This window comes from Amphibalanus amphitrite, unplaced genomic scaffold, assembly GCF_019059575.1.
Source record: "Amphibalanus amphitrite isolate SeventyFive unplaced genomic scaffold, NRLGWU_Aamphi_draft 001308F_arrow, whole genome shotgun sequence".
Classification (NCBI taxonomy): Eukaryota; Metazoa; Arthropoda; class Thecostraca; order Balanomorpha; family Balanidae; genus Amphibalanus; species Amphibalanus amphitrite.
The window spans coordinates 61,467-131,262 of record NW_024882801.1 but is presented as its reverse complement, the minus strand read 5'-3'; the positions used below and the strand labels follow the sequence as shown (position 1 = coordinate 131,262).

The following is a 69,796-nucleotide window of genomic DNA, read 5'->3' as shown; positions in this document are numbered from 1 at the left end:
AGAGAGAGAGAGAGAGAGAGAGAGAGAGAGAGAGAGATATGGGACACACCGCCAAATCGGATCGATTGCACTCCCCTCCGTGCGTATCTCCCTCTCTCCCCATACCGACCCACCCGGCCCAGAGCTCAATGGTTAGCCTTGGCTCTGGATTGGTACTGCCTCCAAACAGCGTGATTTGGCATATAACTGGGTTTCTGGCAGCACCACACGCAGCCTCGTGAAATAGGATGTGGTCTAAATGCGTTCGCAACGCCTCTATGGTTGGCAGCCGTTCCAGCAGTATTTGTTACTAGACTCAGCAGTATTGTTGCTAGACCCGACTGTCGTTTGTATTTTTGTAGTTGGGCTTTATGTTAGGTTGTTGTTTCAAGAAAAGCAGAAATTCTTACAAATAAGTTTAGAATAAATTTTCATCTACCTGCTCCAAGAAGCCTATCGCTATGCGTTATCGGCATGGGCATGCACCATGTGGGTGTGGGTGGGTGTCTTTTTATTTTTGTTATGCAAAAGTTATAGAGATTCTAACCACAGTTGTCCAATATGCATAGCTTCTCCAAGTGGAACGTCCAAATTACAAAAAAAAAAAAAAACACCTGAAACCGCCTCTCTGACATGTTAATTTTTCTGCTTTACATGCAGTATCGACTCGCAGCTCCCTTTGAGGTGAGATAAACAGCTGCTAGCTATGCGGCGAAACGCATCTTGCCAGGGAGGGTGCGTATTGACTCACGGCGAACGCTGGCAGCATCTCTACCTTTCACTGATTTGTATTTTCAGCTGCGAATCTGAATAAGCATCGCATGCTCGTAAGCACCATTTATTTTGGTATGGGAAAGGTCCACTGGCGGATCCAGGGGGGCATTTAGGGTCATGCCCCCAAGCACGTTTGGACTCCCCCTAAAAAAACGAATATTAATATTTCGGCTGTGGTGGTGCATGGAAAGAAAGGGGCCATTTCGGCCATTTGTCACCCCCCCCCCCAAAGCCGGCTGGATCCGCCAATGGAAAGGTCCTCACTATGTCTAAACATGTACATATTTGTACTATGTCTAAACATGTACATATTTGTGAATTATGTACATAGAGATAGCTATTAGCTAAGCAGTCAGCTTTCCCTTCAAAGCTGATCTGGATACCATGTTTAAGTTTAAGCTTCCCTATGAAGTTGATTAGCTTATCTGATATGGGTTAGCGATTTGTTTCACCGTCATTGCAGCAGAAGTCCTGCAAACTGCAATTATTTTTCATATCAGCCTAATTACATCATTTGATTTATGTATAAAAAACGAGGCTTTCGTTTGACTTGACACTAATATACCCCTCCTTAGTGAAGCGGGACCTGTGTCACCACGTACTCTCGCCCGGCGACCGACCGGATCTCCCTGACGAATTACGGGCGCGCGCGCGGAAATCGAGTCATCGCCGGCGCGGCAGCCGGCCGGGATGACGGCCGCCGCAGATAGCATCTCGTCCTCGGGCGGCCACCGTCGCCGGTCAAGTGCCGCGCGGCGGGCGCTGATGAGAGCGCCGACGCCGTCCAGACCGGAGGCGGCCTGATAAGTGATGAGCGCCGCCCGCCGCCCGTCTTTATGGCAGGACGACGTGTCGGCCGGCGCCGCCGAGACCCGGCCGTCGACCGCTGATGACCCGACCCGTGTCAGAGGCGGCGACGAAATTACCGGGCTTCCTTAATGACCGACCCAGCCCTACCAGCCACCTAAAACCACCAGCCGCACATTGGAGTTCTATGTGGAATAAGATTACCAGTGCTACTTGTTCTTAGGGGTCAGTGACCCACCCGTGCTGTATCGCTTCACAGTACGCATTGCACAGTCCCACTGACACATTATTGTAATCCAATATGCTCATTGATCAGAGACGATACACTTAATTTCAATGCTTATCAGTGTTCAAAAGCTGGCTGAACGTGAAGAATTCTCTAAAACCACCTTATCGCCGCGCCACGTCGGACCGGGCGGCGCGGCGGAGAATACCTGAAGGTAGGCTGTCCCGCTCGACATCCCTGTGCTGCGGCGCAGCCTAACCAGCAGCGATCCGTGCTTCGGCGCTGAGGCGCGGCTGGCGCACGGAACAGTGAAGTTGGCAGCTGTAGATGCCAGATTGTTTCAATCGTTGGATGTTCACTGCGTGCATATTGCATGCATTGCATAAATCAGAATCCGGGCAATTGTTTGGGCAGCGCATTGAGGTGCTATTCTTTATCGGGTCTACAAGCGCAAGCCAGTGAGTTTTGGCTTCTGTAGCAGCAATTATGTAAACTCGGCATCTCCTGATTTAATGCTGTATAATGTGTATGCAAAGGTCTACTGTTCGATGATTTGATGTTTGCATAGCAAACTTCCGAAAAACTTGCAGGCTGTGGCATGTGGGCGGTTTGCCAACTGTCTGAAGTTGTTCACTGCCCGCTGCATTGCATTGCACTGCATTGAACTCGTCTTTCCAAGCTCAGCACGCAAAGCAGTTATGTATCCTGCCCAAGTTTGTTCAGGCCTACTTTCAGTTCTTGCTAAGGGATTAGACATGTGACATCAAATTTCTTTGAAGTGTAACGCTAGCGATGGCCGTATGCTGATTTATATTCCACCAAAAGTCCGTTTGTCCGGGCACAACATGGTTGACAGTTGCGGGGCTCAGTCGATCCGACAGCGGCCGTCGTCGCTGCGAGGCTGCTGCTCACCGGATCAACGGGCCACTGAATACTGATCGGGACGCAGTGACCCGGTGTCTGTGCCAGACGCCTCAGAAAGCGGCAACAGACGGCCGGGCCGGGGCGCTGCCGCGCCGCTGAAGGCATTATCAGCCATCCACGGACCAGCCGCCGCCGCCGCGACTGGCTCGCCAGCGGCCGACTGCCGCCGCGGCTGGCTCGCCAACGGCCGACTGCCGCCGCTAATCCAGTTAACCAAGTTGGCCGAGCCGACTGAATTATGACGACGTAACTAGTATCTAAATCGCGGGCTGTTCCCTCGTCACGGGAGCAAAATGCGTCGACGCCATAACTTAGACGGCCAACAGGAAGAATCACGATGGCTGAGAAATTGTGTTTGTAAAAGCATAAGACACCAAAGTAATTCGCTAATGTGGAATGATGTTGCAAATGAGTAGGTGCAGTGCGCTGAGGACACAGTCCACATATAATATCACATTAAACTCTGACGTTCAAATGAAATGTCATTTTTGATTTCATATAGAATACAGCACCATACTACATATGGCAAAGTTAATTATTCATTTCATCAATATACAGATGGCCAGACTCTCCGCGCTCGGCCCTTTTCAGTCACATTACCGGTGGCGGGGCCAGCCGGGATCATCAACGCCCGATTCATCCCCATATGTTCTGAGCGATGTTCCGGCGCGAACTCGATCATCTGCCCTCCTTTCACAAATGTAACCGAATCAGAGAGCGGATTAGGAGTGGTGAAGACGGAGACAAAAATAGTTCAGGGAAAGCACCTCTGACGTGAGAACCTGAGTCACAATATTTTATTTTACGGCTAGTGAAGCCTAATATTATTCTTTGAATTTCGAATGTCGGAGACTGAGCCAGGGCTCAAAATGATAAAAGTGACATTCTCAAAAGTTAATACAAATATTGAGCTTATGATTCGCCTCACATGAAAGGACATGTTACGTGACTTTGTGTATATTTGACATACAAGTCAACAGTTTTATTAGCTCCGACACCGCCTGTGTCATCTCATCAACAGATGTAGCGATCTCTTCAGCTGTCAACAACCATTTCACCCTGTCAGCAGCTGTGCCGTCTCCATTAGCGGCAGCACCGCTCCGTCGGCGGCTGTCCGGCGCTGTCGGCCGCCGGCCCACCTGGCCGTATCAACACCCGGCCCGCCGGCATCTCTGCGGTACCGGCCGGCCGTCGGTATCGACTTTACCGCGCCGGTGAGCCGGCGGGCAGGGAGGGGCGCCGGAGGCTGCAGCTCCGTACCGGGGGCGGCACGTGAGCCGCCTAGGCGAGCGGCCGGCGCCGAGCCGAGCTGAGAGCCCGCCGGCCGGCCGGCCGAGTGGCAGCTCGGGAGCTCTCCACGCCACCTCGAGTGGCCCGCCCGCCTGCCTACAGAAACCCTCGGCGGCCGCTTAGTGGAACTGTGAGTGCAGCTTTGCAAAGTAATCCAGCGGAGCCCGAGCAGTGCACGTTTGTGTACACGGTGGAGGAGAATTGGCGTCTTTCTCTAAGTGATTGGCACACTTGCGTATTATTATTTATGGGAGGAATGTGTGCTGCATGATTATTACGGAATTGCATATTCCTTCATTACATGTTAATTAACTTCCATGTTTTTCATTGAAAACGCTCATCTTGTGTCATGCATAATACAAACTAGAAATTTAACACAATATAATTCCGATACCCTCGCTTTGTCTAGTATTTGTATCTTCTCAATGTTTTGTATGTGTGAGAAATAATAAAATAAATAGTTAGTCCATTCCTACCTCCTCTGTTACGTACTTTTAGCGATGACTGGAACATTTGTCACTAAAAGTTCAGAAACTGGACAAAGCACTCATAAAATGGTGTCTCAAAGACTGTTGGCAGCGAGACATAGGAGGTCGTAATTTACAGAAGTAATAAACAGCGACACCGAACACAAAGCCAACTGCGCGACGTTTCTTCTTCCAGTTCAGGCACTTCTTTATAAAAGGTTGGGAAGAAGGTGTGCAATTATTAACGACTTTTTATCTAACTAGAAAGCGAATTTTATCAATAAGTTGTTGGTACTCTTTCTACATGAATTACCTGACGATTCTTGAGTGTGACGTTGCCAATATCCGTCGAATTCGTAGTTTGTGCGCTCAATTTAGCGTTCTTTGGTCAAAACACCACCCCGTGCCAAGAACAACACGGCTCTAGATCATTGACCGCACCAGAGAGTAACACACCGCACAGGGCCGCCGGGCTGCGACAACACAATACCATCGAACCACAACACAGGTCATCGGACCACAGCGTAAAACCACTGGAAGTGGAGTCTGGACCAAATCACTGGACCATAGAGCACGACCACTGGATCACGTCACACTTCACAGCTGAGCCAGCACCGCTGGACCACAGAGAATAGAGGTCTTATAACATTATAAGATCTCTATGCGCTGGACTACAACACCGTACCACCGAGCACAGGTGAGGACCGTCGAACTGTATCTCACGACCCCAGCTCTCAGTGCAGCACAGCTCCGCTCAGGACACGCGTCTGAGGCGAGCGGCCCTCGGCGGCGCCTTCTGATTGGTCACGAAGCGCCTCCGGTTGGTCGGTCGGCACGCTATCGGCCAATCAGCCACGCCCGCGCGCGTGACTCCATTCTGACAGAGTAGCTGGAGAGTGACTATCGCCCCCGGGGCCGGGATGCCCAGCCACCGCGACCCTGGGCCCTGCAACCTGCTAGTGCTGCACATGGCTGTACGAAATTGCCAGACTAGAAAAGCTTGTTGGCTTTAACCAAAGCAGTCCTCGAAGCTGCAACAATCAACATGTTTCTTTTTGTCTGTCTTTTTTGGGAAAGATGTGTTGGAATGAGAGCGAAATAAAGTGACTTTGGTTGCCAAGCACCAAGTAGCCTAAACGCCAAAGAAAAATTATGAAATGTCATGGGCATGGAACACCAAAGTGACAATCGAGAAGGTAATGTGATGTGTCATTTTGCTCATTAGCAACCAGCAAAGTAAAAAAGGCATTGCAACATAAGTTTCAAATCAAGTGACTACCGATATACATAAATCCAAGAATATGTGCTGGTGAGTGGTGAATATGAAAGCGCAAGCGGCGGCCGATGTCGGAGCGTCTGACGATTGGATGAGACACGTCTGTCGGTCCGTGCCGGCTCTAGTCAGAGTCAGCCGCCGTCCCTGGGGTCGCCGCTCAGAGGTCGGGTACCAGATCGGGCCGGTCGGGCGAGCCGATCAATCGGGACGGGCCGGATCGGTCCTCCCCCCCTACCCCCCACCCGGAGTCACACCACACACAGTGGTCAGATGTGGCACCGACCGCCGGCTGGAGCCGATGTCACCTACGGGCACTGCTCTGCCTGTCTCGGTTAACATGTGGCACTGACCGCCTATCTGGAGCCTATACGGACACTGTTTTGCCTGTCCCGGCCAGCCTGCAAGAGCAGCAGGCAGCCATCAGCATAGCAGCAGCTGCAGAAAAGCAATGAGATCGGCTACCGGCGAGACGTGGCGACTGTAGGCATACCAGAAGCAAGTTCACTTCGCCTGCTGCAACAATGAAGCTGTCACCTTTACCTATATGCAGCAGCTGGTGGCTTTCCACGTCTGCAGCAGCAGCTGCGAATTTACCTTATCTGCAGCAGCTGTGGTGGTTTACCCACCTCGTCTGCAGCAGCGGCGGCAGCGGGATCAGCGCGGCAGCTGCGCTACTTTATTTCCTGGAGCGCAACTGTCGAGACAGCCTATTCAGTTCATCGTCTCCATCGTGCGACTACGAGTCTCGATTGGGCCGTGAAACAGTTATGAAACACAGCCGGGCCCGCCGGCGACGTCGGGATATCGCTTCCCTGAGCAGGCGGAAACTGGCTCAGTTCGGGCCTGCTGGTCGTCAGAGCGCCGACGCCATGCCTCGCTGATGGAGATTTGTGTAATGCTGCTGATAACAGTCGGGCCGATTGACAGATTTTATTTGACGGCTCAATTCTGCGCCGACAATTGTTGGACCCGTTTAAGCGACGGTCCTCTGTAGACATTCAATAAATTGCAACACTGGAATTGGAGCAATCGTCTGCCAGCAAACACGGCTGTTCGCAATAGCCAAGCATGACGATCATGGTAAAAGTTTTGCGATGCTGTTGTCATGACCCGTCAAACAATGACGGCACAGTGTGACAGACGGTTTGTTTCGCCAGTCTTCCGGGCTGCTCATCTAGCTCACTGGACAATATCGTAGGGTAAGGGTGGGTAAGAGTACGCGGGCGATAAGAGTACGCATCAGCTGTTTCGGTTGCTTAGCAACGCGGGTTTGTCGAATTCATGAAGTGACATGAAGCCGCCAGTGCGTGCTTGTCACCAACGGAACGTGGGCGTTGAGCGGCGACGCTGTTGAGTTTAAGGCGATGAATATTATTTTCGAGCGTTATGATATTATTATGGTATGGTACAATAATTTTAATACTTGGCAGTTGAGATAAGGTACATTTCCGTGATTGTTGTGGGAAACTTGTGAGGTTATCTGGGGAAATACAGGCAACGTGCAATATTCTGTTTGCGAAGTTTTGCACAACGTTTCGGGGTTGTTTTGTGCGCGAATTGCATGCACGGTAAGAGGACGCACTGTACAGGATGGTAAGAGTACGCAGAATTATACATTAAATCGAATATACAGAAATATAAAATTATTAATCTATCGCTCAATGACGTTTGTTTTGTAGGTATATCATCAATGGAGCACTGTGATGCAGATGCGTACCCGAAATTCTTCAAAATACGAGTTATTCTCCCTTTTGATTGTGCATTTTTTTTTTTTAAGAAACACACGACATGATTATTTCCTAATTTATAGACTTGAAAGATTTATTTTATGTTTTTCTTTTTGGATACTAGAAATAACTTAAATGCCTTCTGAGTTTGAAGTTAAGCATTTGGACAGTACAAGCTGCATAGGTGTGTGTTCATATGCTTGCGTACTCCACCCGCCTGGCGTGCGTACTCTTACACACCCCATATGGTAAGAGTACGCAACTGCAGCGGTTCAGAAAATGTCAGTTTTAGACCACTTCCATTTACGCTGAAGGATCGTTGCCCCATGGGATGATGGCTAATTCAATTAACTTTAATATTCCCTATTTGCGATTTCTTTCTGTCAAATATTAAACAAATGAGAGCAAGAAATCCGCTAAGTGCGTACTCTTATACGACTTCACACGGCGGAGATCAGCGAGCGTGTGATCGCAGTGCTGACACCAGGCACAACACTTCGGACGATTTATTAAAAATATTCGCTTATATCAGTTTGAATTTCTTTAAAAAGAATGTTTCAACATGACAAATAAACAATCGTAGTGCGACTTCAGGGCTTTGCAACTCCGCTACATTTTTTAACCGGCGATTTCCAGTCATTGCTGGTCATCAGGAAACCGTTGGCGCCATGGGTGCCGTGGGCCCGTGGTCAAACACCATGCAGCGGGTGCGGTTTGTTTGGCGCGCTGTGGCCGGCGGACGGTCGTGGCCTCTGGACCGGTACTGGGTGCCGGCAGATCGATCCACTCTGACATTCAGAGCGGTCCAGACGGCGCCACCGGGACGACCGACTATCGACAAATTCAGCCATCTCAGCCGCACCTATCAAAACGCGCCGTCTGCCCGCCGGCTCAACGCATTAGCTTATTGGAGACTCTGGGTGCAAAACACGGTAGGCAGCAGAGATGAGAGATTCTCGACTTCCAGCCATATTCATTTACTTTTACTAAAGCTAAATTTCCCATCTCACTCGTTAACTATAGTGTAGCGTTGACAAAATCAGCATCCGTGTGCGTACTTATCGATTTTTTACATTTTCTTATTGTAACATCTTTTCGATTTCATGTCAATGAGTAGACCTATTTACCATAAAACGGCTTTGATCTGTCGCGATCTGATCTTCTGATTGCCAATAGGTAGTTACAGTAAAATGCGCAAATAAGCAAGGCTATGTCGTAAACCAATCTTTTAGAAGTAGATTGATGTCTGATGAAAAGACGAAACTTTAAAACGTTAGCCATCGACGGTTTCCTAGATAGCACGGACGTTCAAAGTCCCCTCTAAACCCGGTACTTATTGGATCAGCGGACTAAGGCCAGCGACACGGGCTTCACTCTCCGAACGGAGATTGGGCAAATTCCAACGCTAATATCGCCTTTGGCCGGCAATAGAATCGGACGTGATTCAGCGAATGGTAGAATGTGGGATGCCTACATCGGTTGCAGAGTAAAATGTTAGACTATTTTAGGGTTTCTTTGTACTGATGGGTGCTCCTAATACCCTTGAGAAACTGCCATACCCTTGAGAAACTGCATTCTTCTGACTTTTGTTGTGAAACCGATGAGTAGAACTCACTAAGTGGCTGAACACAGAGGAAAACTACAGCATTATTGTCGACCGTATTTGCAAATGATCATAATTACGGTGTCTTACTCTTATATTTCAATGAAGTATTTACCATATTACGCGATCGGAATGCAGGTACCAAGATTGCCAAATAGGGAGTGAAATGACTGATGATACCAGCAACCATCCTGATTCGCATACATTATTCGCATACATACGTGTTTGCATTGCTCATCAATTCCTGAAGACTTGTAGGCCCACAGCCTGATCTTCAAACTTTTGACTTGTCGAAGGCCGGGTGAATAAGCCGGTCGTCGTTCAAGAAGCTGATCGATAATGAAATATAAAACGTAATGATTAGCGAGTGGCAATTGATGAATATTGGTCATAAATTGAGTTGGGATCACGACGCGACTAAACACGTTAACATCATGAACTATGACAGCGTTTCGATGAAGATATCGACTGAGTAAGACAGACGGGGATATGCAGAAGCGAGTGTGTGCTGTTGGTGTCAGTCACATCCAGTAGTTCATAGCTCACAGATCCTCCGACCTCTAGACTAGCGCTGGATACAGATCACTGTGGCTTATCATCTCTCTCACAGTCTTGCAAGCTGCAAAGTGACGTATGCTAACCGACAGGCTCGTCTATAGTTGGCACTTGGCATCTTTACAAAGGCTCGGGACGTTTTGTCTAACAGCTGCACATCTTTGTATAATATGATCAGGGATCCAGGCACTCAATGCTATTTTTATCCATGCTACAACATTAGGGATGCAACAAATAGTGCGATGAGCCTTTATGAAGCATCCTTTCTTGGCGACTCAAATTTGACAAGCTATTTCGGTGATTGCGAGGACGTCGTTTCTTCATTTTGGGCAAAGCATATCACCACACCTTTTTCCACCTGCCACTGCATTACAGGGACCCTCCCACCTTCAAAAAAGTTAATGAATTGGCATGAAAGTGATGTCGCTCTGTTCAGAAAGGGCGAAAACGAATATCTACGAAATTTCATCGAAAAATATTCACCGGTTTTCAAGATATTTGACTTCTACTTTTGTTTACTTTTTGGAATCTCCGCTGTTCCATATACGACTTTATTTGAAAGTGCGGCACTTGTTGCGCGCAAAGCAGCATATACCACCGCGTGCTACCAAGCGTTTAAGTAAAAGATTTAAAATCGTTAGATCTGCGCTGACGTCACACATTCAGATTGCATTAGCCCCTTCTGAATCCAAGTGCTGCAACTTTGAAATTAGATATTTTCGATTTGAGGCATTTCTCGATCTTGTGAGTGTTCAAACCGGTAAGTGCAAGCCAGGGACCCCATTTTGGCTATCTCAACTCAAAACTAATGTTAAGGTGGGATGGTCACTTTAAAGGATGCAATCTTGCAGTTGTTTTTGTTTAGTAGGCTTTGATTAAACGATCATGATACCTTCTCAAGCATAGCACGCATTTTATTTTTTCAAAGTACAGCATACATCATACCTTAATGAGATATGCATGAAATGAAAATGGGGAAAATAAATCATCTTTGCTTGGCTTGGCTTTCGATAAAGCATATCTTATCAGCTGTCATTTATAAGAAAGGCATGACATTTTGCTAATGTGCTTTTGGCATCATCAATTACCAAAGCTGCTGAGATGGAGCCATTAGTCTAAGAGGATCTCGCATTAATTTGTCTTTGTTGAATACCCAACAAACGATGCGAGCGATTCGTCCGATGTTTAAGATTTATGTCTTTGCAGAGACTCGGCTTCTGATAAGAGACAAGCATGTCGCCTGCCGATTGCATTGCAACTCCATTCTTAAAGGTAGTGTGCCAGCTTTCCTGGACCGTATGGAGTTAATGGCCCAGATAAGGAGAACCGGATTTTTAGAACTTATCCATACCTTCAAAACTCATGGAAACGTCTTAAATTCTTCAAATTTTGAGTACCCCAGTGCGAAATTCGCCCCGACGGGTTGTCGGTCGTACCCCAACCACATTTCACACCACTATGAACAATAAATGCACACACTGAAATCGCTATTACCGATATGCTCATCCAATCAAGTTTCGATAAACCCGTTCATCATCATCTCCTGCGGTTTCGAACACGCCTGTTAGGTGGTGCGGTAGACCGCGCCCAAAGCCAGGGCCCCGGTAACGTGAGGTAGCCGAGTCGGGGCAGCGTGCGCGCTGACCCAAGCCGGGGCCGCGCGTCCTCCCGGTGTCATGTGATAGCCCGGGGCTGCCCGCGGGGATGCGGTAGACCGCGCCCAAAGCTGCGGCCCTGGCATGGGTCAGCGCACGCTGCCCCGACTCGGCTACCCCACGTTACCGGGGCCCTGGCTTTGGGCGCGGCTTCTGCTCATACTTTGTGGTGCGGTGGTGGTGCGTCGGGCCGCGCGCTCTGACTTCGGCCAAGAAAAATGCGTTAGCTGATCATTGTCATTTCTGCCACTTGCGTGTGGTGAAATGGGGTCATAACTTAAGAGACGGCTTTTCATATCAATTATTTTACATAAAATCATATTTCAAACCATAAATAATGTTCGACAGCCAAATAAAAGAAACAATACCAATACAGGCTTACAGTTTACGGCTCGACATTGTGCTGTCTACGATTAGACAGCTGATAACTCATTCCCGTACGTCGTAACTCTATAATGACCTTTGCTTATTGTCACATGTGCGCCGCATTCGCGATTGTTGCCGACGCCTGTTTGCAGGCCTGCCCACTACAGTTGTTAAACATATCGAAAAACCGATAAACTTTTAGGCAAAAAAGGCACTATTCCAGACCCATTTTTGATTTTTTTTTGCGATATTAGGTAAAAACAGAAGCTTCTTATCCTAGGAAAAATAAAATGGGAAATCTTTCAAAGGTGGCACACTACCTTTAAACGTGTACGGAATGTTGATATTTCCTATATGACTAGCATATTTCATGTTAGACTCAGGCAGGCGTATAAGCATACGCTTATAAAACTAGATGCCGGCAGCGCTCGTGCGTTGCCTTGGGCCAGAATTGGAGGATCCATAGCCCAATGACTTCATTAAAAAGAAAGCGTTTTGCTTTTTTCTAATGATAATGATTACCGTCTAAAACGAAATAATGAGGTCGAATGCACTATGCAGCATGTCGTCTCTATTCGACCCTGTAGTCGAAATTTAATGCCCCTGTCGAACTCCAATGCAACAGATAAATTATCTCGCCGGAATGTCGTGATCAAATGTATTCTTCTTATGACCTGCAAGTTTTGAACCAGTTAGAGCTGCCGTTTACCCTGCAGGCGTGGCAACGTACGAAGGGGTGCAATCGGCTTGCACGTGCATAGCTCATGCACCACAGAGTTAAGCTCAACCAAATGTCACAAATGTGCATTATTTTGGAGGCCTTGCCTGGGACTACCATTGAACCGATTTTGAGGTTGATAGCTTAAAATTTCTTTGAGCCAGAGGACCTCACGTCAAAACGGTTTTCCGACCCCAGCACGTGCAGCCTGCACCCCTCGCAGACGGTGACCCCCTGGAAACTGGTTCAAGGTGTTACCGATGTGTCCCGCCAGTATGGCTTTGCCGGTGACCTCGGGTTGACCTGTAGCCTTGACAAAAAATTTCGTGTCACCGAAACTTTGAAGCGGAATAGCATGTGCCACGAAGCACCGGGCGAACCGAGGCCAGCACCAAAAGTTTACCTCGCCGGAGACGAATCAAACGGTCCCACTTTCGTCCCGATCGGTCCACCCATTTTGACTCCAGGTCCAAAAAAGCTTGAACAAACTCACTCACATACTCACATACTCACTGACAAACAGGTTCAGCCGAACTTTTTTTCAGCGACCCACCAATGGGAATTTCCGGATGCAAAAGCATGCTATCGCCATATCGCATGCTTTTGATCCTCCAATTCTGGATTATTTATTTCACGCTGTAGGTGCACTATACATTAAACCACGAGTAGGTACTTCAACAAATCTTTTAAACGTCTCGCCTATCGGCTCGACATTTAACAGATTTTTTCTACCTACGAGCGGTTTGATAATTTCATCCCGTACCAGCGATATCTTCCGGGCGCTTAAAAGTAAAAAATACATTTTGTATAAAAAAATATGATATATTGCAGACTAGATGAAATGTTTACTAGACGTTTAACCAAGCGTTTAAAAGTTTGTTAATCGTCTAGACGTTTAACAAATCAGTTACACGACACCTGATAATTTTCTATCTTTGCACGTGAAGCAATTGTAAACACTGTCTACGGTGCGGGATAAATATGGATCACCATGCATGGTAAATGTAGATTGCATTGCACTATTAAAAGATTAATTATTAGGAAATAGGTGCATAACCTAGGTATCATTCTAAGCGTAGCATTGGTGCGAGGGAATAGTTTATAAAAATGCCGCCAGGAACCAGAAATAATCGACTGTGTTATCATGTTAACCCGCGCCCTGCAGGGCCCAATCTCACCAAGTGCGGTAAACTGAATTTGGGGTAAAATACCAAACTACCCCACTCCACAACTACAAAAATACTACCCCGAAATTAGTTAAACTAGCTTGGTGAGGTTGGGCACTTGGCCCAATCTCACCAAGTTATGTAAACTTAATTTTGGGACAGTATTTTTGTAGTTACGGAGTGGGGTAGTTTGGTATTTTACCCCAAATTGAGTTTACCGCACTTGGTGAGATTGGGCCCTGGGCCCAATCTGGGGGGGGGGCCCAGATTGGGCCCATCTGGGGGGTGTTTGAACACCCCCCCCCCCTTGTGGTTTTTCGCGAATATCTTAAAAACGGCGGCGCTCCGCGCCGCCGTTTTTTAGTACACCTTATCATACATCAATTCTACACATGTTGTGAAAATTTCAGACCAAGTTCATTCAAGGTCAGGTCACCAGGTCACTTGAAGTGACCTCACCTCATAAAAACTTTCAATGTCTGTCATAGCTACACCGAGTGACCGATCGCTTTGAAACTTTCAGCGATTGCTAAGAGCAATAGCATGTACAAAATGTTTATCTCAGAATTTTGATATCGATGACCTAAGGTCAGGTCAATTTTGCGACCTCCCCATTATAAGTCAATGGGAGAAAATTGAAATGCGCCTCTTTTGGATGAAAGACATTATAAACACTCCCAAACACCGAATTACAAGTGGTTTAGACACACTGAACTTGAAAATGGTGTCCGTGACCCTTGTTTATGCCCTGAGGTCATCTTAGGTCACGAATGGTATCTAACAGTTTTTCGCAAATACCTTTTGATAGAGGCATGCTAGAGCGATGAAAACGCCTTAGATGTGTTCAGCTCGACGATACGGATCGACTGATATGCAACATGACCCTTCCCGGTCAGGTCATGACCTTGACCTGAGGTCAAATTTTCAAGTTGACCTTTCAAGGTCAAGTTATAGTTCATTCGATGCGTCTTGACGAGAGGAACACGATGCCGGTAAAATTAAGCTCGTACAAGGCTTGGGTCAAAAGTTATTGCAGAAAAACTGTTTTCGAAAAAATCGGCTATTTTTGCAGTTTTTGCCCCCTGCAGGCAAAACCGTTGACGTTAGGTCAAATCTGAGAGAATTACTCAGAAAGGGCGTTAATAGGGCTATCGAATGCGCTTTTCCGCGGCGCTGTAGCTCTATTGGTTCCCGAGTTATGCGTTGGCTTCTTGGAAATTTTCGACATTCGACCTGGAAATCGGCGAAATTTTGCCTTCAATGACCTCTGATGACCTGACCTTTGACCTGACCAAAAAATTGACCGAAGTGATTTCGTCATTATTTTTTACGCTCTTTCGAACGCCGCCTTCCGCGTATCGCTACGTGGCCCAGGAGCCGAGTTACAAGGGGGGTGTTCAAACACCCCCCCCCCCCAGCAGGGCGTGGAAATCCAGGACCCCCAGCAGGGCGCGGGTTAAGCTAGTTACTTGTCTTATGTTTATTGTTTATAGCCAAAAGACAGCTCATGTCCACCGTTGTGTCCGTGCCCCGTAAGGGGAGGGGGGTCAAGACGGCCCCTTGTCTCCTTCCCTCAATATCTTTAACGTAATAACGACATCGCCATTAAACTTGCAGTTGCCAATTGCCATTTCCATATTAAATCTTCGGATGATGATCTGAAGACGAGTCAAAGACTGTGACACTGTGGCCGAAAATGACGTAAGATAGACATCATGTTCTAGATGTTTTGCTCACAAAACATGATATTAGGGAGAAACTTTCACATTACCAGAGGACAATGCTTCAGACAAAAATAACATTTAACCCGCGCCCCGTAGGGGGGGGGGGGCCGAAACGGCCCCCCCCCTGTCCTTTTTGGTCGATATCTCCTAAACGGCTAGAGATATCGCCACCAAACTTTCAGGAACCCTCCGGGCATCAATTTTACACATTGTGACCAAAAATTTTTCCAGAGGCTATGATAGGTTGGCCACAAATGACGTCAGAGTGACGTCATGTTCTGTCATTTTCGACCGAAAAAAGACCTTCGCGAGAAGACCTGTCAGGACTACAGCTTTGAAGATACAGAAAAATGATCAAGACATGAAAGGTGTAGAATTGACAGGGCTACAAAACTGCTATTTCGGATTTTTGAAATTTTTGAGTTTTGACCCCCGAAAATCAAAAAAACATTTTTTTTGGATATATTCGCCAAAAAATCCAAAAAGTTTTTTGAGTTTCGAAAAAACCGGAATATATGTGATAGTGCCTACCGTCTTCTACCTACATACCAAATTTCAGATCGATATCTCGTTTTTTGGCCAAGTTATAGCGAAAAAACTGTTCAAAAATGATGACGTCAATTTTTCAAACTCAATTTTTGGCAATTCTAGAACTCGTAGAGCAAAACGAAGACCACCATTAGACTCCCCGTGACGAGCTGCATCGAATCGATACCCATTTTATGCAAAAATATCAACTTTGAAATTTGACCTAATTTGACCTGACCTTGACCTGACCTTCACCAAAAGGTGACCTAGGCTGGCCCCAAAGGCTGCCTAACCCACATAATCGCATTTGTCATGTAAAATGGACCATAAAACATGTATCACAAGACACATTCATATTGTGACCCCCGGTGACCTGACCTCGCTGTGACCTGACCTGGTATCAGTGACCTCAGATAGCAAAGTATGTGTTTGGCGAACAATGTACCATCGATGGTTTTCAATAAATTACCAATTTACTCGCTTTCACAGCACATTTCTTGAATTGCCTGTGAACGGTGAAAATCTGACCTTTGACCTGACCTGTGACGTCATCGGTTTGACCTAGGTCAATGAAATTTGGTCACAAGGTAGTTCCCGGGTGGGGCTATCGAGCGCCGTTTGAATTTTGAAAATCGGCCGGTAACTTTCCGAGATCTTAGGGGGGGGGCCGAAACGGCCCCCCCCCTACGGATGGTAGGGTCCGCCGGTAGCCCTACGGGGCGCGGGTTAAAATTAATGGCGTTACAAAGCTATCGGTTCGGATTAAAGCAAAAATGGAATTTTGATTTTTTACGAGACGACGTGCTACAATCGGACCAACCACCTTCCTGGCACGGGTCAATCATATTGTCTAAAATGTTGACATCCGAGTAAAATATTTCCGAATTGGTAATATGTTGCTATACCTCTTGGCTGTAAGAATTCATTTTCAATTCGAGTGTCATCCGTTATTTAGCTTGGTAAACGTATTATGATTAGCTATACCGAATGATCTAAAAAAATGTTTTGAGCAATTGGCAAATAGGTACGGGCGCTCAACATTGCAAAACCACAAAACAGTGTTCACTTTAAAAGGAAACACTACCACACTTGACTACCTGTTCACGAGCCGAGTACCCGTCGCACACACCATGAGCTACCAAATATCTCAAAACCTCAGGCCACTCACCGTCATTGCGGCAGCCAGTCTATCCGAGGGGGTGGGGTCGGCCGGCGGCTGGGGAGGGTCCTGGGACGACGGGTCCGGGCAGCGCCGTCACCGCCAGACCACGGGAGGCGGCAGCATCCGACTGGGGGTGGTCGGCCGTCGGACAGACCGACCGGCGACGGCACCGGCGCGACGAGACGCGTGCCGCTCAGCCGACGGGCCGGGAGAGGGAGGGAGAGAGAGGGGGAGAGGGGTAGGGAGAGAGAGAGGGAGAGGGAGGGAGAAGGAGAGAGAGAGAGGGAGGGAGGGAGGGAGAGTGGGAGAGAGAGAGAGAGTGGAAGAGAGAGAGAGAGAGAGAGAGAGAGAGCGAGAGAGAGAGAGAGAGAGAGAGAGAGAGAGAGAGAGAGAGAGAGAGAGAGAGAGAGAGAGAGAGAGAAAGAGAGAGAGGTGTGGTTTGGAAAAGGCGGAAACGGAGAGGGAGGTAGGCTGTAGGAGTGAGACAAAGACGGAGACAGAAGCTTTTTGTGCTATACCTACTGACGGACAGGGGAAGGCAGGGAGGTAGGTAACTAACGAGCGAGCGAGTTCTTCTTTTTTAGATCGTGAACTCAACTACATTTGATGCTATCCCCATTCCCCATGTTATCCCCACTGCAAGCGCCACATGCAAAATGAAAAAGTGTCAACGTCGTTCCAATTCAGTAACCCGGCAATTACTGGGCCGACCCTCAGCCCTGTTCTAAGTAGAAACGAATATGGACGCATGCTCGCATCAGATAGTACAGTTATATACATAGATATACAAGGCATGAGACAGTGACGAAAATAGGAAGAGACAGGCACGCAGACCGTGATGAAGCCCCAGCGCTTCTTTTCACTGCAGGACCACAGGCAGATGCGTGGAGATGGAATCCTGGGAATCTGCAGTGGAAATAAAACGAGAGATCGGTGAGGATTTTGATGGCTGGTTCAAAGTGTCGCCGGAGATTTCCTCGCGGATATTCAGCTGTAGCGCTCGCAATAGAGACGACATTGAGGCATTAAGGCTGAATATTCATCCGAATAGAGGGTATCAGTTTGTATTTTCGCTTGGAATCGAGCGTCAATAAGAGATTTCCTAGAGGATCATCTGTCATCGAGCGATGACATTGCACTGATGTTAAAACGCCCACGGGAAAAGGAAAGAAGACATAAGAATGTTTTGGATGGACCCGTAAATGTGGAACTATATTGTATTTATAGACATACCTACAGCATCTACGTTCAAGGTGAGCTTTAAGTTGAGGCCATGATTTATATTAAGCAGTTTATTATGTGCAGGCCGGGCCGTAGCCTAACCTCTACCGTTCGATACGGCAATGCCTACTCGGGGTATCGGGATAATAAGGACGACAAAGTTTATTGTAGGTAACCTTCAAAACCGGACACGGTTCGTCTCACAAAACTAACTTCAACTGGCTACGGCTGCTCCCCATGCACGGCTTTCTGCTCCTCGGAACTCCGAACTCAAGCATAGTTCCAAAAGGTGCAGGTCTCGCGGGTCTTAGCGGTAGGTTTTGCACCTATAGAAAATTTAGTGTACTTCAGACTATATCTTCGTCGTCTTAAACGTTGAAGATGCGATCGACTTGTTGGTTCACAAGCCGGCCATGATCGTGCAAAATGGCTTCATCGTTGATCTATTAGTTTCTGAGATATAACCGGAAATGTTAACCCGGCGGCCGCTGGGCCTCCGCGCCACCCGCCGGCCGCTGGGGGGGGGGGGCATACAGTTGCCCCCCCCCTTTACTTCCGCGACGATATCGTCGCAACGCGAAGAGATAGAGAAGCAAAACTTTGCACACGTCTTTCTGAATACCTAGCCGAGGTTGTGTCGAAATTTGGTGTCGATCCCATTTGAAATGACGTCACAGTGACGTCATAAGTAAAATTATAGATTTGCGACTCTCAGTTTCCTCACGATACATCAGATGTATGGGACCGAATATAAAAAGCCGATTATTGGTCAGGAACTAGATGGAAGTGTGCTTAGATGTTTTAGGATGACAGCAGGTGCTGTCTAGTTCATTTACAGTTGAGTTTTATGCTCAGCGTCATAAGAAACGGTCCATATCGGAAAACGACAAAATGTTATGACGTCACTGTGACGTCATCTTTGGTGCTACAACCACCAAACTTTCTCCAAACATTGCCTAGGTATTCATTTGAAGCTATGCCAAGTTTCACGTTCGTAGCTCATCAGGTTTCGGAGATTTTCCACAAAACGTAAAGGGGGGGGCAACTTTATGCCCCCCCCCCCCCCAGCGGCTCGAGGGTTAAAGTGCAAACCCTACCGCTTAATCTCGCGAGAGCGGTACCTACTTGCCACTTAGGTATCACCTAATTTCAATAATAATAACCATGCGCATTTACCTGCATTTAGGTACCTGTGATAAATATATTGCATTTTGATATCATTTAATTGTTCTAACTAGTTAGAGTTGGTAACGATGTGTAGACAGTGGCGGATGCGGTTTTGATGTGCGCTACTCAACAATTTCACTTTTTCACTTGAGTCACCTGTCTATCCGAGTTATGAGTTTGAATAGTAATTAGGTATGGTGAAAAGAAAGTAGAGCTCATTTAACTTTTATTCGATTCAGGTACCCAATAAAATCACATCACATGGAATGAAGCGACATTTTTCACGCCGTGTGGGCTATCACAACCAAATTATACGGCAGCTTGCTACGAAATGCAATTACTCGGTAGGTACAATATTCATCACACGCTATGGAATGGAGCAGCGAAATACGCTATGGAATGTCATTTCAAATGTCGATGCTTTGACACGTGAATCTAAAACTCACCGGCGGCACAAGTGACCGACAAGGCGTCAGCAGCGTTTGACAAGAAGAGCATGCCAGCAAAATACAAAAAAAAATTGCTGGTTCAAATGGCTCACCCAAAAACATGCCTTGCAACATTTAACACGTCAGTCAGGTAGAACATTCGGTTCATTGGAATGCCCCGCCACCCTATGTATATGACCCGAAGCCGTCTCCCAGAGTTCAACCCGATAGACCGGTTCAGGGAGGTCTGAGACCTGCACCATGACCCACCCCAATCACTTTGTGGCCACACCGACAAGACATTGATTCGTTAGGTTGGTCATGTCCCAGGGCTTTAGTTTTTTGACGATGGGCCTCAGCTGCTGGTCCACAGACTGGAACAGGCCGCTCTCGATAACCTGCCGGTAGGAGAACGGGCGCAGGTCAGCCTCAGTGGACAACGGTCCGACACGGGCGGTACTGGACAGCGCCATGTCCGCTACCGTTCCGTTGGCAGAGGCGCCGGGCGGCGGACGGGTCGTACCTTCCCCCCGCCGGGCGCTCAAACATGCATGCATGGCACAGTTGCCGCCGAAGTGGCCGCTGGCGACCGGCCGTCCGGCCATATTGGTTTCATCGGGCTGCCGGCCCCTCCGCCGTCATCTGGCCTCCCTGCACTGATTGGTGCCGCATAATGCATGAGAGGCGGCCCGGCGGGCCCGTCCAGTCCGGTCCGGCGCGGCGCGGCGCCGGCGTATTGGCCCGGCGAGGCAGCACACTGCTCTCACACAGCACACTCAGACATGACAGGCGGTACTGTCTGCAGCGGTCGGCGTGAGGTGAGCACTGAGTACTGGACGTGATAAATTACCGTCTACGTTCTCTAGAAGAAGGCATCAACTCCACTGTAGTACTATAATCTATAAGATAAACAAAGCAGATATGCCCAGAAATAAATACATAAGCCATACCTCCTGTCCGTGTCCCACCCGTGTCGTGTCCCGTCCGTGCCCCGTCCTGTCCCAGTCCCGTCCTGTCCCAGTCCCGTCCTGTTCCAGTCCCGTCCTGTCCCAGTCCCGTCCCGTCCCGTCCGTCCCCTCCCGACTCCCGTCCGTCCCCTCCCGACTCCCGTCCGTCCCCTCCCGACTCCCGTCCGTCCCCTCCCGACTCCCGTCCGTCCCGCCTTCTCACCGGCCGAGGGTCGCGGTTCAGCCAGCACTGCAGCAGACAGGGCCACATGCCGCTGTTGGTCAGTACGTTCTGCAGCCGACGCACCGCGGAGCCCTCCTCACGGGCGATGTGCTCCAGGTAGAAAAACTTGCCACCCTGAGGAAGGGTCGGGATATGATATTTCACGCCGTGCTCATTATTCAAGCCGGTCCCGTAGCTCAGTTGGTAAGAGCGTTGGACTCCGCGTGGTGAGAGCACGCGTTCCCGGTTATAACAGTCCGGGTTCGAAGCGCGACGGGCGCTTGACATTTATGGGCCTCCTGACAGGTATGGTTGCGGTTGGTGGCAGGCCGTAGCCAGGCGAAGTCAGTGAGGGGACCGGCCGTGCGCGGCTATGTGCGCACGTTAAACTTTGGACTCTAAATTCTGCCATAGAACTGGAATTGCGCGATCGGAGGGTAGAGGGTAGGGTCGCCGCAACAAGCTTCGCTTAGCGGTGGCTCTGTCCTTGTGAATCCTTCCTATCAAAAGGTTCGGACTAAATTTATAAAAAAAAAAAATCAAACCATGACCTGGTAGTGGATGCTTTGGCCGAGGAGTAATGACTATCTAACAAAGAAAACTGAAGTTATTGCCGTTAACCCTAACAAACGATAGACATTTTACGATTTGTTGAGTTCTACTCTTCAGGATACCGACAAAATCACTGCCACACCGAGTCCGACACAGGTGACAACAAAACGCTGGCGCTGCAATGTCAGCGTCAAAACTTCTCTTCAACAAGTCTTAAAGTTAATTAAGTGACGCACTCCAATGGGAAGGAAGAACAACGGATAAAAATGGCACCGGGCGAGGCACCATGCGAGCGATTGTGGTCCCTGAACTTACGATAAGCATACGATGCACATTGCACGCAATTACATACGTTGCGCTAGAGTCTGGACTCTGGACTTGCTTGAGAGTAACAACTGGTTCATTTAAGTCTTTAAAAGTGAGAATCATTCTAACACATTACAATACAACTCTACCGAACCAAAAGCATAAGCATAACCAATCTGTTACCGTTTCACACTGGAGCACACAGTTCGCAGTTACGTACCGGCCGTAGCACGCGGTGCACTTCCCGCACCACCTGGGTGACGTCACGCACGCTGCAGAGCACCAGCGTCACCACCACGGCGTCAACGGACGCGTCGGCTACATCGGCCATCTGCTCGCCGCAGCCGACGACAAAGCGCACCTCCTGCGAGAGGTGCGCCGCGCGAGCCGCGCACGCCGAACGGAAGTAGGCGCGGAAGTGCGGGTTGGGGTCAACGCAGGTCAGCTGAGAGCCGGCCGGGTAGTAGGGCAGGTTGGTGCCGCAGCCGACGCCCACCTGAAGACAGAAACGATGTCAAAGGCAAAGGTGATAGCCAGTAGGTATCTACGGGGTTAGTGCAGGCACAGGACGACAATCAGTTATGCACCGATCTGAGCTCTCCGAACCAACATTTTAGCGTTACGAACCAGCAATTGGGGTGAAGAAGCCGAGGATAACTCCAAAAATATCGTAGCGACGTGAGATTACGTGCCAGCCGTCTCCGAACTGTTCGCATTGAAGGGCCTAAAACTCGTCCGGGAGGTGGTTCAAAGCGTTTTATTCGTCGTGATGGAAGCAATCAGACCGCTTTGAATGGGCCACGGGTCCGTTCCAACTGCCATTCATTAGGCGTATTGGATCATTACGCAGTCACATCTAAAACTCATAAAACACGTGACCGCCCCCAGCCACCCATGATCTCCCGTCACCCCACGCTGCCCATGGGCCGCCTGCCCTTTGGTTCCTGGACGTAACCCGCGCCGGGCCGGTGCTCTGAAATTCCGCCCCGGGCCGCGGGGGGTGTTTGAACACCCCCCCCCCTTCTAACTCGGCTCCTGGGCCACGTAGCGACACGCGGTAAAGGGCAATCGAAAGAACGTCCAAAATAAGGACGAAAACACTTCGGTCATTTTTTGGGTCAGGTCAAAGGTCAGGTCACCAGAGGTCACCAAAGGTCAAATGTTCACTATTTCAACATTTTGGAAACTGCCAACGGCTATCTCGGGAACCGATAGAGCTACAGCGCCGCAAAAAAGCGCATTCGATAGCCCTTTAACAGACCTTTCTGAGTAATGTTCTCAGATTTGACCTCAGGTCAACGGTTTAGCCTCCAGAAGGCAAAAACTCCAAAAATAGCCGTTTTTACGAAAAACGTTTTTTCGGCAATAACTTTTGACTCAAAAGAGCTATGACATTACTTTTGCCAGCATCGTGTTCCTCTCGTCGAGACGCGTCGAATGAACTATAATTTGACCTTGAAAGGTCAACTTGAAAATTTGACCTCAGGTCAAGGTCATGACCTGACCGGAAAAGGTCATGTTGCATATCAGTCGATCCGCAACGTCGAGCCGAACACATCTAAGGCGTTTTCAGCGCTCTAGCACGCCTCTATCAGAAGTTATCATAAAAAACTGTTAGATTCTGTTCGTGACCTGAGATGACCTCGGGGACATAACGAGGGGTCACAGTTGCCATTTTCTGGTTCAGTGTGTCTATTTTACCTACATCTCGATGTTTGAGAGTGTCTAGAATAGCGTTCGTGCAAAACAGGCGCTTTTCAATTTTCTCCCATTGACTTAAAATGGAGAGGCCGCAAAATTGACCTGACCTTAGGTCAACGATATCAAAATTCCGAGATCTACATTTTATAGATAGTGTTGCTCTTATCAATCGCTGAAAGTTTCAAGGCAATCGTTCAGTCGGTGTAGCTATGACGAACATTCTTATTTTTTTCTGAGGTGAGGTCACTTGGCGTGACCTGGTGACCTGACCTAAGGTGACCTGGGTCTGAACTTTTCACAACATGTGCGGAAAAGATGCACGAACAGGTGTGCCAAAAACGGCGGCGCTCCGCGCCGCCGTTTTTGAGATATCTGCGAAAAACCGCAAGGGGGGTGTTCAAACACCCCCCCGGCCCGGCGCGGGGTAATTTAGGTACGTTTAGTTTATTTCATTCTGCTCAACTGAACATAAATTGAACTTACGTAGTTTCGATATTGCACAAAACTATTCACATCTTATCCAAATTTGAGGCTCAAATCGCAGCACATACCTACCTAGGTACCTATAACCTACCTCTCACTGTTAGGTATCAAACATCTTCCAATTTTAGTAGGTAAGTAAATTTATTGCCATCTCGCCCATTAACAAGTTCCGGGTTCGACTCCCGATGCCTACATAGGTAGGTAAGCGATGCCGTTGGCCCCAATGACCGTTCTGGGCTCACAGCAAACACACAGGCTACATTGAGAGGAGATGTGGCAATCGGGGCAATCTACGGTGTCGACTGTCGAGTCAAGCCTCTCAGCCAACCCTCCAGAGTTAACCTCTCTCGGCAGGCACTATCGTTCGGGTGCTCACCGCCGTATACCGGCTGCAGCTCCGTGGCAGCTCCCTCACCTCCAGAATGTTGATGGCGCCGTCTGTCAGCTCTGGCTGGGCCGACTTCATCTGCGCCATCGGTCTGAACAGGTCGGCCTTGAGAGGTCCCAGGTGGGCCTCTTGCTGTTCCAAGAACCGGCTGAACACCCAGGCCATTAGGCGATCGTGCAGACTGCCGGCCGTCTCGGGGCCCAGCGCCGCGCGCGCTGCCATCACCGCCAGCAGGCCCCAGCCCAGCAGGCTGGCCGGCCAGCCCAGCAGCCAGACCGACCAGCCCAGCAGCCAGCAGGCCCAGCCCAGCGCGTCCAGCAGCATCTTGCGGCACACAGCACACAGCAGTCAGCCAGCACACACCGGCACTTAGCAAATATGAGACTATGTACATACACTACACGGGTACGGTCAACAGTGTTTGGGATAAATCGCCGTTGGTTTGTTGACCGTTGTGGTCAGGCAGCCCGGTTTAAGTCCTTTACCGTTAACCCCACCCCTGGAAGTCAGCTCGCTGGCTGCGTGTGATGGGGCAATGCTATACTTACTTCATGAAACACCGCCTCGCGCCGGCCGGGCCGCTCACACGAGTCAGCGGCGGCGCACTCACGCCCCTGTACGGAGTTGTGTACTCGGCGGCCGTGAGACGGCCCTCGATCAGCGGCGGGCCCAGCGCACCGTCTCTGGCCGGCTGGGCCCCGTGCTGGCCACCGCACCGGGTCCGGCCGGCCTCGTACCGCCCGCGTGACGCCGCTATCGACCGCTCAGACGCCGCGATTCCGTGGGGCGCCGTTAGCATACCGTACGACTACGAGCTGACGCATCACCTGTCTGGGGGCAAGGTACTGACGGTGACGGCGACGCTAAGGCGCACACAGCGCAGTAGAGCATGACAGGGGCGTACTAGGGCCTTGGGCGTACTCAGGCCCAGCAATGGATGTGGCAAGATGAAAATGCGGCGTCACAGTGAGTGAGTGGCGCATCACCAGTCACTTATCGTACGAATCGAATTTCAGGTTGTCCGGTGTTATGATGATTTTCCAGTTCTGAGGTGATTCCTTGAGAGGATGTTGAACAGGTAAAGATAATATTTACATTTTACATGCTTGGGAAATGTGAGTGTAAGCAGGAACTTGCCACAAATCTTGCCCGTCTGAAATATGGTATCATTTTAACTTCACCCGCGAATATGGCAGTCAAAGCCAAACTGGCGCTTTACATTCATAATATTGCGGATAAATCGCGCCAAAAATGTGTTCGATTGTAAAAGCTGCAGCTGTCGATAAATACCAACTGACCACTCATATGACGTAGATCAGCATCATCAAGAGTCGGGACCAATTATAATCAGCTTCGTCACAAACTGGAATATCTTTTGTACACGACGATAACCTACGCTTGGCTGCGCTTGGCCTTTGTAACTAAACGCAAGGACGAAACCAGAGTATATAGAACACAGGGCCTTGGACGAAACGTATTTATTCCGTCGTGGTCCGTGGACGTTGGGGTTGCTACGCGCCCGTCTCCCATGATACAGTGTGCCTCAATCAATTGGTATAACTTACAATTTGATTTGCCAAGCAGTTTCAGTTTGAGTTGGTTGAGCATATACCTACCTAATTTAGTTGAAGGGTTTCCTGTATTTCAGATCACTGATCTCATTGTTGAGCATGTAAGTACAAGTAGGTGTAGATATTGTCTGTGGCTTGCTTTTCAAAAGTGGGTTGGCTCCAGGTTTATTTTCAAAGCTAATATAAGCCGGTCCCGTAGCTCATTTGGTAGAGCGTTGCCGTTGGACTCAGTGTGGTGAGAGCACGCGTTCCCGGTTATAACAGTCCAGGTTCGAAGTGCGACGGGCGCTTGACATATATGGGCCTCCTGACAGGTATGGTTGCGGTTGGTGGCAGGCCGTAGCCAGGCAAAGTCAGTGAGAGGACCGGCTGCGTGCGGCTATGTGCGCACATTAAACTTTGGACTAAATTCTGCCATAGAACTGGAATTGCGCGATCGGAGGGTAGAGGCAGGGTCACCGCAACAAGCTGTGCTTAGCGGTGGCGCTGTCCTTGTGAATCCTTCCTATCAAAAGGTTCGGACTAAATTTATAAAAAACAAGTTTTGGCAACATCCGAGTTCTGAATCTGCCTGAAAATTCTGACTTTAAATCTTCATTTTTGATTTTGTGGTGAAATACTCACATTAAAAACGTTTCTGCAAATATGGGCATTTTATGTTGACATCACTGTATGCAGCCAACTGTATGTTTTTGTTTTGTTTTTCTGGCTGAAGGGTGAGTGTCTAAATAAATAAATGTTTGGAAGCCAAGCCACTTTTGAAAAAGAACTATAGTTCTAGTAACTTGTCACTGTATTTTCCAATTCCTATCCACTTCTTACCATCCCCATCTTTCACTTTCATTTGCCATACCTATCTCTCCTATTCTTACCCCACTATTACCATTATGCCCATCACCATGTCTCTTTTCACCTCTATCTTTGCCTCTATGCTTCCCTGCCTCACTCTCTGCCTCTCTCCCCTCCCTCCTTTTTCTCTCACTGACTCACAGTAAGAGTGAGATGTTTCGCTCATTCTTTGTGTTGGTATGGGATGTGAAATATTTATCATGCACAAAATATTCAGAATGAAATTTCAATTCAAACTTGGTACAGCTGATTGTGCCAATGTGTACCTAACACTCAAGTTGAACACTATCATTGTTATCCCAGTAATGCTCAGCACAGTATGTAGTTGTTTCATGCTTTTACCAACATTCATTTCATTATTTACCAAATATGGCTATTATGAAAAAGAATGCAAACAATGAAATGAACCATGAAACCATGAAAGCAAACCATTCTCAGTGTGAGCACCAATGACCTTTGTAGTCTGAGCGACACAAATCCCCAAATCATCATAATCATCTCTTGGTATGTCCTGGTTATGACAGTGCAGCGTCATTGTTGGGCGGCAGGTCGCACGTGGAGCAGCAGCGCGGCAGGGACCTCCGGGAGCGTCTGAACCACCGCCGCCGACACGAGGAGCGGCGCCCGTCGCTGCGCTCCCGATCCAGATCGCCCGACAATGACAACAGGTATTGACGGGCATATGTTAGAGCAGTGTACTTCCATGAATTATGGACAGTCTGCTGGACTCTGCTGGTTTTTAATGGGTTAAATTCACTTGCTAATAATAATTCACTAGATATTTGAACATAAGCTCAAGCTGCAATTATTAAGTGGTGAGTACCGCTTTGTGATCTTTCTTGTACCTTTTATTTATCAACTCCTCTGGCACATTAAACTCAGATTATTTCGGTTTAGTTTTTCAAAGATACCATACCGTTTGATAGCCTGATGCTAGCTGGCTAACTCACCCCTCTATCGATATCATGGTCTGCCTTGAGTACGCCTCGGCTAATGTGTCTTGCGTACCGCACGTTCGCAGAAAGACCAGGGGTCCTCTGTCTCCGCCGTTCAGAAAGCGCGGCACTCGGCAGCGGCGCAACTCGAGTTCGTCCTGGCCCAATGAGTCCACCGAAAACGACGCCCCTCAGCCAGAGAGGTCAGTCCCGCGCCGCTAACCCGGTACACGAGTGTAAACTTAATCCAAAAAAAAAAAATATCGACAGGTACGAATGTTTTGTTTTCCACGGTTTTACCTATCATACATGTTTTATCATTAACTAGAGGTACAGGTTTACGCGATAACTGTACATATGTTTTGATATGTATGATTAACGGATGCATTAGTTTGGGTGAGTAACTTGTATTTTAAATGGTATTATTTGTGTAGAACTGGGTAACTGCTTTTAATTGAACTGTAAAATATGATGGTGATGCATAAGAAAGACCAGGGGTCTTCTGTCTCCGCCGTTCAGAAGGCGCGGCACTCGGCAGCGGCGCAACTCGAGCTCGTCCTGGCCCAATGAGTCCACCGAAAACGACGCCCCTCAGCCAGAGAGGTCAGTCCCGCGCCGCTGACCCGGTACATTGGTGGAAACTTAATCCAAGAAAATATCGACAGATACGAATGTTTTGTTTTCCACGGCTTTATCATGCATTTTTATCATTCATGGGTACACGGTTTTATCATGCAGTTCCAATCCCGTGCAAATGAAGTAGTGATCCAAAGAAAGACACTTTTTGTCGTCAAATGTCTTTAAATATGTGCGTTTTTTTTTACCTTAACTGGACGGTGCTTTCCTACAGGACTCGTTTCGAAAAAGAAACCGACCCTGTTATACTGGCAAGAAGGCAAAAGCAGCTTGACTACGGCAAGAACACGCTTTGCTACCAGGAATATATCGATACAGTCCCAAAGTAAGTCCGTTAGCTTTTCAATGGGCTTAATTTGCAAAAATTAATGTTGGTGCAACGTTGTTCTTTTATTAGTCCCTCACTGCTGCTACGTGTGTTCAGGTTCGACGTAACTAGTGATGACTAGTGGGAATGAAATTAAATGATATGCAATTTCAGTCGGTTTATCGGGGTTTTAGATGTTTGCAATGCGAATGGCGGTGTTCAAAGAAAGTATGGTTCTTTTCGCTCTCGATGTTGCTATGATGATACGATAATCTTATTTTTGTGTCATTAAGTTGGTGTTTATATGTGGCGTTGTGAGAGTGAAGACCAATGTCATGGCCAGGTCATTCTATTGCGAATTCTTATAACGTTCACGCTTGTATTCCCGCCAGGCACAAGCGGGAGCCGTTCCATCCGCGAACGCCGGTGAAGACGCGGAAGACCAGCCGGCGTCGGTGGGACTCGGCGATCAAAAACTGGCGGATTCACCTACACTACTGGAACGAGTGAGTGGACGTGTCCCGGACGGGCCGGAAGGAACTACCCAGGCGGGCGCTAGTTTTTTTAAACCAACGAAAAACGTTTTTTCATTGTCTACACACAAAGTTGTTCTAATATTTATGTAAAGTGTTGATGTAGGTGGAGGTAAAACGTATGCCGTCTAATCCACGTCTTTAATGCTGTCGAATTGGTATTGTCTGGAAATGCATAATGACAATAATTTCAGTGTCCGTTATAATCTTTCGAGCTTAGCTTCAGTGTTGCCATAGCTGCGGGTGTGCATCTTTCATCTTTCTGCGGGTGCTGCTCCTTACCGTGCACTCACCGCCCGCCCGTCGCCTCTGTGTTTCCAGCCCGGTGAAGCTGGCCGCGCTGCGCAGTCGCAAGGACTCTGACTCGATCGGCTCTGACTCCGAGTCGGCCGGCACGGCGTCTGTGGCCAGCACGCCGGACCGGCGCCGTGACAGCGACAAGCCGCCGCCGGCGCAGCCCATCGCCGTGAAACGGAAGCCGCCCCAGGAGCCGGCCACAATCAAACAGGAGCACACGGCGGCCGGCGACCACGCCACAGAGGAGCGTCACAAGGCGGTCGACCTCAAACAGGACACGAGGACAGTGAAACAGGACGTCAAACAGGAGCCCGGAGCCGCGAAACGGGAGCTGTCGTTCCCGGTGGTGGTCAAACAGGAGCCGATCGATCCGGACCTGATCAAACAGGAGCGGCTGAGCCCGCCGCCGGACGCAGCGAAACAGGATCTGGAGCAAACCGTGGTGAAACAGGAGCGTTCGGAGCCGGAGCCGGAGCCTCCTGCGGCGAAACAGGAGCCAGAGTCGGAGGACGAGAACCAGGATCCTAGCGAGGAGTACGACCCGTCCTTCTCCTGGGCAGATGACGTCGAGGGCCTGGTGGAGGAGCTGGGCGGGGCACCGATCTGAACGACTGTGACGCACGGCGCGTGCCAAAGACAGATCGTCGCCGCCACCCGTACTTCAAAACGCGGTCTGATGTGTACTTCTTATATTGTACTTCAAGATGCCCTCGGACTTGAGAGCGTTTGATGCAGGTGGTGTGCGAATGGATTTATCGGACGTTTGTCGAATCCCGTTGAGAACTTCAGCAGCGGTTTTCGAATGTTTGTAACCAAGAGCATTTGGTAGGTTTTATCGCAAGCCGCTCACAGGCGTAGAGCTACTCTGTCTTAAGAACATTATGTATTTGTGGACGCGACACGTTCAATACATGCTATGATTTTCATGTTTGTAGGGTCCTCATAAAGCTCGTTGGACAAGGTCTGAGGATTTCGCGTCTTGAGAGAGCAAGTGAATTTGGCTCATCTCTACGGCTATACTGGCGCAATTAAAAGAGAGAGTAGCACATTGGAGGGTCGGCTAGCTTGCACAGGAACTGCCGTTGGAAAATTTTGTCTTTCAAAATATTCTAGGCCAAATGATGCATTTCCAAAAAATTCGCACTTCCAGAGTTAAAGACGTACTTGAAACGTCCACCCGACAGAGTCCTCAGTGTACCAACTCGGTCGTCCCGGGCAGGCAGCCTGCCATACTGCCGGCTAAACGCCACACCAACAGCCACCTACTACGGGTCAGACACTTGTATTGAGCCCGAATGAAGTTGTCTGCTAGATTAAGGCACCGTACAGCGGCCGGTTCACGCCGGATTGATGATAGCGCGTCCGGGCCCGGCGGCGGCTCCAAAAACAGGGTATAAAACACCGACCCCGCTCAGAGTGTATGGGTGATAATGTCAACAAGCGCTGCTCACAGCGTACCTGCAAGGCACTGGCGGCCGTGTTCGGCCGGGGAAGGAAGGCCGATGGCACTTGGCGCCGTCTCTGGGCTAATACAAACTGCTGCGGACGCCAGGGACGCCGCAACGAACACGCAGTCGCACCGAAACAAACCCCGCGCGCGCCGGAACAAACACACAGTCGCACAGAAACAAACACACAGTTGCACCGAAACAAACACGCAGTCGCACCGAAACAAACACACAGTCGCACAGAAACAAACACGCAGTCGCACAGAAACAAACACACAGTCGCACAGAAACAAACACACCCGCTCGTGCCGGCCTCGTAAAGAGGCGCAGACGCTTAGCGCTGCCACATGGCGATACATCCCATTTAACTTTCACCCCCCCCCCCCCCCCCCCAGGATACACACATACGCACACGCCAATATCAAACTGGAAAGTCTGGCGACACGATCACAATACTGCGGCCGCCGCCGCCGCTCCCACCTCCCTCAGAGGAGCTCCGGAGCGACCTTTCCGCAGCGGAGCGGCTGGCGGCGGCCGCCCACACTGGTCCCCGGGTTCTGAGCGTCCGTCCCACCTCTCACTGTTCCTCGCCCTTCCTGCCGACGCCCTCACTCTGCCTGACTCTCCGCCCTCTCTCCGCCAGTCCACTGGCTCTCGGCGATCAGCGGCGCCACGGTTTGCGGTCGATGCCCTTGTTGGCGGCAATGTGTTTATATTTGCAGGAGGTGCCGTATGAGCAGTCGGAAGTGCGCCAGAAGTAGCACTCGCCGTCACCCACGGGACCGGTGAGCTTGCGCGTTCCGCCGGCGCCAGCGCCCACTGGCCTGTGGAACACGGCGGAGGGTCAAAGTATGTCCATGCCGATCAGTGTCAGCCGTCGGGACAGATATCATTCACAGCAAATGGGGCAGTGGATGGTTGGTAGGTTCATTAGCGGTCAGCATCTTATAGTCTGACTCAAGTCTGACTCAAATTCAAGGCGCTGCAGAGGTCGCTACTCAACGCAATGCTATACATGCCTTTTTGCCAAACTATGCGGCCACACTAACAAACAAGGCGCAAATACATACCTAGCCACGATATTCCCAGAGAAACGAGCGTTTTGTACGCACGTTCGCTGAAAGCCCATTACTGAACACTGATAAATAGTGATTAGCTACCACGCCTCTCCATTCATAGCACATCCTAAAACAACACATCCATCAGATATCAGCAGTAGCTCATAACGCAGCATCCCAACACTGATCACTCACCCCTTCTTGCCGATCACCACCTTAGCCTGTCCGTCCACGATTGGATTGTCGGGGAACTTGATCTTGAGCCGGTTGCCGTGGAACTCCAGTCCCTGCAGGTGCTGCATGGCCAGACTGGCGCCCTTCTTATCGCCAAAGTTGACGAAGGCGCAGTAGCGGTCGGGGAGGACGCGTACGCTGGTGACGGCGCCGTGTCTGCGACCGGAGCGGGGTCGGGTCATATCACACAGACCGAGTGAGGTCACAGGAAAGGGTGTGGTCACAGGACACCGGTCAAGCACGGGAACGGGTATGGTCGAAGGATCATAGTCACAAGGACCGGCGTGTGGTCACAGGACACAGAGAGAAAGATCATAGGAAAGTGTATCAGCCACAGATCAACTGGTCGTTGGCGCGTTATGGGGGCGCCACCAGACGACAGTACAATACAAAGTAAAGGTACGAACAACCCACGGCCAGTAGCACGGAACACACACCTATAGACCTGAGACCCGCACAGTGGAAACTAACACTGGTAGTTGTCGGGGTCAATCCACACGGGTCGGCGGGTCCCTCGGAGCGGAGCAGTCCACTCACCTGGCGAACAGGTCTCGCAGGTCGCGCTCGGTCACCGTCTGCATGATATTGCCCACCCAGAGTGAGCGCAGCCCTTCCACGTTGGAGGGGTCCTCCTTGGGGTCGACGGGCCGGCCGGCGGCCGTCGGCTCGCCCGTGTCATCCTCCGAGTCGGAACTGTCGTCCGGTAGCTGGCGCACGTCCCCGCGCAGCAGGGCATCCAGCGCCGCCTGGCACCGACAGAACAGTCAGCAGACGAGCATGACAGCCATTGGGAAGGAGAGGGGGCACAGAACTGGGAAGGGTTTAACCATAGGGTAACGCTAGTGGCAAGACTGGAGTGCTCGGCACGTCCCCATTAACTTCCCTTAGTAATGAACCAATCGAAAGACGTGAAAACTGCCGGAACAGTACTACCCTGAAGATCTGTTAGACAAGTTATTGAATGTTGTGTTTCCTTGAATCCAGTAACAGTCCACCCGACTGTATTTCGTTGGAGGGATCCCGCTAGCCGGGGTGCCTCTCACCTCCTCAGTTTTGTACTGTCGGACCGCCGCTCTGGCGTTGTCCCTCGGAAAGCCCATCTGCATCAACTTGAACACCTTAATTTTCTCCAATTCTTGATGGCATTCGTCCACGTTTTTGTCAAGTTTAAGTACTTGCCGAAAAGCTTCTTCGGCTTCCGCATATTTCTGGAGAGCGGGAAAAACAGTCAAGGTCAAAGTTATGTTCGTAAATAAACCCAACTTCCATTGTAAGGATGTAAAAACATCTTAAAAACTTAACCTTTCTCAAAACAATGGCAACTGAAGGCATTACAAATACTTCAAAGCGGCGCGGTGTGCCAATTCTTTCCGTTTGCACGCCTCCCAGCAGCAGTGACAAGTAGCCCAGTCGAGGCTGCCGGGAGCCCCTCGCGCCTCACCAGTTGTCCCAGCAGCGCGCGACCCCGCCGGAAGAAGCCTTTCGGCCAGGACGGATCGATCTGTATCGCACGGTCAGCGTCTTTGAGCGCCCTGGAACAAGACAGACGCGACTACATCAGCTCTGAGTCACGCGCCTGAAATCCTCAACCGATTTAGTATTCAACACTCTTTGGATACATACAGCTGCTGAAAAACTATAAGCCACATCTATCCCGCTACAAAGTCCGTCTGTAATGAGTTCATCAGCAGGCTGTCGTTTCCCGACACTCCCGAGTAACTCACTTATCGTACTGCTTGAGCCTCTCGAAGCAGAAGCTGCGGTTGCCGAAGAAGCGGTGGTCGTTACCGTCCAGTTTGATGGCCAGGGTGAAGACGTTGGCGGCGCGCAGGAACTCGCCCTTCTTGGCCAGCTGGTTGCCCTCCATGGCGTACGCCTGAGCCTGGAGCCGCAGCGCCGGCGGCGGCTCCACGGAGGACGCCTGGAACGGTCAGAAGTCAGCGGTCAGCGGTCAGAAGCCAGCGGTCAGCAGTCAGAAGCCAGCGGTGACTGGTCATGTGCCGGTCGGCACGGTACGACAGCAGCGAGCGGACAGCAACACGAGTCAGTGAGGCACGCCGTTCCTCCCGTTGGAGCAGGTTTACGGTTTTCTTTCCACTTATCCCGTGCTACCAAGCCCTGTCCCCAGCACCCAGTGGTCCCGACTTTAGTGCCTACCGACTGCATTTCTCAGTTGGTAGAGTACCAACACTGAAGACTATCGCTACCATTGACACGGCCTCGCCCCAGCCCTCGGCCCTCCGTTTCCGATCGGCAGCCAGTGTTCTCAGACCGCCCCGTCGACGCCAGTCCACGGAAGACAGGCGAGGAGACTCACGTGGTTTGCCGGGCGGCTGGACGGTCGGCGACATTCCGTCTTATTGCCGTTGGAGCTGGCCACCTTCTCCTGGGCGGCCTTTCCAGACGCCTTGGCGAAGGCCGAGTTAAGGTCCAGGCCCTCACCGTCGGTATCCTCGTCAGACCTGGGCAGCGCACACGTGGCGGCGTCAGCAGGGGTTCGGAGCGAACAGCAACACAATGTACAATGTCTCAATGTACAATGTACACTGCATAGTGTATCAATATTTATAAGTTCATTCATTCGAAAGCACCATGATTTATTTAAAATTTATGCGGCGACCGCAAAGCATTTGGGGTGAATTTGCACAACTTTTCAGGCATAGGGTAAGGGCGGGTAAGAGTACGCGGGCGACAAGAGTACGCATCAGCTGTTTTGGTTGCTTAGCAACGCGGGTTTGTCGAGTTCATGAAGTGACATGAAGCCGCCAGTGCGTGCTTGTCACCAACGGAACGTGGGCGTTGAGCGGCGACGCTGTTGAGTTTAAGGCGATGAATATTATTTTCGAGCGTTATGATATTATTATAGTATGGTACAATAATTTTGATACTTGGCAGTTGAGATCAGGTACATTTCCGTGATTGTTGTGGGAAACTTGTGAGGTTATCTGGGGAAATACTGTGCAGTGCAATATTATGTTTCCGAAGTTTTGCACAACGTTTCGGGGTTGTTTTGTGCGCGAATTGCATGTACGGTAAGAGGACGCACTGGTCAGGAGGGTAAGAGTACGCAGAATTATACATTAAATCGAATATACAGAAATATAAAATTATTAATATATCGCTCAATGACGTTTGTTTTGTAGGTATATCATCAATGGGGCACTGTGATGCAGATGCGTACCCGAAATTCTTCCAAATACGAGTTATTCTCCCTTTCGATTGTGCATTTTTTTTTTTTAAGAAACACACGACGTGATTATTTCCTGATTTATAGACGTGAAATATTTATTTTAAGTTTTTCTTTTTGGATACTAGAATTAACTTAAATGCCTTCTGAGTTTGAAGTTAAGCATTTGGACACTTACAAGCTGCATAGGTGTGTGTTCATATGCTTGCGTACTCCACCCGCCTGGTGTGCGTACTCTTACACTACACACCCCATATGGTAAGAGTACGCAACTGCAGCGGTTCAGAAAATGTCAGTTTTAGACCACTTCCATTTACGCTGAAGGATCGTTGCCCCATGGGTTGATGGCTAATTCAATGAACTTTAATATTCCCTATTTGCGATTTCTTTCTTTCAAATATTAAACAAATGAGAGCAAGAAATCCACTAAGTGCGTACTCTTATACGACTTCACCCTAAGTAATGCAACACAACCATTACATTTGGGGCGATTCTACTATTACTGCATTCCAGAGCATGACAGACTGAATGTTCTACACGTTGGAATGAACACAAAATAGGCAAGGCGCGCAACGTTTCATAGGGGATTGAGTGTAACGCATCGTTTAGCTGAATAAATCAAACGCTAAGCGCGGCGTAAATGTGTAAGTAAGGATAATACATCGAAATCCTGTGGAAAACGAGCATCCGTAAATTATCGCCCGCAGACAATGAACCCGGAGCATCTGTCGAACTTACTGGACATTCTCGTTACGCGTTTCACTGCAGTTATTGTTAACGTTCACCGAAGTGGAACTATTATCAACTGGCTTCTTCTTTTTCTTTTTCTTCTTCTTCTTTTTGGCGTCGCTCTTTTTGTTTTCGTTTTTCTGCGCCTCCTCTTCCTTCACTAGTTTGGAAGCGTTCGCCTCGACGGCCGCTCCATCCGTGTTCGTATGATACCCCTCTGAAACGGCAGCAGGGTCAGAGCCGCACCGAAAAATGATTCACCAATCCATATACCGGCGTCGAGCATGTCCCTTGTTTGCTCACATCAGCAGTTGTGCATAATGTACAGCGCGTAGTAAAAAAGGTACCAATACGACTTGATGGGTCCCAATATGGACAGCTAGAAGTACCGACCCATCCCATCCATACCCCCCCCCCCCTCCGTCCTCATTCAACCTCATCGACCCAGTGACAGACAATCGCATCTGCAGAGGTTCATACCCTCCAGTGTGACCCAGAAACATGATCCCCGTCCATTCACGACCAGTCCAGGCCTGCTGACCAGCCCGGTCCGTAGTCCGTGCGACCGCTCGCTGCATTACAACAGCCAGGAAGTAGCCATGTTGATGTATAGTCGACTACAGAATGATGTTCCACTTTTCACAGGCAATTATTTGCCTGGAGTGGTAGGCTGTGCCGCATCACACGGGCTGAGTTCACAAATTTTAGCTTTGTCCCAATGCTCACAATCGACACGCCTAATTGCGTGATAAACGGCACAACTTAGCGCTCCGGTCAACTGATAGCTTCTGAGGAGTGGAACATAATTCTGTAGTCGACTATACTGTGCCGGTGTACCCAGTATTGACATCTAACATGTGTACCCAGACCTAACACATACCCCACGAGTCCACGACCCACTGCCGTCAGTTAGGGCATCAGATCCACGGCTGGCCACACCAGCCGACGGGCCGAGGGGAGGGGAGGGTCACTCACCGTTCCGCGGCCGCTGCCGGCTGAACTTGGTCTCGCGCAGCTGGTCGTCGGTGAAGTGGTGCCGGTGCGGACAGTTGCACGTGTAGTCCGAATAGGTGTCATCGTCGTCATCGTCATCGTAATAGTAGTCATCCTCGCTCTCCTCGTCACCAAATAATGGGCCTGGAGACAGAAGAGCACTAACAATCAGCGGCGTGTTTCAATGGTACCACAAAGCACATAGCGCACCCACAGAGACGCATTAAGATAGTATGGTCAAAAGTTCCGAATACACTCTAGTTTGAGTTACGCATTCAACCATTGCAGTGCCTCTCAGCCGGCTGCTGGAGCTGACGTGTGCTCCCCCGGCGGCCAGCAGTCCTGAATTCGACACCCCATTGTCCAGTCTCTGGACGAACAAAGTGCACTGAACAGACACTACTATAGATAGACACATATAATGCATCCACTTGACACAACACCTGACGGAGGCCTAAGAAAGGCACCGTATACACACAAATAGCGACGAATTCCCAAATATGCGCCAACACACAAAAACATGTGTCGAATAATACATACACACCACAGACATGGCACATGTCAAATAGGCACCCGGCTGATCTGAAATCGTCTGACAGACAACGAGATAGTGCAGAGGCCAGGGGCTCCGCTACCAGGAAAGGGGGGGGGGGTCGCATGGTTCCCGCCGATCCGCCCCCCCCCCCATAATGTCATCTTTGTAATACAGCCTATAGGATGTTTAAGAGTGTGCATTTTTGGGTTCAGACCCCCACCCACCCTTGAAACGGTGGCGGAGCCCCTGGGCCGGGAGGGGCTGATAAATCCAATAAAAATTACCAGACATGATGAAGGTGCATGCTTAGTGGCGCCAAAATAAGCACAGCGTAAAATTGAATTAGTGCATGCAGTGGATGACTGTATCGATGTCAACGCTCATTTAATGTAAGTTGTTAGCAGTGCACGCTCATAGGTGGGCACATAATCTTTTACTGGCATGGCAGCTGACATAACTGTAATGCCCGTCTGAGTAAGCACAACTCAGTTTCAAGTGGTTCAACTGCATAACACAGACTATCGTTCACCGAATCAAGTGGCCAACAGCACAGGTCAGTTAAAGACAACGGAATATCTACCCACAAAGTATGTGACAATCTTATCTCTCAGTCAGGCGACCCACCCAGACGCGGCCGATAACACCGCACGCTCCTGACCGTCCAATCGTGCCACTTCCCGGCCGAAGGGACGGCCCCTCAGGCTGCAGGACGAGCGGCCGGCCACTCGCCGCGTCAGCCGAGCATGGGCTAACGACCCACCACCTGTTGTTTACTTCGGTGTGGAGATGTGACCGAGTGGCCAGCGCTGTCCGTGACGGACGCTGCGTGCTGTACCGGCTGAGAGGCGGCCGGTGGCGCACAGACTGGGTGGGTGGAGGACAATTGGCCAGCAGGGGAGGCACTCTCCCCATTGGGCAGCAGCCCAGCCCGTCTCACCAATCCTTTGCCCCTGGCCCCAGTCTGCCGGCCTACTACACCAACCTACCTGGCGACCTGTCCCATCGACCCAGTCCGGTAGCCTGCTCCGCCTGCTCCAGTCTGGTTAACTCACCCAACGAGCATAGTCTGCCGACCTGCCCCAACGAGCATTGTCTGCCGACCTGTCCCAACGAGCATAGTCTACCGACCCGTCCCACCGGCCCAGTCACTGCTCAGTGCTCAGTCACAGGCCGATCGACTTTCGACCACACAGACGTCGGAAAGGGCCGTCCCGTTCACCATTTGGACAGTCTGGCGTTCAGCCTAAATTACGTCGGTAGCCTAGAGTTAAATGACCAAATAACCGGGAACAGGGAACCGAGACTTCAACTCGCCAGCAAGTGCGACTTTTGACTAGGTCACAGTGTTACCCGCCAAGTGTCTATAAGGACCGGGCCCAGATGCATTAGCTGGTGTGAGCGTGACCCATACATTTCCTATTGACCGGCGAGCCAGGAAGCACTTCCATTCAATAAATGCTCAGTTCAGGACGTCGTGAAACATCGCAAGTAAGCGTTGTTACCCGTGGAGTGAACTCTTTCATGGTAAAGCCCGAAGCAAAACAAGTACAATGCCTACTCGTCGAAGGATACTAATGCGTTTTGAACATCTAATCATTACATGTCCAGTATCTCTCTTGAAAGCACATATGTCAAGTGTCAACTGTTTTTCGTTATCCACGTTTGACCGTTTAACACTTGCCGTATGTTGCTTAACAGTTGATTATAAATTATCAATTCTCAAACCTCCACAAAAATCAGTTTCAGAATCAAACTTTGCTCGCATAATCCAATGTTTACAGGAAATCAGTGCAGAGTTCCTGCGCTGGCTTGGACCGACCATGAAGCACCATTGTTGGGTCGTTTATCTGAGACGCCGGCGCCTGCTATCGGGCGCTGCAGGGCAAAGTACACCCCCCCCCCCCCGAGCCTCGCCGGGGCGACGGGCATGTGCGGTGTTTCCCGCGACCCCCTCCCATCCCCCTCCCAGTGATAAACTGGCGGACGACCGCACTGCTGCCGGTCGGCCAGGCTACAGACTACCCCACAGAGAACTATTACAGTGGCGGTAGCTTCAGCGAATTACGGCTTATTTGGTTTTCTAAGGTTCAAACTTGTTGACAGTCCAAACTTGGTTACTTTACATAAAAAGGGTGGACTGACTATAGTATTCACTCACAAAAAAAAAGTTCAAAATGCCTACCTAAAGGACCGTTGCACAGCCCCTCAGATCGCACTGCGAGCCACGCCGTATACTGCCAAGGCGCGGCCGACGGAGTGCTCGGAGGCGGTCAGGACAGCCGTGATGCGAGCCGTCACGGTCGGAGGACGATAACTCAGCCGTCACGTGACAGACGGGCGGCGCCAGGGGAGCAGAGGGGAGGGGAGAGGAGGCGGGCTGTACCGGTGCGGTCAGCCGTGACGCCGCGGCCCGCACGTCGCAGTGTGCCCGCTGCCCCGTATCCTCCCCACAGCAGCATCGCAGCTCTGGGGACAAACGGTCGGCGGTGCACAGAGGCGGCGGGCCGGCGCCGGTCAGACGGACGGCCGCCGAGCCGCTGGCCCCGGCGGTGCCAGGCGCGGCCGACGGCTGCTCCGACCGACCGCGGTCACCGCGGACAGTGCAGCTGCAGATAGCCGGCCCGTCGGGGTCGCAATAGGCGCGATAGCGACCCGCCACAAGTGCATACCGCGCGCCGGCCGGCACATGGCGAAGGCCAAAAGGGCCGACCGGAGCGGCGCAGTTCCATCAGGCCCGTACATAAATACTAAATAGGAAACTCCCAGCCACAGTTAAGCTTCAACATTGTCAAATCCGCCGATGTTCCATTCGCCACTACCATTATCAGCAGATCTAATCAAACTGCCCGCAATGGGCTAGGGTACTTCATACAAAATATTTTCATTCATACAGTGTATCAGCGGCGGTTGACGTCGACTGGACTGTTCCGGAGAGATCACGAGAGCACGGACTTTGGTCCTGGGTGCCGCGCCGCGCTGCACCGTTCAGCGCATAGCCCACGTCGCACTGGGACAGCGCGACGTCACACAGCCGACCGATAACGTCAGACACGTGTAGAAAGCCGGGCGCCGGTTAACAGTTTGCAACAGCGGCGGATCGATTCACCGGCGGCGTTTAGTATTTTGTATGGTGGCGGCGCGCCGGCCCTGGTTACACCTTGACCATCGATCCCCCCAGCAGGTGCTCCGACGTGCACCATCCACCCTCCCTAACCGCGGCACAGAGCCAGTGGCAACCTCGGGAGGGGGAGGGACGAGGGTACCAGCGACATTCACGACCGTACACATAGTTCGCTGTAACAGTTTGCACTGTGGCCTGCATAGGTGGCCAGGACGCTCTACAATCACTCGCCATTAATTACTTTGTGCAGCAGCATTCCTTTTGTCATAATAAAAGAACATATCTCGTGATCGGTTGCTCACAAAATGCAAGATGATATACAACCACGAGCTAATTTTAGCGACACCTATCGTTAGCTTCTATTTTAGAAGTGCCTCATCAAGTTTACCTCAGATAAACTTCTGAATTTTGATGTTTAGTAACTTTCTCTTGCACCAGCTTTTTCCTTTTTACCTGGTTACCCGGTATTTTGTTTTCCGCAAAGACTCGATGACTTAACCCTCGCCCGTATAGGGGGGGGGGTCGAACGGACCCCCCCATGGTTTTTCGCGAATAACTCGCGTAAAAAGCTGCCGATCGCGACGAAACTTTCAGCACCCTCGCGTTAATCAATTTTACACCTACCCTGAAAATTTCATGACCCTGAACCCAATGACCTTTGACCAGTGACCTACTTTTCGAGACCATGTTTGGCCGGAATCGCGATTCGGCGTATGTCGGCTCGCATTAGCCGCGCGTTTGCAGTCTTTTCGTGGTTTCAAGCGTTCAAACATGTGATATGATGTTGCCCCCATGCATTAGGGTGGGTGTCAAGGTCACCTGAAGGTCAGGTCAGGTCATTGACCTTTGGTGACCTCGGTTCACTTTTTCGAGTTTTACATGTTTCTAGGCCAGTTTTTGGTGCTGAATTCGAATTTAGCAACCATATGAACATTTACGAAGTAGTTTTTGTGCCTTCGTAACATGTTACGAAGCTGTCAGAGGCGGTTGACACCTACTAGGAATACCCGGCAGGACCCCTACTGGTTGACCTGACCTGACCTGACCCGACCTGGACTAAATGCATAAAGACATCATCTGTGATCAAAACTAACATGATATTCGTGATCAGTGCCCCGAAAAACCCCATAGCAGCCACACTTTACGACGTTCTAACAGGTCCCGATTTTCCCGACTTTTGAGTCACTGACCTGACCTGCAAGGCAGTGGCGCGGGAACTTCTTCCAGACTGGGGGGGCTTAACCATAATAGAAATCAACCTAGGGTACCCCCAACTCTAGTTTTCTCACCGGTTTTAGGCCACTTATTTTTCAGACCTTGGCCTTTTCAACAACAAAAAAAAAAAAACGAAAATATTTTCAAAAAGTGAGGTATTCCGTCTCAGCTGAGTGAAGAAACTGCCGTTTTGGCAACCTGGAGTAAAGGTTTTAATCTGCCAAATGAGTTGCCGAGCCAGTGAAATAGGTGGATTTTTCACTTACATGCTTTCTTCCTTTGTGACCCACAACCCCTAATTTGGGGAGGACAAGCTGCCCGACGGTTCCTGGCCTCATGAAACGTTGTGGGGCACCGCCCCCACGGCCGCAGAGTTGTGGGGGCAAGCTTCCCCCACTGCCCCCTCCCCCGGTTCCCACGCCTATGTATGAATCTATGAAATTATGTTGGTAGATTTCCGATTTCGATTCCTCCAGCTGGGGGGCTCAAATACATTACGAGCCCCCCCAGCCGAAAAGCTGGGGGGGCTCAGCCCCCCCCCTAGCCCCCCCCCCGGTTCCCGCGCCACTGCTGCAAGGTCAACCAATGACCTAGGACCTTAAAATTAGGTATCATCGGCTTCCTCTCGTCACGGGCAACACGCTCGTTTTTTCCGCGAAGCTCTAGCTCTATCAGGGGCGAAACGGCAAGGGGGGGTCCAACGGACCCCCCCCCCCCCTTATACGTTCGCGGCTGGAAAAACACCAATACGGGCGAGGGTTAAGTAAGACGAGCATAATCAAGGCCCGTCTTTCAGCTGACCATATCGAAAATGATCAATAGAATGTATGTAAAGTGTACACACATCGCGTTACTATAAATCAGTGAAAACACCAAGCTAAGAAAGTAAAAAGTGCAATAATGATTAATGACCCACCGAAATTAAGTCAAAAGTAGGAGATGCAAAGCCACGCTAGCTGTAGATAATTACAGCCCGTAATGGAAATGTACTGCAGCTTTCCAACGCACTAAGCACACTATGCAAAAACGATAGGTACCTAATCAACAAAGGATTCAGGCCTTACGGTCTGTCATGCTACCACCAAGTTAACGTCACTGCCAATAGCACGCGCCACGCAGTCCTTTGCGTCACTACAGGACAAGTAAACACGAGGGGGGACAAGAGGGAGACCCCAAGTCTAGCTCTGCTGGATCAGAGGGAAGACCCCGGGCGGGTTCCTAACAACCGGCCGCCACCATCTCTGGGCGAATTTCTCAGAGCCCCAACAAATCTAGCGAGCAAGAGCTGAGCGTGGTTCACACAGAGTCCCTTTCCTACTAACTTATTCAGTATTCCTCCTTCAGTATTCATTCAGTGACACTTATCAGCCCAATCCGTTGGTCATGGAGAGGAAGTGAACTATCGCAGCTAAAAGCTGAGCTACGCAGCACAATACGGCATAAGTTTTATACTGCAAAAAAATACACAATAATATTGAGGCGAGCACAAACTGGGGGAAACATTGGTACAGCTCAGTTCACAACACCACAGAGTGACATGAAGGAACTCACCGTCGGTCTGCTGATTGAGAATCGTCTGGAAGGCAAAGTGTACGGCCGGCATGTTGGTGCGCTTGCGTCCGCTGGACCGCGTGTCCTCGCCATCGAGGATTGATCTGTACATGTACCATACCTCTCTGAAGGTTGCATCTGTGACAGAAAGGGCAGTGCTCTAAAAAAAAGTAAAGGTACCTATAACATATACTTGCGTTGTTTCTCTCTCCATGACCATAAAAAGCACAAAAAAATATTTACACATTACAGCAAATCAAAATAAACAGTCCTATAAAACATCATGACAAAGCATTGCATGTATTCCACTTCACAATACCAGGGAAGGGGTCACAATCACATTGGGTGGTAAGTTTACAAGCCAATTTATTTTATCTATCCAGGCATGTACTATGGAGATCTGGGATAGGAACTAGAGGGTGATGGGTTACCAAGCCACCATGTTTAACTTCTTACCTGAGTTGAGTCCAAGAACTCTGTAGGCATCTTCACATGCTGACATTTTCTTGAAGTTTAGGTTAACTTTTATCAAAGGTGACACACATGAATCATTTCAGAGAACATCAAATGAGAGAACAAACTAAAAGGCTACTACTTGTAAGAATATTTTATAATCCTCATTGACATTTCTCTTACAGGCTACATGAAGGTAGGTAGGTAAAATATTAACCTGAAAAATGGTTTTATCTTGGTTAGTTCCTATCTGTATAAGAGATCACTGCTGGGATAACTGCATAACCAGAGGTAAGACAAGAGTTGGCTGTTTTTCACACAATGTTCACATAAAATACCTTGGCCACCAAAAAACTAATAACCTTCACCTAAAGTGACATTCATGTACCCTTATAGCCCACAACAGTTCATGGGATAAGCATGATTACACATGTTGGCATGTTTCTAATAACAAAAAGTCTGCAAACACACAGATGAGGTGCACTAACACACATCAAACCTCCATTCTGGCCTGATATGTTCACAAGAAAGAGGTCAGAGGTCATATGTCATCACAGCCAGATGACTGAAATTTTCAGGGAGTGTACAAAATTAATCATGAATCAACATCAGAATTATAAAGCTTTTGTCTCAACCACCACTTTTGCATGAGATATTTGTGAAGGCTGAGGGAGGTCCATTCAACCCCCATGGATTAAGCCAGTTGACAGCTGGTAAGAAGCAGTCATACTAGATTCAGGAAGAATGTGCCACTGCAATCATCTACCAGTGATAAGCTTAACTTTTTAACTGCATTAAGCAGTAAGACTAGCAAACTGGGCAATGATAAAGCCAGAACAGATTGAGGGTCCAGGCCCCGTGCCCATGGCGAGACATGCGACCTGTTTCTTGATATCACGTCAGAGTGGCATTGCTATTTGGCCTATGTTGAAGCACAGCATCTATGTTTCCAGACTTTTGTAAAAAGAAGCATGCCAAACCAAAAAAGAAGCATAATGGTGCTTGACTGATGCATCAGGGGTCCTGTTTCACCGTCCCAACTTTCTGTGTGCTGGGAGCTACAGCATACTGGCAACACGTTGTGTTTCCAATATGGAAACATCAACAAACTCAGACGCTCGCAATGCTGAAGTGTCATGCCGGCCTCGTCTCAACACCCATCAATGCAGTACCAATACAGCAGTGTGTTACCATGAACTACAACCATGGTCATTGTCAATGTCACTCGAAGGCCACAAGGTCAAGGTCGTTTATCACTATTCATTGGTAGCCTCGTTCAGCTTTTTCATCAAGACATCCGTAGGGTATGTAGTTTTTGAAGCTGATTTCGAATTCAGCACACGATTTTACATCTAAGAAGTAATTTGGTGTCTAGGTGTGCACAGTGCAACATATTATGAAGCTGTCGCTCGTCAGTGGTTAAGCTCGTCAGCGGACAGTATACCTGTGAATTTCAAAAGAAAAAAATAAGCTCAAGCGTCAAAATATTACCTATTTTCATCAGACATGCAAACAAAACAAAAAAATAGCATGCATAACACGTACATATCGCGAACAAATCAAAATTAAAATTGCGCAGCACACCACAATCCCAACACACACATCCCACGCACAAGGAACCAATTTTGTAACAGAAGCGTTTTGTTTGATGTTTCGTCAGTCTGCGTCAAGGAATTTGGCAGCATGACGTCAATAAAAGTTTGAAGGGAAAACTTTACCTCACCAAAACAAAACAAAGTTCCTTCAACCTGCATCTAAATTCCTAATAATTTTTTTTTTCATCCACGAAAAAATTGTGGACTTCGGGCGCTGCGGGGGAGGGAGTATTTGCCCCAAATGTCTCCTGCCGCTCCTGCCTATGGATCCGGCAGGGATCACTCCAGCATGCCTCTATCAAAATTTATCGTAAAAAAACTGCTATAGAGACCTGTCATAACCGAAATGACCTCAGGGACGTTGACTGTTGAGGGGTCACGGGTGCAGGTTGCAGGTTTTCGATTCATGTTCATGGCTATACGGTAGCGGATGTTTGTAGTGCCATACGTCCTTCTCAAATATCGACTTTAAATGGCTTTCGTCCAAAAACGTCGCCTTTCATTTTTCCCCAATTCCCAGGCACTGGTGCTTACGATGCAGAGGTCGCACTTGACGCGACCTGCCCTTGAGCGATCAATCACGTCAGCAGCAGCCCTGCCCTGCCAGCAGGCAGCAGCCCAGTCTGGTCTCGCATGACGTCTATTGCTCACGTGCGCCTCGAACAGGGACCACGGCCCGTAAAACAGATCAACTTTGGAGGCTCGCAATGCTCGTCTATAAACAAAGTCCCTCGTATAACGAGATTTATTGATTCTCAATGTTCTCGACGAACGGTCCTTACGAACCACAAAGCCGATAAACGAAACGTGTGTTATTTGATTTTTTTTTTTGCGAAACGTGTTACAACGATGCGTTTGACACGCCGAAAATAGACAACGCAAGAACTTAACCCAAACCACACAACATTTATAACGTAAATGACAAGTTTTTTAGCTACCACGGTGCTACAAACTACAAAAAGGCTATAACGCCTTGCAATGACAGTTTGCCCCAAAACGGACACATTTATGGACTATTGGCCTTAAAACAGGTCTGCACTGTCTGTTCACCACTGTAATGACCTGGAGCAAACGGGTCATGCAGCCAGTAGCTCTTGCGCATTGCATACAAGTGCAACCGAATATGGCAATGTGCAGTAACACACTGGCTTGCCACTCGCACTTACTACAATCGACAGCTCGGCTGTACTCATCTGTTTCAAACTAGCAGTGATTGGCAACGGTACAGTTCACACCGATATTTCATCCTATAGAACTAGGCCGATCGAACGCTTGAGGCAAACCAAAACACGAGGAAAAGGACAAGCAAGTCGCGACGCCGGCAGGGTTAAGGAAAGGCTGGAAATGAATATGGTGGTCCAGCATCTGAACACACGACATTGTCACGTAGAGCCAAAAGCCAGAACTTAGGAACGGCAACGAACACTCGTTAACAACGTAAAATGTGCTTTGAAAATTGAAAAGGTCAAACAGAACAGCGTGGAAGGACAAAGTTGTTAAAAGAAATGGATGGCGTGGAACGACGGGGAACAAAAGAAGACAACATAATGGGTAGCGGTGGTTTTCATGACGTGTATAACCACACAAACACTGCAGCTGGTTCCTCGCGGTTGTGGACAAGCCCATTTACCCACAATCAGCCACATCTGTGACCGACTCACGATCTGGTCCATAGGCTACTGAACGGCCTACAGTGCAATACTTATAGGCCGGTATCCCTCACATCTTCCCTCAGCTCTAGGACCTGGGCTGGTGATATTCGTTGACGCATGATCGCAATGGTCGTGGAGTCCAGTCTTAGCTACCTAGTGGGCGCAGCACCACTCACTGAATCAAAAGCACTGTGCACTATCATCGCTGGAAGCATAGTATACGCTGAACGATATCGTGCGTCTGATCAATGTTGGGCATACTGGGAAACTACCACTGGAGCAATAAGATCAACTACACCTACTGGACACAAAAAGGAAAGTAGCATACGCTAGGCAACTTTCAGTCGACAGTAGATGATCTCCACAAGTAAATAAGGAATGCAGCTCGACGTTCAAGAACAGCGATTGTCATAGTTCGTCAACACAGGCACACGCAGGTGAAACGCTTCCCTCATGAGTCATGGACAACTGAGAGAGAGCCCGACTGGCCCGAGCTGCTCGTCACACTCCGGACGAGGCAGACGAAAAGGGTCTCTGTAGAATGGCATCGGTCTCGCCATCCATCAACACTCAATGGAAAACCAACTTGTGCGCACCGCATGGCGGTATAAAGTTATATCGAAAATACCGCACAGGACTACATGCACAGCATGCATATGCTTATTACCTAACGATGATGTCGTGATATGCGACGATATGTTAGCCCATTCCCATTAGTAAGCTATTATTAAGCTGCAAAATCAAGTTCTCATCACAAGATAATAATGCTGCACTTAAAAAGGTACTGTTTCTTGTACAATAATATGATCTCTTGACTGACTGCTATTTATGAGGAATTAAATCGCTCACCTTAACAATGAATTATCGTTACAAAAAGAATATGGACGCCATCCCATCTCTACAACGAGGCGGCCATAGCGTCAGAGTGTTCACTTGTCGTTCGCGTACCCACGGCGGCGCCACCAGCGAACCATTGCTTCAAGTCTATGGCATGACAGACATTGAAGCCCAGTCTAGTCTGCCAGAAAGGACAGACTGTAAGTGGCAGACACGTCGCGCATCACAACTAACCGGAAAACTACGATCAGCTACTCAAATATGATACCCGTCCAGACCACATTTCTACACATGCTAGAAAAGCATACAAAAAGCTATGCTCACTAAATTTCGCCCCTCGATTCCAGTGGTGGACACATTATATGTCCATGACCCATGCACACCCACATAAAAATTGGTAACCAGGGCTGGCATCTTAGGCAAGAGTTCTGCTAAACTGGACATAATTTTGGGTGTCAATGAAGGACGAGTACGGAGTACCAAAGATTATGAACCTTATCTGCCCTTCCCATGTCACTTCCTACTCACTGTGATTCAATGGAGTGGGATGTAGGAGATGCGTATAAGATACCCAGAACTGAAATGCAAGCTGTAAAAACATGCGGTCACCCATTTCCAAATAAGGTAAAACGATATAGAAAATGTCTGCCAGCGGTGTGGAGGGACCATCTGAGGCCATCGCTTACATCGTCCACTAAGTCTCAGGCCACGAGTAGTTCTTCTGAGTCAACCGATAAAACTTCCGGTTGTGTGGTGCAAAAAAGCGGCGCAGCTTTTGTACCAGCTGCGGGTCGGTCGGAGGGTGCTTACGCCCTTTCGATTCAGCCAAACACTTACTGCCGTTATCGTTGGCAATGCAGTAGAAGCCTTTAGTGTCGTTGAAGTAGAAGTGGTTCTCATTGAGGTAGGGCGGTAGTCTGAGGTGCTTCTCGACACGGCGCAGCTCGGGCAGTGGCTCCCTCACCAGCCGGTCACCATCCACTATGAGCAGCGCCTCCGACGGGAAGTGCTGCAGCCAGCGGCGCACGTGCCGGTGGTAGATGGAGATCTTGACGAGGCGCGACTCGGTGCGCACAGAGCCGTTCGGGCGCAGCACGAGCTCGGGAAGCCGTAGCCGCGGCTTGCCGCCCCGAGCCCCCTTGTCCAGGTACTGAGCGTAGTCGGAGATGAGCCGCGCCACTGGCTCGCGAACCACCACCAGTAGACGGATCGTCTGATTCATGCGGGCCACCTGGTGGAGAACGGAGAACCGTCACATCTCCAGACACAGCGTCGAGCGACCGCAGCTGCTGTGAAATGCCAACATAAAACATTCACGCTATGAAGGCGTGCTATTCAATACTGTATACACCGTCAATGTCATTGATAGCAGTTTATAAGCAAAGGAGTCTGTGTGAGCGACCCGTCCCCGGCCGCGGCGCAGCGGCCACTGACCCGTTCTGGAACCGTCTGTGTCACCAGGTAGCTGGGAGACTTCTCCACAGTGATCTGGTCGTCGAACGAGAGCGGCATGCGCCGCCGGTACCAGTCCAGGCCGCGCCGGTAGTTGTTGTCGCGGTCGAAAAAGTGGACCTCACGCGAGGCCCGCATCACCTGCAGGACCACCAATGGCACGATCGGTCAGGTCCCGGTGCGTTCTGGTCTCCGGACACTCATCACACACCGAGCAGCACAAGGAAAGACTAGAGAAAAAAAGACAACGTGCGAGCCAGCAATCAACAGGCGGCCACATCCAGAACATAGCATGCCCTTCTTTAGTTCATTAAGCCGATAATGAATCTCACTACCAGCTTAATTCATGAAAAGGGCGACCCTTCTGAATCAAAGGAGCCGAACGAAACTGAATCTTTAGACTGCTGGAATGAAAATTAATTGTTGGTGCCCTTTTCCTATAATCATGACCGTGATTAAGAACATTGCATAAAAGCTGGCAAAAATCACGAACGAAATTGGCCGACTAGGTCACACCTTATAATTCGCCCAAAGCGTAAAGGGAAGTACGGCGAAGTCAGCCGGTCTCACCTGTGGGTGGACGTTCATCATCTCGAGCAGTGCACGCGTCCCAGCCTTGCGTGCGCCGATGATTATGGCTCCCGGCAGCCGTCGCCGTGTGTGTGGGAAGTGGAGGCGGCCGGCCCCGGCGCGCGCGCACACCACCGTGCCCGGAGAGGAGTAGCACAGCCGGTACAGGAGCATAGTGACGACGAGCAGCAGCAGCAGCACGGTGGTGACCAGCAGCCGGCGGCAGCGGCCGGCCGGCGCCTCCCCGCCCCACATCCCTGACCAGCATCGGAGCCGGCCGCCCGGCCACCCGACGCCCGTCGCCACGCTACAATCAGTGGCACCGCCGCTGGCGGTCAGCGGGGGACGGCAAACGGGGCTGCCGTCAGTCCACGAGCGCATCATATGGTACACATATTGCCAGGTCCGTTGTCATTTACAAAAGACAGACCATATTACAGCCAGCTTTAGTTAGTGACACTGACCTCATATCGCCTAATCTGATACACTCGCCTAACCACAGACTTCTCTAAATATAGAGTGGGCTGTGACTTGATTTAGGTACCTGATATGGCTATGTGGTACCTGATATGGCTATGTGGTACCTGATATGGCTATGTGGTACCTGATATGGCTATGTGGTACCTGATATGGCTATAATTGAAACGATGTCAAAATTTCTAAAAGAAATTCGTTTTCTTCTAGACGTATTCATTCTAATTAATGATCGATGGTGCATGCATGGTCTGTTCTGTCAACAGTATGTTTGATATCTTTGCACCAGATTTTATGGAGGGATATGTAAACTGTTATCTCCCAATTGATATCTGTAAAATTAGCAAAGTTAGTAAAATAACACAAAGAAAATATGCCATTCAGACAGATATGCTAGGCAAATACATCATAAATGCATATGCATGGATCAATAGCTTATATACGCATCTACACACCATTTATTAGCAGCCCTAGCAAATAAGTTCACTCACCACAAACACACAAGTGAGGACCTGCGGAAGCCAATGATGCAGCAAATGGATGTGACTGAGCAGCAATCACTCACATTCTGTAACAGAAGAAGTAGGTAACTGATGTGTACCGAGCCAGATAAGACAACATTCATCCCATTTTTTACTTGCTGTTAATAGGTTAATTGTTATAAAGGATTCTTAATTTCTTACACAAAAACTACAACATTATTTAATGGACATTGCTAAGTGCTAACGACCGAGGGGGGTGTCACCCCCATAGTTTTTTTTTGCCATAACTCCGAACACGCCGGTGAAAGAGGGCTGAAACTTAGTATACCGTAAAGTGGGGCTATTTGAGACAGTGGGGCTATTTGAGACAGTATTTAAAATCGCTATAAAATGAAGATCGTTTGATTTTTGTGTGATATTTTTGCTAAGAGAGGTGTGGAATCGAGCAGTAAATCGCCTGAGTAAAAAATTAAGCATAAATTTTAAGTGGTTTTTATTTTACAGGAATTTTAAATACTGTCTCAAATAGCCCCACTGTCTCAAATAGCCCCACCTTACGGTACCTGACCTTTGATTCAAGCCAGATCTTGTGACACCAAACACGTTTTCAGGTCAGGTCAGGTCACTGACCTATGACGTCATAAGTGAACCTCTGCACGGTCTTCAGATGTCGCAACTTCGCAATGCCCTCAACGCCAGAGGAATTTTCACAAGGAGATGAAACCTACAGGACGTAGTATCATCCAGAGGTCTCGATAACTTTTGAGGTTGCATGATGTCAGGTCAGTCAAGTGACATCACCATTATAAGTCAATGGGGAAGAAATGATAACTGCTATTTTGGCACCCTGAACAATCTCAAACTATCTCAAGCACACGGAATAGTGATTTCATGCTTTCCTTGTTAGGTCTGATGGTTCACTTTTGCATTGTTGACCTTGCGTGGACGTCACTTCTACTAGGGTCCTGAATCATGATAGTTTTTCGCCAATAACTCCCGATTAAATTGAGCTAGCGAGTCGGGCAAGCCACCGATGAACTCAGAAAGACCTGCCGAATCGAATGATATGCGATATGACCTCCTTCGACCAACTTCGTGACTTGGGGGGGGGGGCTCTGACCTGACCTTGACCCCAGGGTCAATATCTTCAGTTGACCTCACATAACAAAAGCATACCATTCAATGTGCCTGGGCAAGGGGAACACGATCAGGGCTGTGGAGCCGATGGATTTTAGGGTGACTCCGACCCCGACTGCAAAAATCGACTCCGACTCCGATTCCGGACGGTTCCCATATCGTGATATTGAAGCTCATAATGGAGATGTTTTTATCTTGCCTGAAATGATCCCCTGTGCGTTCCAAGGCTTTGCGTTGGAAATATGCATTACCTATAGATAACATGTAGAATTAAAAAGCAGGTTCTGGGGAATTCACCGTCTTCTGCTTCTTTCGCTGAAGAAGTTTGTCCAAAACAGCAAAGTGCTTTTTATTACAAAATCTAATTTCGACTGCAGTATCGTCAACCAAACAGGTGCAGTGCATCATGATGACGTTGAGCCATATAGCGTTAACTCCGACTCCGGAGTCGGAGTCTGTAAGATTTTCGCGACTCCAGCTCCGACTCCGACTCCGGGCAGAACTGTCGACTCCGACCAACTCCAAGTCCGACTCCGATTCAGACTCCGCAGCCCTGGACACGATGATGCCAAAATAGCTGCTCTATGACCGTTTGTTGTGAAGTTATTTATCAAAAACCAAACCTGTGCATTGGACCATTTGACCTGACCTCAAAGGTCACAGTTTGGCCTGACCCCTTAAAATAGGGAACCATTCCCTGCATCTCGTAATGGCGCACATGCTCGTTTTTCCACGACACTCTAGCTCCATCAGGGGCAAAATGGCGAAGGGGGTCATACCCAACCCCCTCGGCCGACGAGTATGTAGAAAACCAGTAGGCCCGGTGAGCATTAAACTGCTAAGTGCTAGGTAAGCAATACCAGTCATGTCTTAAATGCCTGTCATCTGGTAATCTTCTGGCTGGCATACCTATTTTATATGAGCAGAGTTCTATTGTAGGTAAGCTATCCTTGACCTAATACCCGCTAACTTGATGGAAACAATAAGGTAATGGCACAGGGTACCTAAGCTCCTGGGACTGCTGAAAAATTGTGGCTTATGTCACCTAGGGTATGATGCATACGTAACACTATCTAGATCAATGCTATTCTTACCTGGTATTCTTACCTGGTAGGGTTCCCTTAGTCTTATTAGGATTTGATTGGGGATGGTCCGAGATGGGATAAGGAACCCAAGATTCTGAGATGCGCCAGTTCTCTAGGTAAACAACTGCCAATAAAGCCATCAGAGTACACACTACAACTGGAATAGAGCGTCTTCCAATGTGATAGTTAGCAACAAAATCAGTAAACTAGAGACTTGCAATGAGAATATCGACAATGTCCTAACCTAATCTAAACTAAGTGTATGCATACAGAGAGTTATGAAGGTGGGAGTGTAACAATTGTTTAAAGGTTTACAAGTTAGGAGCACATACTGCTTCCTCAGGCAATGAATTCCATGTATGTAGGTATACATCGAACAGAGAAGAAACGCTTTCTAACATCAGTGCGACTATGTGACAGGAGAATCTTGAAGCAGTGTCCTCTGGTTCGACCTTGGGGGGCCAGGTCAAACAGGTCTTTAGGCGATATGCAAGAGTGTCCATGGAAGACCTTCCAGCACTGGATGAGGTCAGCTCTTATTCTTAATAGTCTACCCTGAACTGAGTACAAGTCAAGTGTTTTTAGACGATCGCCGTAACTTAGGTTACACAACCCGGAGATGTATTTCGTCCATTTTCTTTGTACATTTTCTAACAGATGCAAGTCTTTAGAATATCCAGTGGACCAGACGCATGAACAATATTCAATATTGGACGAATATGAGTATTGAGTGGTGAAAAGGAAAGCGAGAACTCAGAGGATCTACAGACTGTGGATTTCAAAAGACTGTGAGCCAGCCCACCAGCCTTGTGGACAGTGGATTGGACGTGCTCATGGAACTTCAGGTATATGGACTACTATATCAATATGGACCTGAATGGCTAACAGCCCTCTGATACTAATGAATTCAAAACTGCATCAGACAGGATCATCTTTGGTCAAAACTGGGCTGGCCGCATCATAGCTTGCCAGATGTTGACAGGTGGATGACCAAAATGTTCCGATGGCAGCTGGCGCACTCTGGTAGCACATGATAAGTTAAATGGGTTCTCCTTACCACATCATTTTGTGGCAGTTACTGTACTTTTCAGAATTTGGATACATGACTGTTTTAGCAAACTTCTAGGTCAATTTATTGGGCCTTACCGGCCTTACCAACAACTTGAACTGGATAAAATCAGCTAAATGGCACTCATAGAAAAATCAATAGATATTTAGTCGCTTATATCTAGCATTGAATATTGATACATACCTACCATAACGAAGCTCTGCTAGCGCCACCATATGGCGCCAGCTAGCAGATTATCCAGAAAATAGTATGGCCCAATTTATGGCATTAGTAGAGCAGACGTCACATGAAGGTTTTCCAACCAAGGAGAGGCGCTGTAGGTTTGTAGGTTGTAGGGTAGGCTTGTAGGTTGTAGGTTTTTAGGTTGTAGGTTTGTAGGTTAGGTTGGGTCAGGTTAGGTTAGGTTTGTTTAGGTTTTGTTAGAAAGAAGTACCTCCAGGCATGTACCTCTCCTTGGTTGGAAAACCTTCGTGTGACATCTGCTCTCAGCTCTACTTATACCCGATTTATTGCTCGCTCAATTAACCCGCGCCCCGTTGGGCTCTGCCGAGCAACGCGCCCCGTTGGGGGGGGGGGCATTTTGGCCCCCCCCCCTAAGATCTCGAGAACCACGCAACCTAGCGACAAGCGGCAAACGGTGTTGGATAGCCCTATCAGGGAACTACCTTGTGACCCAATTTTATTGACCTAGGTCAAACCGATGACGTCACAGGTCAGGTCAAAGGTCCAATTTTCACCGTTTACAGGCATTTCAAGAAATGCATTGTAAAATCGAGTGAAATACATTTCATTGAAAATCATCGATGGGGAAATGTTCTTCAAACACATATTTTGCTAGTTGAAGTCACTGATACCAGGTCAGGTCACAGAGGTCAGGTCACTGGGGGGTCACAATATGAAAGTGTCGTGTGATACATGTTTTATGGTCCATTTTACATGACAAATGCGATTATGTGGGTCAGGCAGCCTTTGGGGCCAGCTTAGGTCACGTTTTGGTCAAGGTCAGGTCAAGGTCAGGTCAAGGTCAGGTCAAATTAGGTCAAATTTCAAAGTTGATATTTTTGCATAAAATGGGTATCGAATCGATGCAGCTCGTCACGGGGAGGTCAATGATGGTCTTTGTTTTTCCGTACGAGGTCTAGAATCGCTAAAAATTGAGTTAAAAAATTTGACGTTATCATTTTTTAACAGTTTTTTCGCTATAACTTGGCTCAAACATTGCTCGAACATTTTTGCTCGAACATGACCTCAGTTTGACCTCAATAACTCCTGACCTAAGGTGACCTAAGACTTGAAATTTGGTGTGAAGGTGTCAAATTGATGCCCGGGAAGGTACTGAAAATTCGGCGCGCGCAATTCAGGAAAAACCACAGGGGGGGGCCAAAATGGCCCCCCCAACGGGGCAAGGGTTAATGCTCTGTCACATATCAATATGCCTAACAATATGATTATGGTCAGTGGTTTTCCTTCTCATAGAATTTGGTGACAGGCATTGTAGTTTTTTTTAGACTAGTGACGGTTGCAAACATTTTCTAAGTTGATTTATTGATTGACAAAAAAAAACTTTTTCCAAGCAGGGCAAGGGTGACTAAAGGCGATTCTCGATGTTTTGAAGGTCTCGGTTCATGACAAATAATAATTCACCGTAAGCAATAAAACAACAACAGATAAGGAAAGTCAAAACAAATCTCACCAGTTAATCCAAATCCCTATTCCAATTTCCATACAAATTGAAATAGATATCTTGATCTTGCGTCTTGAAATTGAAATCTCGGAATTGCGGCATAGAGCAGTTGGGATTTGTTCAGAATTTCCAGCATGTCTTGCTGCTCCTGCTGTCGAAATCAAGTCCAAGTGCCATGACGTATGAATTTCAAAGCTAACCAATAAGCAGCCGCGAACAACAGAAGAACGAATAGTATGACGTCATAGTTTATGTCTACATTGCGTCATCTCCTGCCACTAGCCGAGGGCTGTTCACGGGCCCTGTGTGCGGTCGGACCGCACACAGCCTCGAAGCTCCGCCCACCGCGTCCCTACGTCAGCCTTCCGTCACCGCACACAGCGATCGCTGTGGCCGGTCGGAGGGCTGTTCACGGACCCTGTGTGCGGTCGGACCGCACACAGCCTCCAAGCTCCGCCCACTGCGTCCCTACGTCAGCCTTGCGTCACCGCACACAGCGACCGCTGTGGCCGGTCGGGACTGGCCACAGCGGACCGTCCACCGCACGCAGCCGTGACGTCAGAGCCGCCTACCCATCCCCTACCCCCACGCCTGCTGGACGTACCGCACACACCGCACGCAGCAGTGTGCGGTGCCCGTGAACACCCCTCAGGACTGGCCACAGCGACCGTCCACCGCACGCAGCCGTGACGTCAGAACCGCCTACCCATCCCCTACCCCCACACGGTCGTCAAGTTAGATGTAAGTGAATCCTAACTATAATCTAAGATTCGGAATCAGGTGAGCCCCTACGATTTGGACCAAACTTGGTCAGTGGATAGTACGTAACGTCCTGATTACGATGCACCCAAAATCTAAGCTCGGCCCGCCATATTTACGAAGTTACGGATGTTTGAATTTCAAGGTCATTCGGGAGAGCCCCTACGATTTCCGTCAAAATTTGTGTACGGACACTCTAGATGCTCCTCATTACGAATATCACAAAATTTAAGCTCGGCCCGCCATATTTACGAAGTTACGGAGGTTTGAATTTCAAGGTCATTTGGGTGAGCCCCTACGATTTCCGTCAAAATTTGTGTACGGACACTCCAGACGCTCCTCATTACGAATATCGCAAAATTTAAGCTCGGCCCGCCATATTTACGAAGTTACGGAGTCACAAAGTTACGGAATTTCAAGGTCATTCGGAGAGCCCCTCCGATTTTCGTCAAAATTTGTATGCGGACACATTACATGCTCCTCATTACGAATATCATAAAAGCTAAGCTCGGCCCGCACTATTTCAAAAGTTACTGACGTTTGAAACTCACTGAAATTCAAACATCTCTAACTTTTGAAATAGTGCGGGCCGAGCTTAGCTTTTATGATATTCGTAATGAGGAGCATGTAATGTGTCCGCATACAAATTTTGACGAAAATCGGAGGGGCTCTCCGAATGACCTTGAAATTCCGTAACTTTGTGACTCCGTTACTTCGTAAATATGGCGGGCCGAGCTTAAATTTTGCGATATTCGTAATGAGGAGCGTCTGGAGCAAGATTACTTTACTTATATACTTTACTTATATACTTATTACTTATATATATATACTTATGGTCTGGAGTGTCCGCACACAAATTTTTACGGAAATCGTAGGGGCTCACCCAAATGACCTTGAAATTCAAACCTCCGTAACTTCGTAAATATGGCGGGCCGAGCTTAAATTTTGTGATATTCGTAATGAGGAGCATCTAGAGTGTCCGTACACAAATTTTGACGGAAATCGTAGGGGCTCTCCCGAATGACCTTGAAATTCAAACATCCGTAACTTCGTAAATATGGCGGGCCGAGCTTAGATTTTGGGTGCATCGTAATCAGGACGTTACGTACTATCCACTGACCAATTTTGGTCCAAATCGTAGGGGCTCACCTGATTCCGAATCTTAGATTATAGATTAGGATTCACTTACATCTAACTTGACGACCGTTACCCCCACGCCTGCTGGACGTACCGCACACAGCGCACGCAGCAGTGTGCGGTGCCCGTGAACACCCCTCTGGTTCTGACTGGCTTACAATTTTTGTAATAGATATTAGAACACAGCTTAAGAATGATGACGAATGCGGCGCAACGGCGAACCACAGCCATTGTCCAATAATTCAATAGCTTATATATGTAGGGCGAGTATGGTTTATATAGCCTTGGCGAGTACCTAAATTCAACCTAAATTCAACCTAAATTGAAGTGAGCCGGTGGAAGACTCGGATAGACTCGGGAGACTCTCCGACCCCAGCTGCGTCTCGGTCTATGGGGAAAGGTCAGTCTTCTAAGCAGGGGGATCTTGTTATTGTTTCAGTTTCCAACTTTTTTTCCTGGAGCATTCTACCTGGTTTATATAGCCTCGGGTCAACCCAAGGCAAAGGGGCTAGCCGCAGGGCTGCGGAGTCGATGGATTTTAGGGTGACTCCGACTCCGGGTTCAAAAATAGACTCCGACTCCGACTCCGGACGGTTCTATTAAAATCCATACCATGAATCATGATATTGAAGTTCATACCTAAAAGAATAGAGACGTTTTAATCTTGCCTGAAACGATCCCTTGTGCGTTCCAAGGCTTTGCGTTGCAAACATGCATTAGAAATGGCATGCAGGATTAAAAAGCACGTTCTTGGGAATTCACCGTCTTCTGCTTCTCTTGCTGAAAATGTTCGTTCAAAACATCAAAAGGGCCTTTTTTTGACATTAGCACAGTATCGTCAATCAAATACCTAGCCCTAGGTGCAGTGCATGACATTGAGCCACGCAGCATTAACTCCTACTCCGGAGTCGGAGTTGGTAATATTTTGGTGACTCAAACTCCGACTCAGGGCAGAACTGTAGACTCCGACTGACTCCAACTCTGACTCTGACTCTGCAGCCCTGGTCAGCCAGGTTGAGGTAGGTAGGCACTATAATAGAGGTGTCACTTTCAGAAAACGTATGTTCAAAGTCCGTCCAATGTCCAATGCTTACGTCGACTGTCCGTCCAAAAATGTCCAAGCCAGTCATTTGTCCAAAGAGGTCCGACACCTAGGCAATAGTTTACACTCAACACTGTTATTTAAGTTGCTTTTCATATACCGTTACCAGCTCAAAAGTGGTAATCATATTGAAAGCTGTGCTTTCTAATAGCCAATCAATGTTAAACACGATTACTTTTTAAAAATGTTGAGGTGTAGCAAGTGATTGTCCAAAGTTGTCCAAAGCCTGCTGCCATTGTCCAACCAAATTCCGAATTGGACATTGGACAAATCGGAATTCTGAAAATTCAAGTTCCGATTGACACCACTAGTAGGCACTGGTCACTCGTATGATAGCTGTGGAGGCTGGGGGATCAGGACTAAGGACTTAGTAGTTAGTAACCGTCCCAGCCTAAACCAACCAGACCAAAAATCCATGACAGACTGTACTGAACAACACCTAGAGGCACAATTGACAATTTATCATTACAAAATGCAGATTTTGTACTTTTGGTGTGAAAACTGTAATAAAAGGTCAGTTGTTCTTTGACCAACCGGCCCATTGTGTCTGCCTTAAATCATTTTCTTGGACAATAATGCACCAGCAAAGCAGTTCATCACAGTTTCATGCTGGAGCCTGCACTGCTCCTGACTCCAAAGTCTGCACCACACTGCTGCAAATCAGCACCACACCACACCACTGCTGAACAAGGGCAAAACATATTATGTCCTGGTGACCTCTGGCATGAGGTAATGGCCTCTGACCCAATGTAATTGTTTTTGCCTTTTCACGGGAGACCAGCTGACTGAGTGCCTTCGCACTGGCAAGAACTCTTCAAGAATACCATATTTTGCAGTCTGGCTCTTATGGGTCACATTTGCCCATGTATAGGACAGGAAGGGTCTTGCTCCCCCTCCAGTACAAAGAAGTACCTACCTAGTTTGTTCAGTATTACCACAGCTGTTGATCAATGAAGCTAACATAATCTATTAACTGCCTAATCCCATTATCCTATCCAGCCAAAACTAAGAATCATTCCATTCTTACAGCCCTGGTACAGAAAAGCAAAGTAGCATAACCCATCCTATCACCTGTGATGTCAGTGACTATATTCAGTGAATTGCATCAGTGTTCCATTTTTCAGAATTTTGGGTGGGAAGTCTAACCTGGATAGGGAAAATATTTTCATCCCAAAAATCGGAAAACTGACATTATTTCACCTTTGAAGAAAGTTTCGTGCATTCAATCAGTCAGTCCTGACCCCCCCCCCCCGCAAAGTTATTCATAACACTGCACTTGATGGGCCTAGTCCTCACTGCTAGTTTGCTAGATATTATATAGATACCTATTAGAGATAGCTATAGATATTATAGTGGTTTGCATGATCCAAGGGCTTTTTGGTCATTATTTTTACCTGGTAGTATAGTATGTGTTGAACTGGGAGATCTGGAGCAGGAGGTAGCTCTTGAAAAACAAAAAACAAAAAACTTTGTTTAGTTTCTTTTCATCTGATCCATTCAGAAGGGCACAATTTTCTGTACCTAATGATTGAAGTTTTCATTTTTAACACGCGCACCGACAGGGGGGCGGATATCCGCCCCCCTGAGGTTTTTCGCGAATAGCGGGAACGCCGCGAAATTTGGTAAGACTGTTCTCTCATCAATTTTACACATGGTGTGCAGTTTGAACCTCCTAACTTTTAACCCTCGCCCTTGCAGGGCATTTTTCATAACACGGCTTGACAGGGGGGGGGGGGGTCGCATCGACCCCCCTCGCGGTTGGCTCCTATGGCACCTAGAAACACCAAATTTGGTAGGTAGGTGGGCCCCCTGGAGTTCTCGCCCCTGTGCAAATTTGGTTGCTCTAGGTCAATATTTAGGGGGTTTTTGGGGGGTATAAATGTAAAAATTTCGCTAAAAACAGGTCAAACGTGTTTTCTGGCCTGGTGACCTGACTCAAGGTCACCCGGACCTGAAATTTTCAGGCCATATGTAAAAAGGTTGCCTCATAGGCTGTGCCAAATTTGGCAGCGCTGCGCGCCGCCGTTTTCACGCTATCTTCGAAAAACCTTAGGGGGGGGGTCGCATCGACCCCCCCTGCCAGGGCGAGGGTTAAGGTCAGGTCACCAGGTCACTTGAATGACCCAACCTCAAGTCACTTTTTTGCAACTTTGTCACCATGCCAGAGCTACAGTAGATGTCGGAGGCCTTTGTAAGTCGCAGGATGTTATGAGGTCATTAGTCAGGTCACACGTCGGTGCGCGTGTTAATATAAGTAATGACAATCTTTCAAATGATGGTTGTTTTTATCTCTTATTCATTTCTCTGCTTGATAGATGATGGACGAACTGCATGAGTTTCCACTCTCATGAGGAGGAGCTCAAAATTGGCCATGGGTCTGGTGAAAGCAGAGTGGTGCACGACTACATGTGGCGAGTGCTGAATCTAAACATGATGCTTGGAGGCTGTGAGCAAGGGATCAGTCCGCCAGCGGCCGCGCCCCACTTGCAGCACTTACAGCAGTGGATGGCAGAGCTACCCATCAGCCATATGCCAGCAGCGGGCGCCGTTCTGCAGCGTGGCGCCCCATCGACGCCGCCGACGGCCAGCGCTCACTGCGACGCCGGCCAGTACGCGGCACCGGCGGACACCCTGCAGCAGGGTGGGGAGCGCCGTCCGCCCCAGCACGTGTCTGCGATGTCGAGGTCACTGTCGACCGACCCGTGCGCCGCCACCGGCGCCGAGCTCTCGCGTCAGTCGCACGGCTCGCCGTCGTCGATGCCGGCCCCACCTCCTCCCAGTCCGTACGTCGGCACCGAATACGGTCTGCAGGCACCGCCGCCGGTGTCGGGGCTGTACCCTAGCCTGCCACAGCCAGTGCACCAGCAGACGTCGCCGCCGCTGGGCCTGGAGCGCGGCCGCGAGTCGTTCCACCACCGCCCGACGGTGCCAGCTGCTCTGCCGTCGCTGGCTGGCGGCGGCACCGGACCCGTTACGTCCGCGTACCACGGCGCGTTCGCCGTCTCCGCCAATCCTGCGTCGTTCCCCGCCGCCCCTGATGAGCCGCAAAAGAAGCAGCGCGGTCGGAAGAAAGGTCAGACAAAGAGCTCGGGCGCCTGGGTCGCTCACAAGGTGCTCGGACGGCCTGTAGGCACCACGCGCGCCAACGGCTACAAGGTGGGCTCGCGCGGCGGCCGCCGTAAGGGAACCACGCGCGCCAATGGCTACAAGGTCAGTGGCGGCCGGCCCAAGGGGACCACGGCGGCGAACGGGTACAAGGTGAGCCCGGGCCGACCGCGCGGTACCACCGCCGCCAACGGCTACAGAGTGGGCCAGGGCCGGCCCCGCGCGGTCAAGGCGGACCCTCCGCCGCCCGATGGGACCTTGCAGGTCGACGGTAGCAGGGACTATCAGCCGCCACCGCCGCCTTCCACCCACCAACAGGCCGCCGACAAGAAAGCCACACAGTCCATGGGCTACCAGATCGACCAAGGTACGCTTCTTTGATACATTTTTTATTTCATTTTTGTTACCTATTATATTTTTGTTTGTCACCCTACTGCATGTTATGGGTGATGCCATGGCACAGGAAGGTATTTCATGTCGCTTTCGTGAAGTGATACTCATTAAGTCATAAGCTTAAACTACCGCTTTAAGAAAAGTTTGAAAATCTCATTTTTAGTTTAGCTTTTCCCTAGAATCATATGTCATGTTTGTTCAGACATTATGTTTTAAGTCTTGATGTCATTGAGCTTGGGCCTGTTCGATGACTACACGGTTTACGGCTACTTGATTATCAGGGCGATATCGTCGGAAAATTCATTGAAGAGATCTGACTAGCCAGTATCTATACCTGTCACTAAACCAGCTCAGCATCTCAGCGGAAAAACGAGCATGCTGCTGAGGTGGCCAAAATCCGGATCGTACCGCTTCAGCGTTTGCTATTTAACTTCCGATAGAGATTTTCGATTGGGTTTCGGTAGAGTTTCGGTAAAGCTATCCGGCTGGGCAGTGGGCGGGCTGGTAGTACGGGCTGTGGTCCGCAAGTTGGTGGACTCCTAGTACGGGCAGTCCGGCAGTGAGCGGGCTGCTATTCCGCTCTCAGGTACTCAGGCGTCCTGCCTTGGGGATGGGGGTGGGGGTTGGTTCCTGCCCAGGCAGTAGGTAGCGGCAGCAGACGGCACACTGCCGACTGTTGAATGAACGGGCGGCAGTGCGCGGCCGCGCGGCTCAGGCCGGTCGATGGCTCTGTGCCGACTGTGCTGTAGGACGGATGGCGCGGCACGCTCCGACTACCAGTGTACCCCAGATGGGATCAATAGCGACCTCTCCGGGACAGAAATATCACAGAGCGGCTGCACGGCAGTTTCCATCGCCCCGCAGCGCTGTGCGGCAGAGTCGGGTTTCACAAAAACATGGTCTGCCTAGTTCAGCGGCCGCCTCAAGTAACACTGACTAAGGGACTAGGCTAGGGATCACTTTACATGTAAACCCGCCACACAGCAATTTTGTAAGATGTCTGTGATTGAGATGGCGTCCTTGGTTGATGCTGCCTGGCTGACAGATGAAGCTGATCTACATAGGTGAAGTGCTTGGAATTGGAGCGTGCTCAGTGCTCTCATGCCTTACACCCTATAATGTAATATACCTACTCGTAACTCGTTATATCCGCACGCACATTCGCAATTTATGGAAGAACATAATAAAACCTTTGACTTCATAAGGTCAGACTGCGAGGGCAGGTCATTGTCGGAACAGCAGTGGTGCACTGAACACGACTAGCTATGTCCAAGATTGTCCATGTCCAATGTCCAATGTGGATTGGACCGAGCAGTTACTTCGAAACATTGATGAATTAGCTGCGGTGGGTCCACAGTCACACGAGATGTGTTAGGTACGACGTCTTCGTCTTGAGTTATTCACAGGGCCTCGAATTTACCGTAACGTTAGTCCTTTTCATGATTTTTTTTCTGTTTTTGATGTCCTACTTTGACTGTTTTGATTGGTCAACATAAGATAACGTTAGGCACACAGTTTGCTGTACTTTTTTAGAGTTACTTATCGAGGAAGGCAGTGTTCAGCCGATTCGCCCGGACTTTGTCCATGAGTCGCTATGTGTAGTTGACGTGTGTGCGTACTGCTGCGTGCCCCACTCTTTCGACAGTGGCTCCTGTGACGATCGAGGTGACGCCAGACCTGCCCGGCGGCGGCTCCCCGGGCTGGAGCCCGTCACGGCCGGACGTCACGCCTCCGGCCGCCTACCAACCGCCGCTCGCCACGATCGGCGGCCGCCAGCCGACCGTCGCAGCACAGACCGTCTCGCCCCAGCTGAGTGTTGCCGCGTCGTCCACTGCGTGTGTCGAGGTGGGAAGTGCCGGCGGCGCCGTCTACCGGCCGCCGCCGGCTCTCGCCGCGCCGCCGGGGGTGCAGGTGTCGCGGGGTGGCGCGCCGGCCGAGCCCGGATACCCGCAGCTCCCCGCCGCCCACCAGCGGCGGCCAGCGGGGCTCCCGGAACTCGAGCTGCCGACCGACCCGGTCCACAGGTCGCACTCTGTCGCTCGACTGCCCGCCTACCTGTCGCCCCCGGCCGGCCACGGCCTGCCATTTCCCCCACCGTTCACTGGGTACTCTCAGTTTCCGGCGCCGGTGTCGCAGGCTGGTCGCTGCCGGCCTCCGGTGCCGGGCGGGGGTCTGGGTATTGCGTCTACCGGCGTCGCTCCAGGGTCAGTTTCCACCTCGGGAATGGGTATGCTCACGACAGGCTGCCGGCCGTACAGCGATGTTACATACAGTATGGCGGCTTTCAGCGCCGCCCGACCGTTGTATGCCCCGCTTGGGGCGCCAGACATCAAAGAGGAGGCGCCGGACGCCATACCGTGTGGCGGCGGCGGTCGGTACGTCGCCGGCTCGCCGCCCCACCCGATGGCGGTCGACGTGTCCCCGCGCGGCTACGGACCCCTCTGAGGGCTGGCGCTGGGGACCGAATAGAGCCACCAGTCGCGCCGGTCGCTCTCGGCAGTACCGATCGCCAGCCGTCCGCATCGCTCCGGAACCGGCCGTCGCCGCGGTGAAAGAGCGCGCGTGTTGCCGACAAGTGTTCTCGCACCGCACACGCACCCGGTCCGGAACGGAGGACGCGGCGAATTAGTCCGGTCTGCCGAGAGCAGGGCAGGGTCCACCAGCACTCCCACAGCACGGCCACGTGACCGTTGCGCCCGCTGTCGCCCGTAGATTCCTCTCCTGAAGGTCTGACCCGTATCCTGAAAGGGTTTTCCCTCGGCGGATGCGCCGATTGTAAAGCGGCCAGTACGTTCCCGCTGCTGCCTGCGGCTCAGGTTGACGCTCTGGTTAGGGAGCTCGGCAGCCGCCTCCAGAGGTGTACTGGTTGATGTTTGTATGGGCGCTTCCGCCCGATAATCGCTGTCCCGGTGGCCGCCTGGAGACTCCCGCCTGACGTGGAAACTATCTGACAGTGAGCAATTACTCACTGAGACTGACCGCGGGAATGAAAACAAAACGGGTGCATTGCAGCAGCCTTCAGTCTCGAAGGTGTGAAATTCTGCCGGATATTGAATGATATTGTCTCAGGTGCAGCCGTGGTCCCTGCTCGGACGCCGCTGCCAGAGGGGACTGATCGGGGGCGTGCAATCAATGGGACACAAGTATCGTTCGGTCACGAATACCCTATATTTGTCGATATACTTGCGTGTTGTTTTAATGTTTGCCTGGATAAGTACTGAAAGGTCTGCCATCCGGTGCAATGAACGTTGGCTGTTAAGTGTTAATGTCGCAGTTGGGCCTGCTCAATCGTTTAATATGTGTGGATGTTTTTATTGGAAATGCTTCACATTTACCACTTAGATAATTAAAGATTGTTAATGTGTCAGAGCTATGTATGTCAACCACCTAAATGTGATAGCGGGAACGCCATGCTCACATGGCAGGTAATAGGCAATAGACATGGCCCAGTCCTCACGGCACGGATGGGACTGTATTTATCATTTGATAGTTGCTGATATTTTTTAGCATTTGCATTCACATACTTGCATTCATACTAGTTTTTGTTTTGGGAAGAGGTGAAACTAAATGGGCAATATCAAAATTTAAGAAGCGGAATTGAGTTTGATGCGACTTATGTCAAAAGGTTGGCAAGGAACTACCTGATTCCGCAGTCACGCTTCTCAATATAACGTGGCTATATTTCTGATCTTTCGCCCAGTCCCACATTTAAATATTCTGCCCTGCTGGGTGGCATTTCAACATTCCGTCTTATTCACTCGGCTCCTAGGACGCGTAGCGAGAAGCGGCAAACGGCGTTGTAAAGGTCATCAGAGCATATGAAAGGACTGCTTATTCCTGCCTTATAACTCGCGCCCCGCTGAATTCAGTCGGAAGGCGCTCCGCTTTGGGGGGAAGGGGGGTCAGATTCTGCCCCCTGTCTAACTTCCGAACGGATGGTCGTTGAAAGACTGGGTACACGACATACAAAATCTGTCAACAAGGTCGATTTTTTTAAGCATATTTTTTATGGTCAAAAAGGTCAAAGAACCTGTCAAGGTCAATTCAAAGTTACTGGTAGCTACGTGAAGTAATTGTATTGCAACATAGACGACAGATTACAGTCAGAAATCTTTCACTAAAAAAACTGACACATTTTATTTCTAAATAACCATTTCAACACTGTCACGGCGATTTATCGGGCGCGGCGAACCACCCTGAATACGCAATGGCGACGACCTTGGAACTATTTATTGTTTACGTGTTTCCATGTGACTGGGGGTGAGCCCAAATGAAGGGAAGACCATGAGGGGAAAATGGAGGGAAAACGTGCCCTATCACCATCCCCCCCCCCCTCAAGACGCATGCGTATTTGCAAGATGCGCATTGCGTCTAACACAAAACAAATATGTGTACCACACATAGTGGACACACGAACTCAATCTGGTCCGCCCAGCGCACGGTCAGTCGGGCGGGACGGCGACGGCGGCGCGTCCCACGGCGCACTGGGCTGGGGCCGTCGGCGCTGTGCCGCGGCGCCGTCCATCCGTCCGTCGGCGCAGCGGCGGCGGTCTCTTCCGTGCCGTTGAGTGCCGAGATCGGGCGGGCCGCTGCCGACGCCCGGGTGCAGGTGTGGCGGCGCCCTCCGAGATGAGGGATCTCTGGGGTCGCAGATAGCGCCGGTTCCGCCAGTAGATTCGGCCACTGGGCAGCCGAACCAGGTAGTCGCGCCGCTGTCCGACTGCCGTGCTGACGCCGAGGCGGTCCCATAGCCCCGACCGCGGGTCCTGGATGAGCACACGCTGACCCATGGTGAGCGCGCTATGCGGGTGGGCTGTCGTGTCGTACCGCTCGGCTGTTTTCTACTAATGTGCCTCGGCCCTGGCGTCACAGTCGTCCGCCGCCCGCTGCCAGCATTCGGCGAAGGCCCGGTGGTGCGCCGGCACTGCCGATCTCAGGGGTGGGCGAACAGCACCTGAGCCGGGGAGCGGCCGTCGGCGCGCGGTGTGTTGCGTAGCTCCAGCAGCCCCTGCGCGTAGGCGTCAATGTCGAGGTCACCGCTGCTGGTCACCTTTTGGATGAGACGTTTGGCTGCCTTTACCGCCGCCTCAGCGTGCCCGTTTGACTGTGGGTAGTGCCGTGGGGCGTAGAGATTTGGTGCTCCTATCCCCAGCGGCGCAGGAATTCTCGGGTGAGCCGGGCGGTGAACTGGGGTCCACCGTCTGTCCGGAGGGTGGCGGGCACGCCGGTGGCTGCGAACATCTGGCGCAGGCTGCAGACCAGGTCTCTTGCAGTCGCCTCGACGGCCACGTGCGACACAAACGGCCACCCGGACAGACGGTCCGCGTATACCAGGAACGTGCGACCGGTCCAGGCGAAGCAGTCAGCGGAGACAGTCTCGAACACTCGTGACGGCGTCTTTTCCGGCATCAGTGACTCCTTCTGCTGACTGGGTAGGTACTAGAGATGCCCCAAATTTGCAATTTCATTACCCGCCCCGCCCCGCAGCTACCCCTTGCCCAACCACAACTACCCGCAAGCTGATTTTGGCTGAGCCGAACCCGCAAAAAACCCGCAATCTTAAAAACATACTTTTGCAAGAAAAAAAATACAGCTGAGTCAATGCTAGAGCTATATAAACCTTACTTGCTTCATTGCTGTGCAGAAAAAGACAGCCAAACAAATAGTAAGGACTTGAAATTGCTATGCTAAGTCCTCAGGAAGTGCACACTGGATAGTGGAAAATGAATAATGCATCATACATTTGAAATTCCTTTCTGAAGAGTTCAGTAAAATCTTTCTCTCACCTTACCCTTCAGCATTGGCTGAGGATCAAAATTTCACTCTGGCTCCCTCTCAATGTTAGGCCTCTGGAATGATATTGTTATCAAAATGAATGTTGATATAAAAAGATATGCGATTTCCAGTTAAAAATAAATAGTGACACAGTGAATAATGAGTATCCAGTCGATCTACACATAAACAAATCATGCAAATCCCAGCAAAAACCAACTATAACATATATGGCCTTGCAACTAACCACCAATGAACCACGCATTTCTGGAAACATGCGTCAGAAGCGTCACCAACAGCTGATGAAGGAATGTTACAGCGACTAAATTATTGCGGCCGTAGTTAGTCGAACTTGTTGCGAAAACACTGTTGTATAATGCATATTCATGTGCCATTCTGATTAAATTATTTTACACAACAGCTAAAGTTTTACAATTTAGAGGTTAATCACCGGTTTAGAAATAAAGAGACAGTAAATACTAAATTAAATGTAATGATTTTATAGATGGTCTTGGTAATGCTCTCCGGCTGGTCATCTGTCGGCATACAAATGATAAGGACGTAAAAAGACAAAAGAAATAAATGCGACCAGCTACGTGGTTTTGTAACATGTATAACTGCTATTTTGAGGCATTCAAAAACCAAGACAGAAAAACTGATTGAAAATTATTGCGTCATCAATGACAGCTTTCCTTCACCTCAGAGACCAAAATTGACGCAGTCAAATGCCCATCCTTGTCAGAATGTCGGAAGTGCGCCAGTATTGTATTGCGTTATGTTTGGGCCGGCCAGTCTATATTTTGATTTTTTGTAAGGGTGATTGGTGTGTTATTTTCGTAATATAGGGTGGAACAGAACATAGAGTAGGATAGGTAATCAATGAATTTGCATCAATTTTGTTTAGCTGATAGCTCTTTTTTATGCCGACCAGACGCAAATAAAGTAACATGTGGCATTTGCTCTGATTTTCAACATCTCATTTAAGTCTGGGTTCTTCCATAATGTATATCTAGTGCACACTGCACAGTGCACATAGACTTCAGTTCAGCTTCCTATAAGTTTGCTTTCAGGGTCTTTTATGTTTTATGGAATGCTTTCATCAGCATTTATTTATGCTTAGTAGTTTATTGCTTGTACCCTGGTTTGGTCATTGCCAGACTGTGGATGCTATTGCTGGTTGTTTTCAGTTTTGCATTTGAAATGTGCTTCCTTGATATATTTTTATATTTGGTTCTGTTTTAAAAGTTGTTTTGATGAATGTTGTATTGTTAACCTGAGCAATGCACTTGGCATTGTGTTTTGCATCTAAAAAAAAAAAATAAAAAAAAATTATAGGTTCTTAAGTCTGACCGCCAAATACCCGCCACACGACAAGTTTTGCTTCTCAAACCCGCCAAAAACCCTGCGGGTTTTGAAAACCCGCAGAAAGCGGGTTCGCGGGTTCAAAAAAGGGCATCTCTAATCCCCAACCACCAT

At 49.4% G+C, this 69,796-nt stretch overlaps 5 protein-coding genes across 19 annotated transcripts; 2 read left to right on the top strand and 3 right to left on the bottom strand.

Annotated features, from left to right (window-relative positions):
* Positions 1 to 19,546: 19,546 nt before the first annotated feature.
* On the bottom strand, positions 19,547 to 25,194 carry LOC122372040 (methyltransferase-like protein 7B). The gene is made up of 5 exons (XM_043348895.1): positions 24,912 to 25,194; positions 24,391 to 24,687; positions 22,012 to 22,287; positions 20,934 to 21,068; positions 19,547 to 20,161 (listed from the first exon to the last, which is right to left on the bottom strand). Exons 2-5 carry the CDS (start codon positions 24,685 to 24,687, stop codon positions 20,039 to 20,041), a joined length of 831 nt encoding a protein of 276 aa, XP_043204830.1. The 5' UTR covers positions 24,912 to 25,194; the 3' UTR covers positions 19,547 to 20,038.
* Positions 25,195 to 25,560: 366 nt separating this feature from the next.
* Positions 25,561 to 30,417, top strand: LOC122372039 (serine/arginine repetitive matrix protein 1-like). Of its 3 annotated transcripts, none has more exons than XM_043348893.1 (7): positions 25,561 to 26,035; positions 27,332 to 27,451; positions 27,805 to 27,921; positions 28,238 to 28,321; positions 28,569 to 28,679; positions 29,054 to 29,167; positions 29,516 to 30,417. In XM_043348893.1, coding segments are annotated over exons 1-7 (1,131 nt in total). In that variant the 5' UTR covers positions 25,561 to 26,033; the 3' UTR covers positions 30,099 to 30,417. The 3 variants fall into 3 exon arrangements, with proteins under 3 accessions (XP_043204828.1, XP_043204827.1, XP_043204829.1); XM_043348892.1 differs by having other exon boundaries at positions 25,780 to 26,035; positions 28,214 to 28,321; XM_043348894.1 differs by lacking the exon at positions 28,238 to 28,321 and having other exon boundaries at positions 25,781 to 26,035.
* Positions 30,418 to 30,757: 340 nt separating this feature from the next.
* On the bottom strand, positions 30,758 to 45,680 carry LOC122372037. 8 transcript variants are annotated; one of them, XM_043348884.1, is made up of 12 exons: positions 45,629 to 45,680; positions 44,019 to 44,232; positions 43,563 to 43,700; positions 37,123 to 37,284; positions 36,157 to 36,364; positions 34,549 to 34,693; positions 33,956 to 34,152; positions 33,673 to 33,763; positions 33,275 to 33,439; positions 32,769 to 32,977; positions 32,193 to 32,387; positions 30,758 to 31,763 (listed from the first exon to the last, which is right to left on the bottom strand). In XM_043348884.1, exons 2-12 carry the CDS (start codon positions 44,062 to 44,064, stop codon positions 31,601 to 31,603), a joined length of 1,719 nt encoding a protein of 572 aa, XP_043204819.1. In that variant the 5' UTR covers positions 44,065 to 44,232; positions 45,629 to 45,680; the 3' UTR covers positions 30,758 to 31,600. The 8 variants fall into 8 exon arrangements, with proteins under 8 accessions (XP_043204819.1, XP_043204822.1, XP_043204820.1 ...); XM_043348887.1 differs by having other exon boundaries at positions 45,561 to 45,647; XM_043348885.1 differs by having other exon boundaries at positions 45,618 to 45,647.
* A 660-nt stretch (positions 45,681 to 46,340) lies between these two features.
* On the bottom strand, positions 46,341 to 56,399 carry LOC122372036 (heparan sulfate glucosamine 3-O-sulfotransferase 5-like). Of its 6 annotated transcripts, none has more exons than XM_043348877.1 (5): positions 56,062 to 56,399; positions 51,087 to 51,163; positions 50,122 to 50,449; positions 49,534 to 49,692; positions 46,341 to 49,330 (listed from the first exon to the last, which is right to left on the bottom strand). In XM_043348877.1, the coding sequence occupies exons 3-5, from the start codon at positions 50,374 to 50,376 to the stop codon at positions 48,794 to 48,796; spliced, it is 951 nt and encodes a 316-aa protein (XP_043204812.1). In that variant the 5' UTR covers positions 50,377 to 50,449; positions 51,087 to 51,163; positions 56,062 to 56,399; the 3' UTR covers positions 46,341 to 48,793. The 6 variants fall into 6 exon arrangements, with proteins under 6 accessions (XP_043204812.1, XP_043204816.1, XP_043204813.1 ...); XM_043348881.1 differs by having other exon boundaries at positions 50,122 to 50,428; positions 56,062 to 56,251; XM_043348878.1 differs by lacking the exon at positions 56,062 to 56,399 and adding an exon at positions 54,552 to 54,685.
* A 1,820-nt stretch (positions 56,400 to 58,219) lies between these two features.
* LOC122372041 (nascent polypeptide-associated complex subunit alpha, muscle-specific form-like) lies at positions 58,220 to 66,756 on the top strand. Its single transcript, XM_043348896.1, has 3 exons — positions 58,220 to 58,348; positions 61,366 to 62,522; positions 64,194 to 66,756. The coding sequence occupies exons 2-3, from the start codon at positions 61,382 to 61,384 to the stop codon at positions 64,991 to 64,993; spliced, it is 1,941 nt and encodes a 646-aa protein (XP_043204831.1). The 5' UTR covers positions 58,220 to 58,348; positions 61,366 to 61,381; the 3' UTR covers positions 64,994 to 66,756.
* Positions 66,757 to 69,796: the final 3,040 nt, after the last annotated feature.

Bases quoted from the DNA above. Each gene is read 5' to 3' on its own strand.
- LOC122372040 (XM_043348895.1), bottom strand. From the start codon at position 24,687: ATGCTGCTGGACGCGCTGGGCTGGGCCTGCTGGCTGCTGGGCTGGTCG. The intron at 22,288-24,390 runs GTGAGGGAGCTG...TTCTGTCTTCAG, and splicing joins GCGCCATCAACATTCTGGAG to GTGGGCGTCGGCTGCGGCAC. The intron at 20,162-20,933 runs GTGAGAAGGCGG...TCCTACCGGCAG, and splicing joins TGAACCGCGACCCTCGGCCG to GTTATCGAGAGCGGCCTGTT.
- LOC122372039 (XM_043348892.1), top strand. The intron at 27,452-27,804 runs GTATTGACGGGC...GCACGTTCGCAG, and splicing joins TCGCCCGACAATGACAACAG to AAAGACCAGGGGTCCTCTGT. The intron at 28,680-29,053 runs GTAAGTCCGTTA...TATTCCCGCCAG, and splicing joins TATATCGATACAGTCCCAAA to GCACAAGCGGGAGCCGTTCC.
- LOC122372037 (XM_043348884.1), bottom strand. From the start codon at position 44,064: ATGTCAGCATGTGAAGATGCCTACAGAGTTCTTGGACTCAACTCAG. The intron at 43,701-44,018 runs GTAAGAAGTTAA...TTTCTGTCACAG, and splicing joins AGTTCTTGGACTCAACTCAG to ATGCAACCTTCAGAGAGGTA. The intron at 33,764-33,955 runs GTGAGTTACTCG...GTCTTGTTCCAG, and splicing joins AGGCTCAAGCAGTACGATAA to GGCGCTCAAAGACGCTGACC.
- LOC122372036 (XM_043348880.1), bottom strand. The intron at 50,450-51,086 runs GTGAGTGAACTT...GCTGACCGCCAG, and splicing joins TCCTCACTTGTGTGTTTGTG to CGGCGGTGCCACTGATTGTA. The intron at 49,693-50,121 runs GTGAGACCGGCT...GTGGTCCTGCAG, and splicing joins TGATGAACGTCCACCCACAG to GTGATGCGGGCCTCGCGTGA.
- LOC122372041 (XM_043348896.1), top strand. From the start codon at position 61,382: ATGAGTTTCCACTCTCATGAGGAGGAGCTCAAAATTGGCCATGGGTCT. The intron at 62,523-64,193 runs GTACGCTTCTTT...CTCTTTCGACAG, and splicing joins GGGCTACCAGATCGACCAAG to TGGCTCCTGTGACGATCGAG.